The sequence below is a fragment of the Carassius gibelio genome, chromosome A5, assembly GCF_023724105.1.
Source record: "Carassius gibelio isolate Cgi1373 ecotype wild population from Czech Republic chromosome A5, carGib1.2-hapl.c, whole genome shotgun sequence".
Classification (NCBI taxonomy): Eukaryota; Metazoa; Chordata; class Actinopteri; order Cypriniformes; family Cyprinidae; genus Carassius; species Carassius gibelio.
In genome coordinates, this window is record NC_068375.1 from 4,540,997 (window position 1) to 4,613,085 (window position 72,089).

General features: G+C 36.8%; 1 protein-coding gene across 2 annotated transcripts; it reads left to right on the top strand.

Moving 5' to 3' along the window:
- The first annotated feature begins 8,017 nt into the window (after positions 1 to 8,017).
- eng (endoglin) lies at positions 8,018 to 56,041 on the top strand. Of its 2 annotated transcripts, XR_008162741.1 has the most exons (15): positions 8,018 to 8,176; positions 8,763 to 8,921; positions 25,582 to 25,727; positions 38,405 to 38,521; positions 41,815 to 41,995; positions 42,086 to 42,251; positions 42,566 to 42,665; positions 45,451 to 45,637; positions 45,879 to 46,009; positions 46,608 to 46,829; positions 46,927 to 46,990; positions 53,222 to 53,329; positions 53,438 to 53,495; positions 53,639 to 53,686; positions 53,850 to 53,941. XR_008162741.1 is itself a non-coding variant. In XM_052591437.1 (14 exons), the coding sequence occupies exons 2-14, from the start codon at positions 8,864 to 8,866 to the stop codon at positions 53,984 to 53,986; spliced, it is 1,665 nt and encodes a 554-aa protein (XP_052447397.1). In that variant the 5' UTR covers positions 8,018 to 8,176; positions 8,763 to 8,863; the 3' UTR covers positions 53,987 to 56,041. The 2 variants fall into 2 exon arrangements, 1 of the variants encoding a protein (XP_052447397.1); XM_052591437.1 differs by lacking the exon at positions 53,438 to 53,495 and having other exon boundaries at positions 53,850 to 56,041.
- The last annotated feature ends 16,048 nt before the right edge of the window (positions 56,042 to 72,089 follow it).

Below are 72,089 nucleotides of genomic sequence, written 5' to 3' on the forward strand. Positions count from 1 at the left end.
AGCTTAGCACGCAGCCCGCCACGCTTTCCCCATCTTTTTTATGATCTCGATGGAGACGACGAATACTTCCGGTCGGTGCAAGTGATCTGCTTGTCTTTCTTGTCTGGCTTGTCTGCTTGTTATCTCTGTAGCTCCGGTGGGAGTTCACTGAAGTCAAAAGGATGATCTAAAACTATGTTGGAACACCGATTGTTGATGTCTAGGAGTGACTGTTTACTGTAGCTGTAGTTTTCATAACTGAATCGAGCAAACACGAAGGAAATAACCAGGTAAATTATCACTATTTTCTGAAAATCTGGTAAGCTTTGTGATGTGTTCACGTCCCCATCCTGTTTTGATCCACACATTCAATACTCTTTTAGAAGATGCTTAGTAGTGCCTCCTATTGTATAACAGTGAAATCACAGAAAGCTAGAAGAAATTAATCAGAGAAGAAGGCACATCAACGCCTCTTCTTCCTGAGACGGCTTAGGATGTTTTGAATGAGCCCCAGCATCCTCAGAACATTCTACACCTGCACTATAGAGAGCATCCTGACGGGCTGCATCACTGCCTGGTTTGGAAACAGCAATGCTTGCAACCGTAAAGCTCTGAAAAGGGTTGTACAAACTGCCAGCCACATTGTTGGAGGTGAGCTTCCCTCCCTCCAGGACATCTACACCAGGCGGTGTATAAGGAAAGCCCGGAGGATCATCAGTGACTCCAGCCACTCGTTTTACAGACTGCTCTCTCTGCTGCCCTCAGGAAGACGTCTCCACAGCATCCGATACCGCACTAGCCGACTGAGGGATAGCTTTTTCCTCATCAGACTAATGAACAGTCCAAACTAATACACCCTTCAGCACCCTACAGCATACTCCCACAATATGGAATGCCACACACTGCACTTTAACAATTCAACACTGGACTATACATACACACTGCATTCATTTAATACAATAACCTACCCGTTACCACTGAATACCCTCTGATGCACATCCATGACATTTCTGTATTCAGTTCACATACACTCTGTTGCACCTTAGCATATTTTTATGCATATATATTTTTACATAATACATTCTGTGTATAGTGTATAATGTGTAGAGCTAACTGTATGTATGTACATACTGCATATAATGCGTGGTGTAAACTGTAAGTATGTCTAATAGTACACTGACTATATGTATGTGCATATTGCACATTTTCACCTGCTTAAATGTTTATATGTTAAAAGTCTGTATGGTTATATGTTAATTGTTTCTGCAATTTCTGGAGCAAGCTCCCAAGAATTTCACTCACCAAGGCACATGTGCTATGGTGATGTGACAATAAAAGTGACTTGACTTGACTTGAAAGAGTTAAAGTGGAATAAATAGGTCACCATTTGCAAATGCTTTTGACAAAGCAAGGTATATAATTATTAAACATTAAAAATAAATTAATTAATATAAACAAACAAACAAATAAATACATAAAAAGGCAAACTAATAAACTGTGTTTTGGAGCATCATTGGATGTTTTCATGGTGGCCTTTAGCCTCAACAACAAGGACTTAATTTATGCAAACTTACTGAAAAACACAACATAATTAATACAAACTAAATGCAAGAGATGCATTGTGCTGTCACTGCATTTTCACTCTTATTTAGCAAGTAAATCATAAATCGGCACCAGTAAACAGATTCAGTGGACAGGAGTGAATTCTGCCTGTAGCTTGCGTCCTTGACCAGGGTCATAAAGAAATGTAGGGCCTGCTCACAGACACATTCCCTTTGTTGAAAATGTTGTTTGCCGATGACATGGAAACAAGTGGCACCACGCTGGAAGTCGCATTCAGACGGACAGACAGCACTTCCTGTGATTGACTGCTTGGACGGTATACGTGCAGAATGAGCTTCATGTTGTTTGTCCATGTACATCAGAAGCCGCTTTGAAGAGTAAAGGCCACACAAACTTACTTTTTTGTCTGTAAAACCACTATTTTTCAATTGTCCACAATTTCAAATACAAAAATAAATAAATAAAACGCTGATAAAAGTTCCTTGTTTATTCAATTCAATTCAATTCAAGTTTATTTGTATAGCGCTTTTTACAAAATAAATCATTGCAAAGCAACTTTACAGAAAATTATGTTTCTACAATATTTAGTAGTAGCTAGTAGTTTGTGCACATTTGACAGGATTTTAGAAAAAATAATAATAATAATACAAGACGTAGTCAGCTAGACGATGAACTATCAATATTATTAATTAAGTTATTATATGATTCAGTCACACATTTAGCAATAATTGTTAGTTCTGTTTGTTGATTCAAGGTTAGCATCATCTGGGGTCTTCTGAGGGTCAGCATCATCTCTTCTCAGGTGTTCTGGATCCAGACTGGAGCTTGTTTAAATCCTAGTTACCACGGGATGTAAATCCCATGGCGAAACATAGAAACAAAATACAGACATCATTAGCATAGCTGCTGATCCAACAAAGTAAAATTAGTTTAACCCAAGCTAATGAATAAAAATGCAACTTTGAACAGATGCAACTACACTCACAATTAAAAAGATACATTATTTGAATGCTTGGCGAAAGAGATGTGTTTTTAATCTAGATTTAAACAGAGAGAGTGTGTCTGAACCCCGAACATTATCAGGAAGGCTATTCCAGAGTTTGGGAGCCAAATGTGAGAAAGCTCTACCTCCTTTAGTGGACTTTGCTATCCTAGGAACGACCAAAAGTCCAGCGTTTTGTGACCTTAGGGTGCGTGATGGGTTGTAACGTGGTAGAAGGCTAGTTAGGTACGCTGGAGCTAAACCATTTAGGGCCTTATAGGTAAGTAATGATAATTTGTAACTGATACGGAACTTAATAGGTAGCCAGTGCAGAGACTGTAAAATTGGGGTAATATGATCATATTTTCTTGACCTCATAAGGACTCTAGCTGCTGCATTTTGGACTACCTGTAGCTTGTTTATTGAAGAAGCAGGACAACCACCTAGAAGTGCATTACAATAGTCCAGTCTAGAGGTCATGAATGCATGAACTAGCTTTTCTGCATCAGAAACAGATAACATGTTTCGTAGCTTGGCAATGTTTCTAAGATGGAAGAATGCAGTTTTTGTAACATTGGAAATATGATTTTCAAAAGACAAATTGCTGTCTAATATAACACCCAGATTTCTGACTGTAGAGGAAGTAACAGTACATCCGTCTAGTTGCAGATTGTAATCTACAAGATTCTGTGTAGTGTTTTTTGGTCCAATAATTAGTATCTCTGTCTTATCCGAATTTAATTGGAGAAAATTGTGTGTCATCCAATCTTTTACATTTTTAACACACTCTGTTAGCTTAGATAATTGGGAAGTTTCATCTGGTCTCGTTGAGATATATAGCTGAGTATCATCAGCATAACAGTGGAAGCTAATTCCGTATTTTCTAATAATATTACCAAGGGGCAACATATATATTGAAAATAGAAGGGGACCTAGGACGGATCCTTGTGGCACTCCATATTTTACTGATGATAAATGAGATGACTCCCCATTTAAGTAAACAAAATGGTAGCGATCGGACAGGTAGGATCTAAACCATCTTAGAGCCTGCCCTTGAATACCTGTATAGTTTTGTAATCGATCTATGAGTATGTCATGATCTATGGTGTCGAACGCAGCACTAAGATCAAGTAAGACTAGAAATGAGATGCAGCCTTGGTCTGACGCAAGGAGCAGGTCATTTGTAATTTTAACAAGTGCAGTTTCTGTGCTATGGTGGGGCCTAAAACCTGACTGAAATTCTTCATACATATCATTTTTATGCAGGAAGGTGCTCAATTGAGCAGACACAACTTTCTCTAAAATTTTAGACATAAATGGAAGATTTGAGATAGGCCTATAATTTGCCAGTACACTAGGATCTAGTTTTGGTTTCTTAATAAGAGGCTTGATAACCGCCAGCTTGAATGGTTTTGGGACGTGTCCTAAAGTTAACGACGAGTTTATGATATTGAGAAGCATTTCTTCTGCTACAGGTAACAGCTCTTTCAGTAATTTTGAGGGTACAGGATCTAATAAACATGTTGTTGGTTTAGATACAGTGATAAGTTTATTTAGCTCTTCCTGTCCTATGGTTGTAAAGCACTGCAGTTTATCTTTGGGTGCGATGGATGAAACTGAAGTGTTAGACGCTGTAGAATCTACATTCGCTATTGTATTTCTAATGTTATCTATTTTATCAGTGAAGAAATTCATAAAGTCATTACTATTTAACGTTGGTGGAATATTTGAATCAGGTGGCATCTGGTAATTTGTTAACTTAGCCACTGTGCTAAATAAAAACCTAGGATTGTTTTGGTTATTTTCAATGAGTTTGTGTATATGCTCTGCCCTAGCAGTTTTTAGAGCCTGTCTATAGCTGGACATACTGTTTTTCCATGTTATTCTAAAAACTTCTAAGTTAGTTTTTCTCCATTTGCGTTCAAGACTACGAGTTAATTTCTTGAGAGAGTGAGTATTACTGTTATACCATGGTACAGTACGTTTTTCTCTAACTTTTTTCAATTTGATTGGGGCAACAGCTTGGTATGTATTAGAGAAAATAGTGCCCATGTTGTCAGTAATTTCGTCTAATTCGTGTGTATTTTTGGGTACAATTAGCAGTTGAGATAGATCAGGCAGGTTATTTGCGAATCTTTCTTTGGTGGCTGGAACAATAGTTCTGCCCAGACGGTAACGCTGCGACATATAGTTAATATCAGTTATACGCAGCATGCACGATACAAGGAAATGGTCTGTAATATCATCACTTTGAGGTACAATATCTATAGCAGAAGGATCGATTCCATGCGATATAATTAAATCTAGTGTATGATTAAAACGATGAGTGGGCCCGGTGACATTTTGCTTGACTCCAAAGGAGTTTATTAGGTCAGTAAACGCAAGTCCTAATGTATCATTTGCATTATCAACGTGAATATTAAAATCTCCCATGATTAGCGCCTTATCAACTGTAACTAGAAGGTCTGAGAGGAAATCTGCAAATTCTTTCAGGAATTCTGTATACGGCCCTGGTGGTCTATACACAGTAGCCAGAGCAAGAGATACATTAGATTTCTTTTGCATGTCTGACAGAGTAACATTTAGCAGAAGTATTTTAAAAGAGTTAAACCTGTATCCTGTTTTCTGGGTAACATTGAGAATATCACTATATATTGTTGCAACACCCCCGCCACGACCAGTCTGATGGGGCTCATGCTTATAACAGTAGTTTGGTGGAGTAGACTCATTTAGACCAAAATAATCATTTGGTTTTAGCCAGGTTTCAGTCAAGCAGAGTAAATCAAAACTATTATCTGTGATCATTTCATTTACAATAACTGCTTTTGGTGCGAGTGATCTAATATTTATGAGCCCAAACTTTAAAAATTGTTTTTGTTCATTTACTTTACATTTTTCTGGTTTAATTATGATAAGATTTTTTCTAGATCCTACATTATATTTATATTTTGACCTCACTATTCGGGGAACAGACACAGTCTTAATAGGTTTTACAGCGCAAGTACCTTTAGCATTTAAGCGGTTAGAACAAAACTCATCATAATGGTTATTTGAGAATTGTCTTACTAGTCACATGGAGCGAAGTGTCCTGGAGATGTTGTCAGAGAGAAGCTCCGCTCCAATTCTGCTGGGGTGTAATCCATCAGCGCGAAACAGTCTAGGACGCTCCCAGAAAAGATTCCAGTTATTAACAAATAGCAGTTTCTGTTCTTTACACCATGACAACAACCATTCATTTAAAGCAAAAAGTCTACTGAACCTTTCGTGTCCTCGTCGATACGTGGGCAGTGGTCCTGACACGACGATCGTCGCCGCGGGCGTCGTGCTGCGAACCGTCTCGATCAGGCTGCTGAAGTCCCTCTTCAGCGTCTCCGTCTGCCGCAGCGTGGTGTCATTAACCCCGGCGTGAAGCACGACCGCTCTGGGGCTCTCGCCGTCCTTCAGGATCGCGGGTATCTGCGCAGAAACATCGAGAACACGAGCACCAGGCAAACAATGAGTGTGCACTTTACCTTCGGCTAACGTAGCACTTACGTGTCGGACGATGGAGTCTCCGATGATCACAGCGTCGCGTCCTGTCTCGCGGAGGGGAGCGAAGCGGTTCTGGATGGAGAGCTCGAAGGCAGGAGGGGGAGAAGTAGTCGCCCGGGACCCAGCTCGCGTCCTCCGCTGTGGATGCACCCAGGGTCCGTGGTGTCCCGGCGTCGCAGTGAAGGACATCTGGGAAGATCGCGTCCTGGGTGCACCGGGCCTGCGCAAAGAAACACACGGAGTAGACGTGGTGGGACTGTTAACAGCACGCTGTATACTTACCCCGGACTTGTGAGCGTCAGCCCGGGATGATTCCAGCGCGGCTCTCCGCTCTCTCAGCTGGGCCTGCCTCTGTTCCAGGTCGCGAATCTGCTTCCCCACGGCCTCGAGCTCGAGCTGCACAGAGTGGAGACATTCATCCGCCATTAAAGCAAGTAACAGTGAGTACAGCAGTGGTAATGTGTGAGAATAGAGTATTAGCAATGTAAGCGCAGTTAGCAGCAAACACGCTTGCTGATGCTAACTGGCTAAAAGCTAATAGCGGACCCGGGAGATCAAAATAAAACTAGTGATAGCGAGGCGCTCTGATTGTTTTTGTTGTAGAATACAATAGAGGATATATTCACGCGTTATATAAACGGAAACAATGATGTATAAAATTGATTTTTAAGTTAAAAATAGTCAATGAAAAGAATATAGTGACGGAGCTCAAACGCAGTACAGCCGTCAACAGCAAACAGGAAGTGACGTATGTGTGTTTATTTGTATGAAAAATATGGATAATGTAAAGTTTCATCAGAAAATGCGAAGAGTCACAATTATCTATAATTGTATGTTAAAGTTATATCAGACAAAAATGTTTGGCAAAATTGCAACAACACAACACACATAAGATCTTCATAATGAATTCCCATTAGCCAGTCACCACTGATGCAAAATAGAACTACAGATGTTCTCTATCAAAGCCTGAATTGGCAAAGAAAGTTGATGAACAGCATCATGGTACCAACAAAGCCAGATTGGAGAGGTTTGGTTTTGTCAACTCAAAACTAATCCTGTAACTCTGAATTTGTTCAGCTACCATCATGGTACAGGCCCCAGGTCAGTCATAGAATGTAAGTTACTATGGCAGTGAATGCCGCTAAAAGCCAAGCCACTTAGGTGGTGTCTAAAACCCAGGATTGGTGCAAACTAACCTGAAACTTACCTGGCTATCCAGCTAATCTAGCTTCATGGTACAGGCCCCTGCTTTGAAGTTTAAAGTAATCCTGAAGACCTTGAGCTGGATCAGTTGTGTTCGATTTGCAGGGGTCTCCAAATTCATTCCTGGACCCTAATCAAACACACCTGAACCAGCTAATCAAGATCTTACTAGGCATGCTAGAAACTTCCAAGCAGGTGTGTTGAGGCAAGCTGGAGGTGAACTCTGCAGGACACAGACCCTCCAGGGCAGAGTTTGGAAATCTCTGTTGATTAGTGTTGGAGAAAAACTTTGCAGAGCTGTGACCCTCCAGGAATTGAGTTTGAGACCACAGTTTTAGGACTTTTATAAAGTGTTCACTGTGTTAACCTCACCAGAGTTTGGAGAAATGTGCCCAATTGATTAAGAAAAACGTTTAAATTAAATTCAGTTAGAATTATATATATATATATGTATGTGTTATTTTATTTTTATTTTTATTTTATTTTTTTCCTTGCACAGTCTGTTTCTGTTATTTGCAGTCTAACATTCATAATTCAAATGAGCAACATTATTTAAACTCGCAGGAAAGTGAAGTCTCTGAACAGATCAGTAATGGTGTTGCACCTGAAGAGGGCGCTTTCATCAGACAGTCATACATGAGAACCTCTGTGCAGCATCATCCTCTTCATCATCATCAGTCGTTCACCTGATCATCCTTCATCAGTATATCAGGCAGGTGATCATCACCCACATGTGCCGCGTGTGAAAGCTGATTTGCTGTATGTTTCTTGTGTTGTTGTGAGCAGTGGGAGGGTCAGTGCTGTGTTGTGTTGTGAGCAGTGGGAGGGTCAGTGCTGAGGGTTCATCTGGACTGACCGACTGACCGCTGGATCTGAGCTCCCGGATCTCTGCAGGAGCCGCCGAGTTTCCAGCGCACGGTAAAATTCTTTCGCATGTTTTCCAGCCTCACAGGTTAAAAGCGGTTTGTTTGGGAAGTGTGACTGTTTAGTGTCTCTGTCGCGCGCTTTGCTTTCATTACGACATTCTAGATGCGCTGTAACGCGGTTCTAATAACTTTGACCAACTTTTAAGTGAATGAACCCATAACGAGTGAATCGTACGTTTGTGCGTGTGTATCAGATGTGTGATATTTTACGGTTTAGTACAGTTTGGTTTTATAGTTTATAATCTTAGCTGTGATGTTGTGGATGTGGCTGATGTAAATGTTACGAATCACAGAACCGCCTAATGATGAGTAATTATGAGTAATGATGAGATTTACTTTAAATCAGCCTGCCTGAACAGTTTTTTTTTAATTTTGTAATTTTTATTAATTATTTTAAATGAAGTTAACGGACACAGGCATAACTAAATATATAGTCTAAACATTACTATGTGTTTTATATAAAATATGTAGGCTATGTTATGAATTATGAGTAAATGTAATCTAAACTAGTCTTGTGCAGTCAGTGTTTTACCAACCGGTCTTTGCTGCCATCAAACTAATGTTGATTTCTCTCTCAGGAAGTATCGGGTGTGGAATATTCTGGTCACTGTTCACAATATCAGCCACAACTGTTGAGTCCATCAGGAGAGACACATTCACAGCAAACCACAGTCTGAACATGAGGAGCATCACGTGTTTCATAACTGTTCTTTTGTGCCTGAAAAGCGCGACTTCAGGTAAGAAGACTGTTAATTCACTTGAAGTGCTTGACAAAGACCAACATAAATTAAATGTGCTGATCTTTCACTTAATTTCAAATAACCAGTAAATATAACGACCAACTAAACTCCCTTGAAAGAATTAGTTCTCTCAATACATTAAAGCAGCTTCACTGTTAAACACGAAAATTAGCATCTGTTACCTTCAAGCGCTCTTTCCATCCAGTTTTGTTGCTATAATACATTTAGCTGATGTTTTTGACTCTAGAGTGTGCAGTGAGAGATATCAGAAATAAATCAAGATGATAGATGTTTTTATCTAGATTATGTAGTCAAATGTGTAACAGATTTTGTAAAAAATAAATATTGAGCTACTGAAGAATCTTTGGTTCTGCATTAACATTAATTTAACCTCTGTATTTTGGGGGAAGTCATGGTCTAATGGTTAGAGAGTTGGACTCATAACCCAAAGGTTGCTGGTTCGAGTCTCGTACCAGAAGGGATTGTAGGTGGGGGAGTGAATGTACAGCTCTCTCTCCCCCCTTCAATACCACGACTGAGGTGGTCTCAAGCAAGGCTACAAACCCCCAACAAAACAAAAAAAATGCTCCGGGTGCTCTTGCTGGTGACTGAAAGCCTTTGGCGCATTGAGATTGAGTCAGTCTGTTCAGTCTGCTGTTATCCAGACGCCGCAGGTGGATTGTCTTGGTCACTGATTGCTCGATGTCTGGGTATAAACGAAGGATCATGTTAGTGAGAATACATAAAGCTTTAGAGACACCATCATCGGGGTTCTCCTGTGCGTTTGAATGAAAGCCGACAACATTGTTTGTACTTCTGGCTTCCAGTGTGTGTCTTATGTCAGTGATCTGCTTCGCTTGTACTTTCACTTTGCATTTTACTGGAAATCCTAACTCTGCTCAGCAGTTTCTCATGCTTTTGTCACCCTTGAGAGGGTCAGTCGGTCTGTCCGTCATTAGAGAGGAAGACTACAGCCCTTTAGGTGTTTTTAGGCAGTGGGACAGAGCCCATGATGCGGTTGTTAGTGGCTGTAATCCACAGAAAAGCAGTGGATCTGACATCCTCAGGAAGAGGAACACGCAAGGGCTGTTATGTAACTACCTGATATTCCTGCCACAGCACCATCATTACTGCACCACACAGACAGCATGAGAGAGAGAGAGAGAGACAGTCGGTTCCTCAGTGAATAAACACAATGATGGTAACAGGAAAAAAAAAAAAAAATCCCTGTGTTAAATATGGCGTGTAGCGTTTAAATGAGGCACTTCCGCCTGCTGAAGGACCGCCGGCTGGTCTGGGTGGCAGTGAGACCCGGTGACGCGACCGCATGGAGACCGATTTCTATCTCGTGCTCGCAATTAACAATCTGTTTTTTCCCTCTTCTGACTGTGAGCTGGTTTTGTTTTTTTTGTTCTTGTTTTTTTTTTTCTATTTTGGTTTGATAAAATGCTTGAATTTGTGTCTGTATGTTTTGATGGAAGACTATGAAGACGAACATTTTCATAAACACTACAGTTCGAAATATTTATGAAAGAAGCTTATCTGCTAACGAAGGCTGCATTTCTTTGATCAAAAATACAGTAATATATGTTTATAATTTAAACCCTTTCCTGTGTGAATGTTAAAATTTGATTTATTCCTGAATTTTCAACATCATTACTGCAGTCTTCAGTGTCACATGATCCTTCAGAAATCATTCTAATATGCTGATTTGCTGCTCAAGAAACATAAATGTTGAAAACGGTTGTGCTGCCAAATATTTTTGTGGAATCCGTGATGCATTTTATGTTTTAGGATTCTATGATTAATGATTAAAACTCTTTTGCAACATTATAAGTGTCTTTTCTGTCACTTTTGAACAATTCCGTGCAGCCTTGCTGAATAAAAGAATGAATTTGTCGTTCAGTCTTGTGTGTTCAGCAAGTATATTTTTGTACAAATTGGAACACGGAAGTGTGTGGAAGCCGCTGGAGACCTTCTGTTGTAGTGTGAACAAGAATTAAGACGAGAGAAAACATCAAAGAAACACACACACACACACAGTCCTCAAATAAAGCCTCACACACTCGTATCCCCCATAAACCTGGAACGAGCTCTGAAAGTTCTCCATATGTCCATTCAGATTAATTCTTTCAGACTTTAAAGTCTACAGATTGATCTGTTCTTGATTCCTCACATCTAGCATGTGGAAGTTTTGTGCCATTAGCAGCGTTAATAAACATTATTACATAGTGAAACACTCCCTGTCGTCCATTGGTTAGACAAACAGAGCTGTGCCGTCCAACAGAGACACAGTGTTGCGCTTTTTACTTTTAATGCTTAATCTTTAGACCTTAATATTTTCGGGCGACTGCAGAGATTGAGCAGTAGTTATCATAACATGAACAACAGCTGGTTGCAACACCTTAATGTAAGAACACCATTAGAGAGCATTTGTTCCTAATGATTGTCAACTTTTTGATTTTTGTAGTCTTAGGATTTTGACCCAAGCCCTGACACAATTTGCAGAATGTTTGCACTGATAAAAAAAAAAAAAAAAAAAAAAAAATCAGATTTAAACATGGTAAAAAGGTTAAACCGAACTGGGAGAATTAAGCTCTATTGATAGAATACTGTTGTTATTATTTATAAAAAGTACACAAATTTGTTTTGTTCATTTAAATAAAGCTAAACTAAAATTATTAAAGACAACTATTAAATTAAAAATCTTTATAAACAAAAATTAAAAATATTCCTATGGCAAACTAACTGAAATAAAGTAAGCATAAATTGAAGTACTGAAATTATTAGAACTAAAAGTAAAAAAAAAATGTATATAAAACCTCAAAATATAAATGAAAGCCAAATAATTTAATACAAATTATTAAAGCACATGACTAAATTAAAGTAAAATTAATATAAACCCTGAAAATCTAAAAATAACACTTTTCAATAGAAAAGCAGAATCATTTCATTGTAAAATGAAATGAAAACCTTAATTTCTAAAAATCATTCTAATATGATGATTTGCTGCTTATGAAACATTCCTTTGATTCTGACTCTTTCTTTTTGATCAGTTTTAATTAATTAATATATATATATATATATATATATATATATATATATATATATATATATATATATATATATATCTATCTCCAAACATTTGAACGATTGCATACATAATAAATGTCAGTTTGTATTTTATGTCCCTTCTAACACCAAGTTCTCTGTCTATTATCATGGCTTTGAAGTGCTACAAATAAACTCTGGACTAGAACACAGAAGACACTTAGTGGGTGGCTGTCGCTCCCCTCCCAGTGTCTCCCAGTGTTTGTCTGTATCTCTGTCTGTCCCGAGTCCCTCAGGATGTGTCCTGTCTCTAGAGCGTCAGGTGGTCTCTCGAGCCGGCTGGCCAGCCGTAGCTTGAATCATGAATGGCTCATTAGCGCCAGACAGAGATAGACTACAGCTCGCTGAAACTCAGAACTGTCGCACTGTCAGCGGCTGCCATGTCGTCGCTGATAACAGCTGCATTATGAGCACTTATCACAGGTGCCTGACCCACACACTGATCTAGAATCAGCTGCTAAACTTCAGCGTTCAGAAGGGGAAATTCAGTCATCCTAAATTTTGAAGAATTTTGAAGAAAGTTGCCAAAAAGGGCAAAAAGTCTACTTGAAAGGAATTTGTATGTGCACTAAGTTGTACTGTACGATTCTTTGTGTGAGAAACAGATTGAAAGTAGTTTGTCACTGAAAGCCTTCCACTCTACTTTAGCTCTCAAATCTCATTTGTCTATATTCAAACATGGTACATTGCAATAAGTCATTAAACGAGCCCTAAGAATCAGGAATTAGGCATCATCTGTCAAAGCTGGCACAACACATATTAACAAAGTTTGAATATGCTCAAGTATATGGATGAACCTTTCATTTTTGGCTGATCTGTTCCCTTAATGGGGTAGTTAACCCAAAACTAACAACAAAATAATTTACTCATCCATGTTGATTTAAACATGTATGAGTTTCTTTCTTCTGCTGAACACAAAATAAGATAAGATATTGTGAAGAATGTGGGTAACCAAACTGTTGCTGGTAGCTATCGACTTTCATTCTATGAAAAAAATACTATGGAAGTCAATGGCTACCGGATACCATACTTTAAAATATCTACTTTTGTGCCTCAATTCTATTGAATATGTATTTAAAAAAAAAACTGTACTTGCAGAGTAGCAATAATATTAACCCTTTAACGCATACAATCTCACCGGTGGGTGTGATCAGTTTTGGCTGGTCCCTGAAGCGCACTGTCACACTGGTGTGAGTTAAAATTTCAGTGAGTCACGTTATCAACTGTAGAATTTAAATCAACTTTTGCGCTTTGGATGGCGCAGAGCCAGATCGGACGTGCTGAGCGCTTGTCATATTATCACACATAATTCAGTGTTTGAATTCAGAATGCTTATTTTACGTTTCAGATGTTTAGGAACACATAAGTACTAGTAAAACCATACAGTAACAGTAGGGGTGTCACGATTCTCCAAATCCTCGATTCGATTGCATTTTCGATTCTAAGCTCACGGTTCGATTCGATTCTCGATTTTTACATTTATTCTTTTTAAAGCACAGATTGTCATTTTTCAAACTAGACTTTTATGTAATATAATATCTGACCTTTGTTTGCAATGTACCACACTACATTGTCAAATTCAAAACTTTTATTAACAACATAATGTAACAATAACTTATATCTTTAGTCAATTGAAAACTTAAAATAAACTGCCATCCAGTTTCTCTTTTGTAAGTGCAGTCTTCTTCACAAAAGATGATATTCAAGTTCACAACAAAACAAACAAAAACAATAAAAAATGACTAAACTAACCTTCAAATATTACGATGTAGCTATTTAAAAGATTAAATATAAAACTTGTTAAACACTTCACTGTCATTCATTTAGATATATATATGTATGTGTGTGTGTGTGTGTGTGTGTGCATCATTACAGTCTGTAAAATATGTGTATCTCTTATTACAAGACTGCAATCACTAGCAATCAGGAGAATTCCAGTTAATCAAGTATAAAAGATCTACTCTATAAACAATGCATTAAATTACATTAAAGACAAAAATAAATTAAACAAGCAAAAGAAATGATTACTCACATGTATCTGGTCCATTGATGAAGTCATGGGTCAAGTCAAGTGAATTATTAATCATTTTCTAAAAAGCGTCGAATACTGACTTTAGGAAAAGGGGAATAACCAATGACATTTGAGATAACTAAAACAGCAAGCCCCACCCCACGACTGACTAAAATAAAATTGTTCGCACGAGCAGAGGTGAGATGATCGAGCGGAGTTTGAAATGAGCTCGCGGGCTCCCGTTTCTTCGCATCCGATTCAGTTTTCCTCTCGCGGAAGCCATATAGCGCGCGCGCCAGCATCAGTTGTATGCTCGGTTTTTTTGTCATTGATTTGCCGTCATACAACATGGGGGCGTGGCAGCATTGATGATTCCATTTTTTAATTCGAAGTTTGAGACTGTGACTTAATTTCGATCGATTTCGATTTAAAATCGTGACACCCCTAATTAACAGCTTGTGAAATACCAGCTGATGCCTTTGGAACCGGCAATATTGATCTTTACAAATATAATCTGACTACATGTTTTGTGAGCATATTTGTGAATATTTTGAATAAAACAGGAAAAACTAAATAAAAGTGATCCATTTGTCATACAGATCTGTTGTGGCTGCGTTGTCACATGACAAGCATGACGTGTCGACATGAAAACAATAAGGCGGTACATTCTAAAATAACGGTCCCCCAGAGAAACTCAGTTAGAATATTTTAAACGTGCAAAAGGCTTAATAAAACAAAAGGCCACTTAATTGTATACATTCATGATTGTTTATTAACACACTTAAGTACACTTTTTGGAAGTGCACTTTGTGATCGTCAAATTAAAAGTTTGAATCTTTCATTGTGCTTTTTAATTTTAAACTTTAGCAATTAATTTTAGTGTGTTATTACATTTGAAGTTGATTTATTTTTGTTAAATTGTGTTGTGCATTTTTGTTTTAAAAGGTATATGTACTAAATTGCAACTACATCATTGCAAATGTGTAATCACAAAATGATTTAAATGTATGATATACAAAATTCAATAAAAAATGATAGTATAAGTATATTTGAATTTACCATAAATTCTTATCAGGATTTTCAACAGTACTTTAACCATGTCTCAAGGACAATATAAGTAATTACCTATAATGATGTACTTAAGTCCTACTTAAGTCCTAAAAGACTCTGAAGTTCATGCATTTAATATAAAATTATAATACATTTTAATTTATTTGCAATTAACATGCAATCACATGTCTGAAAACGACACATTCAGTTAACACTTAAGTATATTATTTTAAATGTAACATGATGGGATCCATAACATCTCGACAGACTTCACAAGTAGTTACCAGAAGATGAGCTTTCATTTGATTTCAACGTGATGTGCTTATGAAACTTTCTTACAGAAGGACCGATACACCGGTTATCATACTCTGCATTTTTCACAGCCGCTGCTAATTATCTGATCATTTACTGCCAAGATGGCTAGCGGTGAAGCTAATGGTGCAGTGACGCGACCAGTATACTGGTCCATGAATCTGAGATAGGTCACAGTCATTAGGAGCACTGGAGTGAGACGTCTGCTATCCGCCAAAGCATATGTTGTGAGAAGCTACATCAGATTTGAGTGATTAGAAGCCCCTCCTGTGCACTGAGACCTGGTCGCTTCCATCTGCTTAGAGAAACCAGCTTACACACTCCGCTAAATGAGTCTTTCCTCCCCGAGTCACATTGCTAATTATGACAGAGAAGATAGATTGGCTCTCCGTGAGATGCATCAGAAATATCTCATTATTTCCTTATTTATGTGTATCGTTTGCATGATGTAGGCATGAAATACTGCTGCTGGAACCCTTGTGATAAATGTGTTTTGTGTTGGTGTGTGCCCGCATCGCAGGATCATCTAATATCTTTTTGCCAAGAACCTGAATCAGGGAAAGTGTAAAACTTGTGAAGTTCTTCGAAAAGAAAAGCGCAAGCAAATGCAGTAAAATCTGCAAGCAAATGCAAGTATTTAAATAGCATTTAGAGAGGGCTGAGGCAGCTTTATTTTTGAGGAGAGGAAGAAAGCACGTGTCATACTGCTATTGTGCTGCAGCCACACTGAGAGAATATGACTAACTAGCCTTGAACTGTAAAACAGTTTGGAGGTTTGTTTGAATACTTGAGTGCATGGGCTGAGTAGAGAATCGACATCTGAAGGTTATTTAGGCCTTTAGATTTAACACTTGAACAACTTGAAGACAGGTTTAAGGTTTGAGGTGAACGTTTGGAGAACAATAAATTGTCTAAACCAACAGAAAGAAGCAGTGAGGAGAAGCAGTTTGGCAGAAAATTGACCGATCATGTTCTCAAAATCAAATCTAGTTCTGTATTGGAAAGATAGAATATGGAAACCTTTATAATCAGGATGATTGATAAATTCTTAGGTATTTGGTGTAATTTTATGATTTTAAAGATATACAAGAAATCTAAGGAGATAAAATTAGAAATGAAAATAAGCATTCTGTGTGAAGGTAATGAAATATAAAAGTGCAAAAAATAGCACCCAGTTAATCATTTGACTGGGGAAATACCATATGCCCAAGAAAAATGTATTACTTGAAATCTATAATTTGACTTCTATTTATATTAGTTTTGTTCGTTTTGGTCCATAAACTAAGAAACAAAGTCATTAAAAAAAAGAAAAAAAGGAATCTGAGCTTACTTCAAAATGATTAAAATAGATGTCATTTGTCAATATTTGGATGTCAATAATTGGTTAGTTAAGTGTGAAAATTCTGACATACAGTACTACTCTTTTGGCATACTATATAGTACACAAATATTCGATTTTGGACTATTTGAAATGTAAGTTCATTCAGAAAATCATTAAATGTTTTGGTTATCCAGCCAATGCTGAAGTCTATGGAAGCCTGTTTTTGCCACTAAATAAAAAAAAAATAAAGCAAGGTGACTTTATCTCGCAATTCTTACTATAACTTTCAATTGCGTGTTATAAAGTCAGAATTGTAAGATATGAGCTCGCAATTCTGAGAAAAAGTCGCAATTCTAAAGGAAAACCGTACGAATTGTGAGATGAAAAAGTCCAAATTACCTAGTTTTATTTTTTATTCAGTAGTGGAAACTGGCTTCCATGCAAGTCTCTGCAACACTATAGACAGTGACACAGTGGTGAATGGAATCAACTTGAATGCATTTATTCTTTGAAATGCTTAAACACTTCCATGTGTGCTCTTATAAAAATATTTGTGATTGTGATTGAAGTTCTTTATCCTTCCAGCCAATGTTGCAATGAAGTTTTTAATTATTAAATGCACAAGTCACAAAAAAAAGGGATGCTCACCGTTGCATGAAATAGAGTCTAGAATAATTCACTGTGCCCTTCTGCAATAAAAATAATGTCATATTTGTTGTGCACAACACTGCAAACTTGTGAAGTGTTGCTAGACATGATCTAGGAGGTTTGGAGTGGCTAAAATGGACTGATCTGTTTTTACAGCTTTGAACGAGGCTCATGAATGTTAAGGAATCAAATTGTTTTTAGTAGGACTTTTATATTTGATAGCCCACTTTAGACATTCTACCGACTAGTAAATTTGCAAGCACGCCAACTTATTCTACTAACCCTAACCTAACGGTCCTGATCTAAAATGACTCTGATACTGCCGTCCTCTAGTTGAGGTTAGAAACATAGCAGTGTGTTCACGATCTGCCCCACACTCTTTTTTTGTTTCTCTGTTTATTTCCGAAGCAATGAGACGGCCGACAGTCGGCTCCCAGAGGCTTAAACATAGACATGCCGTCTCCATGGGTCCAGCAGCCAGTGAGGCGAACCTTCCACCATGACCCGCACCGTCAATGAGACATAGATGAATCTGGGGGGATTTGTGATGTGGCGGGGCGGCTGCGGGGGTTAGAGGCCAGGGGCACCGCTGGGCTCTGCGTGCCACTGATAAGAGTTTGTTTGTCTTCCTGTGGATGGTTAGGCCTCAGTCTGCAGCCGAGGAAACGCTGGGACAATAGGTGTGCGGAGCAGCCTGTGACCTCCCTCTCTCCCGCTCTTCCTCTCCCTGTCTCTCCCCCCGTCCCCACCTCACCGTTTCTCTTCCGTCCTCGCCTGCAAAACACTTTCATCAGCCTCCTGCCCAGTCGACAGCGTCCAGCCGTCTCTGACCACTTCGTGAGCTCGATTACAATTTACAAAGATTACAAACTAAGGAGTAAAATGTACAACTAAAACAATACAAGAACACTTTCATTACTTACAAATAATACAATTATGATTACTTTTATAATACGTTTAAACACTAAAATAACTTAAAATAAATGTAAAACTTGATTAAAAACTAAAATAATAATAATAAATGACAAAAACAACAAATTTATTTTCATTTAAGTACTAAAGTAAGTCAAACACAAAAATAAACTATGTACACATTAAAATAATAGTAATAAATTATAAACACACAGCAAACATATTTTATTTCAGGTAGTTGGATAGGTAATAATCAAGGTAATAATCATTTTGTTAGTTCTATAATAAAACAAAGTCAAGAAATTAGAAAGGCTAAATTTCTGATTTTCATTTAGTTTAAATATTAACAAATATAAAACATAAACTAAAACTTTCTAGACAAATGAATAAAGAAAGAAAAACACTCAGCTATTTTTTTTAACTGGCTGCAAGTCAACATTTCACATTTTTGTTTGTTTGAAATGTAAGCACATGAAATAAACGCAAACTAAATAACCCTAACCTTAACGAAAACCTGAAACTGAATAAAAACTAAACACACAAACAAAAAAATTACTAAAAATATAATTATAAAATGTAAATATTTAACAAAATATACAACTACAAATTATAAAATTTTAAAACATTGATAAATCATACTGAAATAACAGTTCATAACTCGTAATCATAGCTACAGTAGTTCCTGCTAAACTGCCTGACCGCAGTGATTCACAATCTAGTGTAGACTGACTTTCTGTTTCTGAATGAACTTTTAGATTGATTGAGAAATGAAGAAGAATTTGCCTCTTATTCACACATGCAGTTCATTTAGCTGTAGATCTGCTTAAAATGTGTTTTTAGAACACTACGAGCTCTTTATTGTCTGAGTTTATAAACTGAAAACATGACACGTTCTGCTTGAATCTGCTGAGGAAACCAATCAGGAGGCTAAAATATGTGCTTCCTGCAGATCTATTTTTGTACCGGAAATGTCAGTGAAGGTGTTTTCCACATAATCTGCGAGGTGTTTTATGTTCCACCATAACCTTAACCGAACCAGAGCTGCTATCAGACATAATGGCTAGCTTCATTCGCATCAGTGCAGCTCCCCAGATGGTCCTCCCAATCTCTTATTATGTTCCTGACAGAAAACAGACACATTTACTGGTTAAGGAGTTAATCATAATATGGAAGCTGGCTGCAGGTTAAAGAGGATTCTGGCGCCTTTGACCTGTGACGAGACTCAGAGCCGGACATGAGCCTTTCCAGGATGCCAGTTCAACATGCCTTCTGAAAAACATCAGCTTTATCTTAGACGCTCTTGCAGTGACTCAATGCTTTTGTACAGTGTCTGCTGTTATTATGACCTTTTAAAAACAAGAAATGATAATGTGAGGAAACGCTGACATGTGGGCTTGCACAAGATCAGCTTTTGAAATTCCCTGTCAGTCATCGTTTTTGTTGACCTGTGATTTAAAGGTGAAGTCTGTTATTTATTTGACATTAGTGGTTACAGACCAAATTGTGAAAAATAAATTTCCCAAACCTTCAAATGTGAGGGGAGGATCACCAGAAGAAATGAATCCCACAGAAGTACGCAATTTGTAATCTGCCGTCTTTGTACACGGCTGCTCAGACCTGCTGCCAGATTGTTTTTGAGCAAATCACACAAGCCGTAAATGTCATGTGACTGATCACTCAGGTGCAGCAATATCATGACAACACTGATTGGCATATCATGCCACAAGAACACACACAAACCTCTTAATCTGCTGTAAAATAATGAAATATCTGTGATAAAATGTTGCTTGCTGATGAAAAATGTTTGTATTGTGGAATACACGGTTGTACAGTTTTACACTGCAACATTTTCTGTCTTGTTTTCCAGTATAAATATATAATCTCTTAAATTGTCTTAAAGGGATAGTTCACCCAGAGATCCTGTCCTTAAATCCTGTCATTAATTACTCATCCTCATGTCGTTCCAAACCCATAAGACTGTTGTTCATCTTTCGAAAACACAAATTAAGATACATTTGATGAAATCCGAGAGCTTTCTGACCCTCCATAGGCCGCAATGCAAATGAAACCTTCCCAGAGCCAGGAATACATAGTTAAAACGGTCCATGTGACATTGTGGCAGTGTTGTAGTTGAGTCACCAACTGTCGAGTCCGAGTCGAGTCCCGAGTCCCAGTGTTCGAGTCCGAGTCACCAAAGAAGAGTCCGAGTCGAGTCCAAGTCGAGTCACCATTACCAGAGTTCGAGTCAGAGTCGAGTCTTGAGTCCCGTATTGGAAAAAGTTTTTTGAGGAAACAATAGCAACCAACTGAGTTGGTAGGCATTGAAGTCCATTATATCAAGAAAAAAAATCCTGAAATGTTTCCCTTAAAAAAACATAATTTAAGAAAAAAACGCCATGAATATCCTGAATGGCATTGGGAGGAGTAAATGATTTGGAAATTTTCATTTTTGTGTGAACTAATCCTTAACACTGTATTACAGAAATACACTCTAAGTAAAAAAGAAACGTGCATTTTACAGGACACTGTGTTTTAAAGATACTTGAAACATAAAAATCAATATGATATGCCGCGAGAGAGAGAGAGTGTGTGTGTGTGAGAGTGAGAGAGAGAGAGAGAGAGAGCGAGAGAGTGTTTGTGTGTGAGTGAACTAGTGTTTTAGCGTGAGTGCGTTAGTATGTGTTCAAGTGAATGTGTCTGTGTGACGGCACACGTCTGGTCAGAAAGCAACGTGTAACCGTTCAAATATCGCGTCTTTTGCGCCCTCAAGTTCGTTATTTCCAATGTAGGCACGCGGTATGGGTGCTCATAATGGAAGCATACAGGCGCGTCCGCATCGCATCGAGGTAAAAACATCTCAACTTTTCAGAATGCCACAAGCGCACCGCGGGTCATGTGTCAAGAACTAACCAATCAGCTTCATCCTTTCCCGCAAGTGCCCGAGCGCTTTGGAAAAAAAGTAAAGTGAAAGTAAACTGAGTGAGTCCGATTTTATATATTCTCGAGTCCGAGTCCAAGTACGAGTCATCAGTCCGCGAGTCCAAGTCGAGTCACGAGTCCAGAGAATGGAGTCTCGAGTCGGACTCGAGTCCAAAGAATAGTGACTTGAGTCGGACTCGAGTACTCCATCACTGCATTGTGGTACTCTTGTGTACCCAGATCGAAGACCAACACAAAAGAAGTCATTTATTTTTGTTTTCTTTGAACACAAAAAATATTCTCATAGCTTTATAAAATTACGGTTGCACGACTGTTATCATGTGGACTATTTTAACGATACCTTTACTAGCTTTCTGGGCCTGGGAACATTTCAGTTGCATTGCTGTCTTTGGAGGGTCAGAAAGCTCTTGGATTTCATCATCTTTGGAATAGAAATTAAGATATTATTGAACAAAGGTCTTAAGGGGTTTGGAACAAAATGAGGGTAAGTAATTAATGACATAATTATGTGACCTTCTCTCCACTCATAACTCTAGAAATCAAACTCATCTGTTGGTGCCCCACTGCTGCATGCGCGTGTTTTCCGCTATTAAGCAATTCCTCTGCAAGCCACTTTGATATTCTCCCACTTGGCAAGAGCTGAGACACACTTTTTGATTGTGCAAGTGTGTTTTACTTCAGACGAAGGCTCGAGGGTCAAAATCTACAATGAAGCCTCTCTCTTGCACACACAACAAACGAGCTGCTGTGAAGGCGCTGTGATGGATGGCAGAGCATTATTTGGGTCTTGGTTCCGAGAAATATGCCCTGGATGTCTGTAGCCTTAAACATTTGGTTGCATGGGAAAGAGCCATTAATGAAACGAGATAAAGCAGCAGCTTATAGCTCATTTAACACAGAAGTGCTTAGTCAAAGCTCTGGCATTTCCGGGTCATCTCTGTGGGTCAGTGTTTACGTCCCATGAGTCTGACTGATGTATTTGAATCATTCATCTGTTGCTCATCATTATGAATGTAATCACTGATGTTCTCTCTGACAGCCCATCAGAACGTGTATGATGATAAATATGTGTTTTGTGCACAATTTGATGTGGATGGTTCTTTATTTATTTTCTGATAAATAAGTAAATTTAAGGTTCATTCCAAAAATGAAATTCTGTCTTAATTTACTTATCCTCAAACCTATATCAATATATGTTAATGATAACCAATCAGTTGACAGTAGCCATTGACTTCCATAGAATAATGTTTTTTATTTTTTATTTAAGTCAATGGCTACGTTCAGCTCTTTGTTACCAACATTCTTCAAAATTATATCATCTTTTGTGCTCAACAGAATTATACAGGTTCACTTTTGGGTGATCTCTTTAAGTCTCTAGTCCACTATTGACAGTGTTCGAGTCTAGATTCAGAGTGATGGTTAGTCAGTATTGCTTTTTAAAATAAGTAACACTAGTTTGATTGACACTGAGAGGAATCAAGCGTAAGAGCAGAGGTGTTGTGTGCACTGTCTGAACATGATGCTTACTGTAGATCTAGACTAAATAGCGTAACACAATATAATGCATGACTTTTATAAGTAACTTCCTCCAACTCTACATCAAATGTCATACACAGCTAGCAGGTACTTTGTTTTAGAGATGTTCCGATACCCTTTTTCTCTTCCCGATACCGATTCTGATACCTGGGCTCAGGGTATCGGCCGATACCGAGTACTGATCCGATACCTGGGCGTGTATCTGTATATACAACTGTATATACTACTAGCCCTGTGTAAATTGCTAGAATTATTGTATGGTGTGCTTCAGACTTATCCCTTAATAAAACGAACAAATACATGGTGAACTACTGTATTTATTACAGTATTTTTATTGTCTGACATGAATTTGACAGTAATTTGTCAATTTACTCACATCAAACCGAACATTTATTTTGATGGGTTGCCATGAAGATCTTTGAGTATCTGTGTTTATGATATGACAGTTTTCTCAAATGAAACAGTAAATTCTCATAAAGTGACGGTTTATGCATTCGTGTCCTCATATAGTGACACATGGCAGAGACTACAAAACAGCGAGCTCCCGCACATCTGCACCCGTCACCCACAGAGATGTACAATTTGCAGGAGTAATATTAAATATTATTTTGCAGTTTAATATTCACAGACACTAGTATATACACGGAAGCGACTGAACGCAGCTGTGGGTACCGAATATACTCGGGACTCGGTAACTTACTACTGGTACTACAGAGATGCTGGTATCATCACATTTTAACTTTATTTTATATTTTCAGCACTAACTTGGTAGTGATATGCCAGTACTTGTGGCATCCCTAGTCGCCGTTTTACTGTCTGGTTGGTCCAGTCTGAAATACTGCTAAACAGCGGACATACTGCTAACCACTGATCTATAATACAGAAGCGGCTTCACTGTCTGTTGGCAGTTTAGAACGCGATCAGCGATCCAGTCATATATAGATCAGTGCTGATAACGTGTTTTCATTTCTTCTTCACTGCTCTAAACAGGGGTTGCTTGTGGCAATACAGCAGAACTTACTGTGTTTGCAATGCATTCTGAGCAGGGAAGAAGCTAGGGCAAAGCTAGCGGTCATAACTAGGTCTTGTTTAAGAAAATGTTATCGGATCGGTATATGGGTTCATGTACTCGCTTATGCCAGAATTTATTGTGGTATCGGTGATATTTCCGATACTAGAATCGGAACAGCTCTACTTTGTTTTAAGTATGTTTAGATATTTTTACTGTAAATCAATTTTAGAATTGTAAAATAACTATTTCCTATGTGAATATTGTAATATATTGCATACTGATTTGCTGCTAAAGAAACATTTCTGATTAATATCAATGTTGAAAACAGTTAAGCTGCCGATATTTTATTTATTATTATTTTTTTTTATGGAAACTGACATTTTAATTTTCTGAATTATTTGATGCATAGCTAGCATTTAGAACAACATTTAAATCTTTTGTAAAATTATAAATGTTTTTAATGTCGTCTTTTATCAATTTAATATATCCTTGATAAATAAAAGTATTACTTTCTTAAAAATAATAAATAAATAAATCTTAAAGACCTTTTTAAACATTCTAATTGTGTGTGTGTGTGTGTGTGTGTATACATATACAATAATAGCCATTTCCACCATGTTATTTGGAGAACAACATTTGTGTGTGTATATAAATACATGTGTGTGTGTGTGTGTGTGTGTGTGTGTGTGTGTGTGTGTATATATATATATATATATATATATATATATATATATATAATTTTTCTGTGATTTTATATATTGCGATATGAAATCTAATCAAATTTTGTCTTACAAACAAAAATGGGGCGAGCACACTTACATTCTCATTTTAAATGATTTAAACATTAGAGAATTATTAAATTAGAGTAAATTATTTGTTTGTAACTTTAGGACCTGGTTTGAATTGTTAACATATGAACTAACATGAACTTACCACGAGCAATACTTTTGTTACTATATGTATTAATCTTTGTTTATCTTAGTTTATAAAAAAAACAGCTGTTCATTGTTTGGTAATGTTACTTCACAGTGCATTAACTATGTTAACAAATACTGTACAACTTTTGATTTCAACAATGAAGGCTATAGCCTAAATGTTGAAATTACCAATGTTGTAGGAGTGCAGTTTAGTAATAGTAAATGTTAAATAATGTAGTTAAATAGTTTAATAAATAGAACATTATTGTAAAGTGTTACAGATTTTTTTTTTTTTTTTACACCAATTCAGACGTCTCATGAGTTCAGTGTTGGACAGGGCAGTTGTTCAAACCATTCATTTAATTGAATCAAAATAATCATTAGTTCGCGAACCAGACGTGTACGGCACACGTTGTGTAATTATCTCTGCAGTTTAGGATATCGCACAAGATTTGACAACACAGAAAACATTTCTTAACTGGATAGTTTTTTTTTGACTCCATGTCAATTGATTTTGATTAATATGCGCGAGGGACAGAGAGCAAGACACCGCTCGTGTTGTTTGAAGTCTGTGAAGGGGAGCGTGTGCGTAACAATAGCAGTGTTTCAGCATCATACTGTATTTCTTGTTTACAGCTAATGGCATCGGTGCTGATCTGACATCAGGAAACGGCTTTGATTATTTAGCTCTCTTAGTAATGTGCATTCATCTGTGAGATCAGCCTGGTTCGGCCTGATTCAGTTCTGCTGCTCGGGAACTGAAGAGGAAGGACGTACTTTATTCTGGAGATGATTTATGAGCTGCTGGCAGGGTATTATTATTCCCCAGGGCTGCAGATGAAGAACATGCATGATTTCAATAACTCTCTAAATTTAATTCTCTGTAGATTCCAGTGTGATCTGTGAGCTTAAGGATGTATCCGGAAACAGAAACGATTGGATCGTCCTGCAGGAAATGTATCTGGGATGCTGGACGAACTTCACCAGCCTGAACGGGACAAAAGTCCACATCCTCAAGCTACTGTCCTCCACTGTAAGTCAGCATGAGCATTGTTCAACATCCTCATCACTGTGTGCTCCATAGTGCTCTATGAAATCTTTCATCTTTTATTTATTTTTGTTTTAAATCCATTTTAATGGTTAAATAAAATTTTAGTCATCAAAAAACTTGCCTGACTTTTTTTTTTTTTTTTTTTTTTTTTACGGTTTAATTAAATTTGATTAATCAAAAAGCATAACAACTTCATTGCATTTTATACAATTTAACCACAATATATTAAACATTTAACCAAAGTATTTTATTAGGGCCTAATTTATTTTCCAAATTGCATTTTATTTATTTGCAAATTCTGCTTTTTTTTTCTTCTATTTTATGGTATAATTACATTTTAATTATTTAACCTTTTAACAATTCTTACAATACCGTCTATTTTTTTTATTTGGCAAACAAAGAAATAGCTGCACAACAGAAAATAGCTTTTAAAAATAAAACTAACTAACCGAGACATTTTTTTAAATAATTTATTATTACTTTGAAGTACAGTAATACAATAATAATACAATCTTTGTACATTAATAAAATTTGTCCCAATTTTTTTTTATTTTATTTTTTATGTGTAACCTAACTTTTTTTTTTGGGGGGGGGGGGGGGGGGGGGGCTCTTTGAGTCTCACCAAAACCAACAAAAAACGTCCTAGTTTAATCATAGTTTGCTTAAGTTTATCTGCACAGTGAGTAGCACTCCGGGATTTCCAGTATTACAGTCAAACACGTCAGTCGGGTTTCTCCAGTCGGGTTTCTCCACGTGTGGTTGAGAAAGACCAACACAGACCATTAGTGATGATGTAACTTGTGCTTGATTACTATTTAAATGCACTTGTGTTGATTAGATGATTAATTATCAGCATCTGACAGCTTGAGAGTAAATGGCTTCACAGCATGAGGATGCTGAGAGTGATTTTAAGATGATAACCCACTGGAAATGTGGAGGTCTCTTCATCTGTGCTGGATGAGTCAATGAATCACAGGTCTTGAGAGCTGTGGAAATGTCCCGTCCTTACACTTCAGTGGGAAATTCAACATGGTTTTCTCGTGATTTGCAGGAGAAAGACAAACATATGTTCTATTACTACTCTTGAGGAATTTTGTAGTGCACAGAAAGTGTGTTTCTGGTGATGAAAGCAGCCCATTTTATGAAAGAAAAAAGGGGTCATATGATGTGATTGAAATTTATGAAGTGTTACAAGCTTGTAGTGCATGAAGAAGATCTGTAAAGTTGCAAACACTAAAGTCTCAAATCCAAAGAGATATTCTTTATCAAAGTTAAGATTTGTCTATGCCCTCATAAAATGGATCATTCTAACACGTCCTCACATCTACGGCATGTAGAAAAAAAATAAAAAATGTGTTATAAAAGTGTTATAAATAAATAAATGCTTAAAAAAATACAACTTGCAATAATTTCAAATTAAGTTGAAAGTATATTTTAAATCATGATATTAATATTTTGTCATGTTTTAAAGTACACTTATTTTTATGTTGACTAAATACTGAAGCACATGTAAAGCACTTGATTAATTTTTACTTTAGTGTGTTATTTGATTTTACATTTAAATCAATTTAAAATGTACTAAATTGCAACTTCATCATTACATATGTGTAATTACAAATATATTTGAATACATGCAAGTTTCAACGGATATTAGAACATTTTTATTTGATCATAAATGCTTGCCAGTACATTCAACAGTACTTTAACCATATGTCATAGACAATAGTAATAATTATTAAACTGCATATAAAGATGAACTTAATTCCTACTTAATTGGGTCAAAGGTCAGCTAATTAATATGTAAACGTACTCTGTTACGACCGTAACCTCGGTTCCCTCAGATACGGAACGAGTACCGCGTATGGGGAAAAGCTCCTTTTTTCCTCAGTACTGAAGCCTTTTTTCAATAACGCAGTGTAACTTCACTGCCATTGGTTTAATCTGTAATCTGAGCGCCGCCTTTTGTGAGACTTATCCCTTTAAAGTGTGCACACACACATTGAAGGCAGAATGAAGCAGGCAGTGCTGGAGTGGGCGGAGCTGCAGGCATTATTGATGTCACTGTCTGGCAGTGCTCCAGTCACGCTGGCTGAGAGCCGAGTCTGGGATACTGGAGCCGACCCGGGTCAAGAGGAGAGCCGAAGAATAACGGGAAGCTGTTATGCATCAGCAAAGCCCTGAAAAAAAAGTGCTCTTGAGAAGAGAAAAAAAGAAAAAGAAAAAAATGAGCAAAAGGAAAACAATTGTATCTTGAAAGTACAGGAACAAAAATAGCAGGGGCGAGTGATCAGGCACCGCGGTGGACATTGTTTGACCCAAGCGGACAGCGATGGATTATGGGAGCTCTGCGATTCTGTAAACACCACTGAGGATTGCTGCAATTATTAAGATGACTGGATTGTTTCCTTCAGCATGCAGTTTCCATATTAAATATAGAAGGCGCGTCAGAAGACGACAACACAAGATGTGGAAATCAAAATAAAGCTGTTTGCTATGAAATTGCACCTCACGTCACAGATTCACATTCATGGTTTATATGAGATTTTAATTAACACACTTAATTAACGATTATTCTAATAATAGAATGAATATTCAAAAAAATATTGATAAACTTCCAAGAGGTTTTTACTGAATGATGTAATGTATTTTTAATTAAGGTTATTAATTTTTAGGGCTTTTTTTATTAATACATTAATTTATCGTTAAATTGATCGAAAGTGACATTACAAAATTTACATAATAAAAATAATCAATACTTAATTATTTTTGTGTATTTAAATTTATTTTACTTAGTTCTAAAACATTTTTTTTCTTCTTTTCTTTTGGACTGAATCAATGAAACAACCGCTGACTGCAATGATAGAGCTTGGAAAAGCCAAGACAATTTTTTATATAACACCAACTGGATGCGTCTGAAAGAAGGAGGTTATAAACACCTAGGATGCCTTTGTGTTGAGTTAAACACAGTCTAATTTTCATTTTTAGGTGAATTAACCATTTAAGAGTGAGAGAGATCATATTGGTTATTTTCTTTCCTATGGGTATTTACTCACGTCTCCTAAAAGTGTGATTCTCACTCCTCTGCTGAAAGCCTACAGGCACTGGTCTCTGATCAGCAGAGGAAATGAAAGCAGCATCTAGCAGCCATTCTTTTGTATTTGCTCATTCGTGCTCATGGATGTCTGACAACTCTCCTCCACTGAGACTAATTAATGTTCGTCAATCTCACACTCACTGATGATGTTTCACAGACACACTCCACACACAGTACTGTAGATTAAACCTGGTGAGTAAAAACCGGGATCTACTGGGAACATTTGAACATGAATCGTGCTGTTGAACAACAGCAATCACTGCTTGCTTTTGTTCTGATGAGACTTTAAAACATTATACAAATTCATAACATTTAACACATTTCAGAGTAAAGCCAGTTTTCAGACAATTTTAGATTTGTGTGTGAAGTCTGTCATTAAAAAACAGACTGTAGTGAGAAAGACACATGATGAATGTTAATATAATTGCATTTCTTCTCAAATAATTTGCATTCTCTCACAAACTATTGTTTTCGTTCACTAAACTTTTGCTTTTTCTCAAAGAAGTATTGCATTCGTTCACAGAATTGGCATTCTTTCGCAAACCGTTTGTTTTCTCAAAACAATATTGTCTGTTTGCAAAACATCTGTGTTCTCTTGTAAGATAATTGCATGTTAGCAACATTCACGTTTCTACAAAAAAATATTGTGCTTATTTTCAAAACATTTGCGATTTCTCACCAAACTATTGCATTCATTCACAAAAGTTTTGTGTTCTCCCAAATAAATTGTTTGCTTGGGAAACATTTGCATACTCTTGTAAAACTATTGCATTCTTTACCAGAATTATTGCATTTGTTTGCACAAAGTATACAATATAATATATATGAGGTGCACAGTGTCAAACACACAACTTCAAAACCCTTAAACATGAAAACAAACAAGACACAGGTGAACACAATGGGAACAAAGGTAACTGTTTCAAAGTGGCCTGTAGCATAAAGTGAGATGAACCCAAAGTTGCAGAGTAAGTTAAGATCAAGATCAGGTGTTGCACAATGCTCGGTATAAACATTTTCTGTCAACTCTGGTTTGATCCAGAGTTTGTGAGGTGTGTGCACCTGGAAGTGTGACACGTGCAGCAAACTGCCAATCACACAGAACATGGAAAACATCAGTTTGATTGACTTCTCGTGCAATTCACTTCTCTGTTGAAGATGAAGAGATTGTTAAAAAATACCATGAATTGAAACCCATTTACAAGGCAGGAAAAAATACTGCTGCAGTGAAAGTTTGAGAAGGCAGCTACTGACTATATCAATTCAAATGAATCAACTGAGTTTAAATAATTGATATTACAAGGAGCTCAAAAGAAAACAATCTTCATCCATTCAAATATCTTTATATGCAAAATCTTGTATTTATATTGTGACGAGTGGGGCGGGGCCAAAAGCTGTGGGAACGGAGCGATGCTGGTGGAGTGATTAAAATTGAGGGACACCTGTGACACCCACTGGTCTCGAGTCCCACGGAGGAGATTGGAAGGATACAAAAGAGGAGCGACGACAGTGAAGGACGAGAGAGGACCAAGTCTGTGTTTTATTTTGTGTTTGTTTTATTTATGAATTATGAAGTTTGTGAAGTGTAACACCAAAAAAAAAAAAAAAAAAAACCCAGGCCTGGTCCTCTCTCATCCTTCACTCTCGATGCTCCTATTTTGCATCCTTCCATTCTACCCCTTGGGACTCGAGACCGGTGAGTGTCACAGGTGTCCCTCATTTTCAATCTCTCCACCGGCCTCACTCCGTTCCAAAGGCTTTTGGCCCCGCCCCACTCGACACATATATGTATATAGCCTTTCAATTTAATATTTAAATCATATAATTGTATGAATCTGACATAATTATATGTATATAATAAACAATTAGCAGAAAAAAGATTTGTCTCTAAAAATGTATCACTTTTTAACATTAATTTGTAATGAGAAATAAAGGGGGATGGCTTTATTGCGTCAGATATGTTACTTATGTTCAGAGCTGATTGATCTAGCTTTGTTTTGTGATCTCTAATTCAGAACATAACCTGCTCGGGAGCAGGGTAGCATAAGTGTTGAAACCTGCTCAAAACCAACCCATCTTCTTGAGCCCTAAATCTCAAGAATTTGCTCAAACTAAATGCAAACTTCCTAGGGTAAAAATAGAAACTCGCTTTTTGCTATAGGCCACAGGAGCTAAACAGAGGAAGGAAACACGGGAACCAAAGTTAACACAACTTAAGAATCCACAAACATAACACAATCATTACACATCTATCTCCTATATCAGTTTAGCATCAGCATGCCGTTTTCATATACACACAGAGTTTGCCCTTTCTTAGCCGCATGCTGTCGCCTCCCCAACGGCTTGTTGATGGCAGCCACTGTCAGCAAACGACAGCATGTGAGAGTCGAGCACAGCGGAGTATGTGTGTTGAACATAAAATACTGCTGGACTGACCACCGAGAGCCTTGATTAGCTCAGCAGTGGGATGGCGTGGTGCTGAGCTCTTTCTGATCCTCTGCTGCCAGTGGGGGGTGAATCCTCGTGGAAACCCTGCAGGTGAATGCAGGCCATTGGATAAAAGTCATGAAGATACAGTGTTTGCCTCTCTGGACAACTGCTTCAAACGGAGCGCTGAGCTGCTGAAAGGACAGATGACAGACAGGTCAACAGATTATGATCTGAAAGCTTCACTTTTGACCGCACGTCTGTCTTAATTATGCTTTTAAACAGGTGGAGTTTTCCTGAAGTATTAGAAGATCAGTAGAAGCCAGCATGTGCCTCCTATCAGCAGTTGAACTGGTCACAGAAAAGCACTTTTTGTCTTTTATGATTATTGTTACTTGAGATACTGGGGAGCTGCTAAAATGGACATTGTGATAAACAAACAAACAAACCTTGAGATGGTTTTCATGAATTTTGCGCAAAAATTAAAGTACTCCTCCAAGAAACATTTGCATTATCTGACAAAATATTATGTTCCCCCTAGAAAAAGAGAAGGAAAAACACTTGCAAAACATTAGCATTAGCGTTCATTCAAAAAAAAAAAAAAAAAAGCATTCTCTCGCATAGGTGTTGCATTTCATCGCAAAACATTTGCGTTCTCTTGCAAAACTTTGTCATCAAAACATTTGTGGTCGCTTTCAAAAATATTGCATTTATTAAAAAAACATTTGCTTTTATTTGCAGAATGATTTCGTCTGTTTGCAAAACATTTGCATTCTCTTACAAAACTACTCTGATCATTAACAAAACATTGGTGTTTTACCTAAAAAGTTTTGCATTTATTCACAAAACATGCATTCTCTTGCAAAACTATTGCTTTTGTTCGCAACATTTGTTTCCAAACAACTCATCAAATACTGATAAAACATCCATAGATTTAATTCAATATAGTGAGGAAATATAAGTAATTGCCATATTAACACTGACGTAATAATTGCCCAAACACCATTAAACTGGATGTGGACCCTTTGAACAGTCATTTTCAAATCAATTGCCAGGTTGTGCATTGATTGTGGTCGGAGGTTGTGTTCTGAATTAAATACTAGCATAAGATTTACTGCATGTTAACATTTCTACATGTTTAAAGGTAATATGCTGCATCAGTTTCACAAGACCTCATTGTGTTGCATTGTTTTATTCAGACAGTTGATGGCAACCAGTTATAATCTCACAAATAAGGGTTTACAATTGTTTTTATTTTTTATACAGTTTTGTGTAAAAATGTCAGAATGAGTCATATGCTGTTGAACCACAGGCCTTTTTTTGTCACCCTCATCTCTTCGTCTGTGTGTTGCTGGTCAGTGTCCTGTTGCAAGTGATTTTGTGCATTGCATCACATTTGGCCACAGGGTTTAGCTGTAATTAGCACATCATTTCCTGCACTCATAAATCTCCAGAGCTTGATACTCCCATCTTGCTCCAATGTAAGGATGGTTCTCAGCACTCAGTGTGTTTAGTTTGCACTGCACATGACATGTTCAACAATGCGGGGGTTCAATGTGGGTTCAGTGCAGGTCTCAGCAATCCTCCCCAATAGGGTCTCATGTGGTCACGGTGTCCAGCTTGCCATTGGGAAAGTCAGATTTATGAAGTGTGTGTGTTGTGCCGCTGGTGTTTCACATAATGTTTCTGCATCTCTGTCACTAAGGACTGCAGGTCTTGCTTAGGTCTCATACTGTGGATTTTGTAGACTGGTGAGTTTTAGATTAGCTGAAGTTCTGGGCAGGTTTTTCTAATTATCAGCTTTTTTTTTTCTTTTGGGAAAATAAGTGCACTTAATTATAATCAGTGTGCACTTGTAGTATACTTCAAATCTTATATTTTATAAGTATATTTTACATTGTGTACTTTCAGATAATAATAAATTATGTTTCTTATTTCACACTGAAGTTCACTTAAATAATAATAATTTAAATAATTAATTTCACACTGAAGTACACTTAATAAACTAAAATAAAAGTTTACTTAAAAGATTCTTAAAACATAGTTAATTATAGTGTGCTTTGTAAGAAAACTTGTTTTGACATTTTGACCTGTTGTTAACATACTAAAGCACATGTAATGTATTTGATTATTTTAACTTCAACATCATTATTACAAATTTGTAACTACGAATGACAAATGATACATGACATACAAGTTTTAGAAGTAACATTAAAGTATATTTTAGTTTACCATTAATTCTTGTCAGTACATGCAGCATTAACACTAACCATATTTTAAAGACAATAGAATTATAAAAAATGACATATAAAGATGCAACATTCATTATCAGTGTTGATTTGCGCATCTTCTCAGTTAACGGCTCTGTGTAGTAACAGCTGCTCTATTTGAAATCACGCACCTGATGGAATTTACTGCCAAATTAATTTTAATATCCAATATTTATCATGCACCCCTAGTGTCTATGCGTGTGTGTGTGTGTGTGTGTGTGTGTGTGTGTGTGTGTATGTATATATATATATATATATATATATATATATATATATATATATATATATATATATATATATATATATATATATATATATATATATATGGGTCACATCATTAACAAATAGGTTCGCTCCTACACACACTGCTCTAAAGTTCAACTAATTGCATTTAATATCAATATAAACTAATTGGAGTTAACATGCTAAGTCACCAAATGTAATGCATTCAGTTTGCACTTAAATATTCTTCTGGAGTTTATTATTTTTAATAAGTCACCGTTAGGAGACTGGAGCTCCTTTAACACTTCTGTAGGTCTTATGGTAAGGTCTCTTGCTTTTGGGGCAGTATTTCTCAGATTTTTTGGAGGAAACCTTGGATGTCTGCCTTTATATTTGGAATGTTTCTTAGTGTTGTGCACAGATGGTATTTATTATTGCATGCTTTCTGAAGACGTGTATGCAGATCTACTGATGACGATTAGGTAGGTGGTCCAAAGCAACAAGGCCATTGTGATCGTTGTTAGTCTTCTTTGTAAATGTCTTTTATAAATGTCTGGGTTGTTTTAACTTTGACATTATGAACGCGAGTTCTCCAGGGAGCACTCAGTAGACTTAATTCAAGTGTTGCTCTGGTCTAGTGACAAGGAAAGATCCAGTTTGTGTCTAGATGAGATTACAGGTAGATTTGCTCCCAGTATGAGCTGCTCCAGGTTTGGCTCGGCCCCAGATGGAGGCACTTTTTCTACAGTCACACATTAGTTGTTCTGAAATCTCGGGCCACATATTTGACCATCTGAGAGCTTAACTGAAAATACATTGTTTTAAAGATGCATTAACATGATCTGATGGATCAGATGGTTTACTGTAAATCTTGCTGGACAGCATGTTTGTGCAATAATGAAATAGTTTGGCCAAAAATGAAGATGTGCTAAAAAATTTGCTCCCCTGGGGCCATCTAAGATATAGATGATTTTGCTTCTTCATCAGGTTTCTTCTATCACTTATTCACCAATGAATCCTCTGTATTGAATAACAACTTAACAATAATCAAAGTAATCACAATAATACGAGCAATTCACAAGACTCCAGTCCAACTGACATCTTGTGAAGCCAAAAGCTGTGTGCTTGAATGAAACAAATTGAGACCTATTAAACTTGAAAAAAAAAAAAATTCCGGTTAAAATACAAGTCCATATGCTGTAATAATGCTTCCTTTTAATGAACAAGTATTCTGGTCTGAATCATGAGAGAAATTCGCACGGATCTAGCATAATAAATTAGTTTCTTATATACTTTTGGCTTCACAAGATGTTAACTGATGGACTGCAGTGTTGTGGATTACTTATGGATTATTGTGATGTTTTTATCAGCTGTTTGGACTCTCATTCTGATGGCACCCAGTCACCGCAGATGATCCATTGGTAAGCTAGTGATGCAATGCTACATTTCTCCAATTTTGTTCCATGAAGAAACAAACTCTTTATTTTCATTTTTGGGTGAACTATGCCTTAAAGGAGTGATAAATCTCACAGTGGACAGAGGCTCAGTCTGGTAGAGTCAGATGTCAAAGGAACAGACACTGAACACACTCTACTCTGTTTATTCCTCCATGAAACATTCATGGCTGCCCTTCTCTGTCGATACATTCGCTGCAGGAGGTTTCTGTAGAAAGTTTCTCTCAAACCTAGTTGAAGTGCTGGCAGCAGTCGATGTGCTGTGTGTCCACTGGGTGTCTTGTGCGGGGATTCACTTCAGCTCATCTTAAACCTGCACTCCATGAAGTCTTGACTCACGGCCCATCAGGGTTAATACTGTTAATGAAAACTAAAGCTGAAATTAAAAATAAAACCTAAAAAAAGTGTTACTTGAAATAACAAAAATAAAATAAAAAAAACACTTAAAAACTTTTAAAGAAATATTAATTATTTTAGTTTTTACTTTACATACTGAAATAATTCAAATTGAAATGAAAATGAAAACTATAGGTAAAAAAAAAAAAAAAAAACTAAAACTTTAACTAACATTATAATGAAATGGAAAATGGCCCAGCAGTTGGACTTCCACTCCGCACTCCAGCGCGTCTGTATGTCTGCAAAACAACAACAGCACTGCCAGACCAGCACAAATGTTTATGGTGCGTGATTTCTGGGCTTCCTAATCACAGGAAAAGTGCCTGTGGGAATTTCTGCCTCCTGGATCAGATTGTGTCTCATTTACTCCAGCTATATGCTGCTGTACTCCAGCAGATCTCAAACCCACTGCTCTGCGCATTCTCTATGTCTTCCTTATTTACACACCCGATCCTGATCATCAGCTTAAGAAAAAAAAAAAAAAGAACTGAACTGGATAAGAAACTTGGGAAATGTTGAGTGCTATGGATCACTGAACCAGGATTGAATCACTGAATTGTGCTTTTCTCTGTGACTGTAGTTTGACTGATGCTCCTACAGTTATATAAAAATACTTTCCTATTCACAATCCCCCAGTACACTCAAGATTATTATAGTATACTAGCATTTACTGAAGAAAGGTTATGTGGGTGGATGCTAGGATATTGCTAATGGATTGCTGTATAAAAATAAATATCTCATGTATACAATATACAGGTGCATCTGAAAATATAATATAATGGTAACGTTCTTAATTTATTTTTTTTGGGGGGGGGGGGGGTCACTGTGAGCAGGTGCTAAATTCCTGCTGCAAAATGAAATCAGCATTTCCATAAGCATAAGCAGAAGCATAAACTGCTCAAAAAATCTCCTGGTAGAAGGCTGAAATGACTTGATAAAACATGATGAACAAACAACAGCAGACGTCACAGCACCCAAATAATCTCGGACTTCAGAAACTTCACACTGGACTTCGGATTCTGTGCCTCTCCAGTCCTCCTCCAGACTCCAGACCTTGATTTCCAAATGAAATACTAAATGACCAAGGAGTGGCTTGATTCTAAGAATGTGACAGCTCTAGCCCTTTTCCTGAAGACGTCTGAGTGTGGTGACGTTTGATGCGCTGACTCCGGCTTCAATCCACTCCATGGGAAGCTCTCCCAAGTTCTTGAATTGGCTTTTCTTGACAATCTTCCCAAGGCTGAAGTCATCCCTGTTGCTTATGCACCTTTTCCTACCACACTTTTCCCTTCCAGTCAACTTTCTATGAAGATGTTTTGATACAGCACTCTGTGAACAGCCAGCCCTTTCAGCAGTGACCTTCTGTGGCTTACCCTCCTACTGAAAGGTGTTGATGATTGTCTTCTGGACTGCCAAGTCAGTAGTCTTTCCCATAATTGGGGTTGCATGTTCTAAACTAGCCCAAGAGGTACCCAGTATTTATCAATATTCAATATTTACTCAAATTAATAAAACGAATCAAACCAAACTTTTTTTTTTTTTGAGATACTGCGTACTCTTGCAATATTTCAGTTTGTGTGCAATGAATCTAGAATATAAGAAAGTTTGCTTTTTTTTAATTAAATTACAAAAATGAAGACCTTTTCCATGATATTCAAACTTACTGAGATGCACTTGTATTTATATAGATTTATTATTTACGTGTATTTTTCATTTATTAATTAAATGCATAGTAAGTTTTGAACATATTTTTCAAACAGTAAACAGTAAACAAACAGTAAACAGATATATATATATATATATATATATATATATATATATATATATATATATATATATATATACACTTAACATAGATTCATAGCATGAAATAAACATGAATTAACATCAAAAGGTACCGTATTTTTCGGACTATAAGTCACACCTAAGTATAAGTCGCATCAGTCCAAAAATCCGTCATGAGGAGGAAAAAAAATATATATATAAGTCGCACTGGACTATAAGTTGCATTTATTTATAACCAAGAACCAAGTGAAAATATTACTGTCTACAGCTGCAAGAGGGCACTCTATATTTCCAGTGTAGTCTACAGGAGCAATGAGCAGCATAGAGCGCCCTCTTGCGGCTGTAGACGTTTCTCTCGGTTCATATAAAATTAATTTTGATAAATAAGTCGTACCTGACTATAAGTCGCAGAACCAACCAAACTATGAAAAAAAGTGTGACTTATAGTCCAGAAAATACGGTATGTTGAAAGAGAACTTTTATCATGTCTCATATAATTAATTATATATGTTTCTATGAATAAATCTATCATTAACACAAGTTTTTATGAAAACTGCCTTGTGCATGTAAGTTGTAGGCTATACAAACATTTTTATTTGAGTGTGGCTATTATATCTGAAAACAAATAGCATTGAATATAATAGTTTTGTTGTTCATTTTAACCTTTAATGTACCAAAATAAAAGGTATCCCTGTATAGTATTTGGATGTTTTTTTTTTTTTTTTTCTTCCTTAAGAAATCCACACTGTCGGCAGATATCATTCTGAATAATCGGCTGTCGATATGGGCTGAGAATTTTCATATTGGTACACATCACTCTAATTTTAAATATTTATGTATTTTATATTTAAAAGCTATAAACAAATAACATTTTTAATTTGGAAGATATACCATGCCGTTTACAACATAAAGCCTATTTGAAATTGGCTTAAAAAAATATTTGACAAATATTTTTTTTGGACCAAATGTCCTCAAACATAAAATGCTAAAACTTGTGTTTTTGTATTTTCACAGGAACAACACTCAATGTTAGAGCTAAACGTAACTGTGGCAAACCCATCAGTGGTGATCATCACCTCCAGCAGCGATTACACCATCCTGCTTCAAGACAATCCCACAGTGGACATCTATGTAAGTACCATTGCATTCAGGTTTTTCATTTGGAAATGCCGAAGTTCACTTCAGATAATACATGTTTAGGGTATACATCCAGATCTACATTTGCTCGCACAAAGATGTTTGCATCCACTATCTCATGGGAGCTGTTGGCAGATATCTGACAATAAAACCAGCTACCGATGCACACTTTCAGCTCTGTTTTGAGAGGCAATTAACCTTGTTTGTTTAGCCCGTGACTCCATGAGAATTTGCAAACAGACTTAACGAGTGTCAAATATGGATGTGCCAAAGCTCTCGAAACAAAACAGCCCAGTTTGTTTTCTTTCATTTGTTATTTCCACCACTGAACCTTGCTAACCTTAATTAGATTGCTATGGAACAAAGCACATTGGATTTACATTGCAAACCGAAAGGGAGCAAACGCTAAATTTCCTTGCAAGGAGGGGAAATTTAGCTATGCCCCCATTGTGACTGAATCCTGAACCGGACTACAAGATATAAAAAATGCAGTGTGTTATGATGGGATAAACTGATGGACTAGAGGAGACATGCAACGTCTTGTGTCTGGAGAAACAGTATCTGTTGTTCTTGAGACTAGGCCCGCAGAGAATCACTCCTGACCGTTTGCAACATCAGCCTCTCTCTCTCTTTTTTTTTTTCTCTTCTGCTGACCAAGGCTGCATTTATTTGATTAAAAAAACAGTAAAAATTTGTGAAATATTTTTACAATTTATAATAATGGTTTTCTACATTAATATATATATATATATATATATATATATATATATATATATATATATATATATATATATATATATATAAATAATAATAATAATAATAATAATAATAATATATATATATATATATATATATATATATATATATATATATATATATATATATATATATATATATATTAAAAACTATTTATTTATGTGATCAAAGCTAAATTTTCAGCATCATTACCCCAGTCTTCAGTGTCACATGATCCTTCAGAAATCATTCTGAATCTATCTCTGATTTGCTGCTCAGGAAATATTTCTGATTAATATCCATGTTGAAAACAGATTTCAATCAATCGAATGCCTCCTTGATGTATAAAAGTACTACTTTTTAAATAAATGAAAACAGTGAGTGAGAAAATGTTGACTATTTACTTGCATTTGCTCACTTAGTGAATGCAAATATTGGACCTTGCCATCAATTTTCAATATTTGACTGCAAAGCAGTGCAGAATGAAATATTATTCCCTCTTCTCTCAGCATATGTTGTGTGATAATCATTCCAGGCTTGCCGTATTCTGACATCCGTTCACTGCACGTCATACTGTACACATCTGCAGCAGAGAGAAGCTCTTTTGATGGAGACAAATTCTCTCCATTCTCTCTTCCATTCTGAAGCTACTAACCTGATGACAAGAACAGACTGAGAAAACATGTTGGAAAAAACGTGTCTGATTTGTTGATGAAACATTCTCCCGTCTGTCAGGACTCTTTCTCTGTGTGCTCTGATGATTCTGTTTTCTCAGGTCGTCTCAGCACAGAGCTTCAGTAGATTTAAATGCAGTTATGATGCTCTATTATGCCATACTGTATATCCTCATTTTTTTAAAGCCGTAATTGTCATGTGACTGATACCAATGCAAAAAAACGTCATTGTCTTCATTGTCTTTGTGCCTTCTTCTGTTGATTTGTGGGTGAAGTGTGACCCGATGGTCTGTTCTTGAGCTTCATCCATCACGTTATGGTTTGCGTTATTGGAATTGTGACTTGATTTCATTTCCTGAGGTTTTGATGCATCACGTCACTCATCCAGGACAAATGTCCATCAATCTACAAACGCCCCATTGTGCTTCAGATGAACTCTTGTCTATGTGCCTTCCTGTCTCTGTATTTCCATCCAATACACATGCAGTTCAATCAGCCAGAGGTCTCGCTCCAGTAAAGTCTGCTGACTCACAATAACAGGTCCAAAAGAGGGCAGAAGAACTGAAGGTTTTACTGAAACTGTTTTTGCACTTATGCCAGACTTGTCATTCATTTTCTGTGAATGATCTGATCGTAAAATATGTGTAGATCAAGTTCCAAATAAAAAGAGAACATACGGTAATCAAATAAGATGAAACATGTAATTCAGTGTAAATGTTTCTATAGAAAGCATCAATCTTAAGTAAAATAACAGATGAAATAAGTTACTCATAGCCTGATATAATATCTTGATCAGCGCTCACCCATGTCTGTAAACTTTGAAGATTACTTTTTTTTTTTTTTTACTTGCGAGCAATGTTAAAGATATTACTGTCTTAGATTTTGTGTCTGCAGTATATAGAGCTCTGACTGTAAATCATGCTTCATAAATATAGCAAGGTTGTTGCCTTGGCATCATATATATATATATATATATATATATATATATATATATATATACACACACACACACACACACACACACACACACACACAGACACAGACACTGGTATGTGTAGTTACGGGGACTCTCCATAGGCGTGATGGTTTTTATACTGTACAAACTGTGTTTTCTAACGCCCTACACCTAAACCTGACCCTCACAGAAAACTTTCTACATTTTTACATTTTCACATGATCCTTCAGAAATCATATTAATATTCGGATTTGCTGCATAATAAAAAAAAAAAAACTAATAATAATCTGATTATTATCAATGTTGAAAACAGTTGTGCTGTTTCATATTTTTGTGAAAGCTGATATTTTATTCAGTATTCTATGATGAAAAGAACATTTTTTTACATTTTAAACATCTTTACTGTTACGTTTGGTCAATTAAATGCATCCTTGCTGAATTCAAGTATTCCTTTATTTTATTTTTTTACTTCTTTATGAGGGTGTATCAAGGTTTCCACAAAAATATAAAGCAGCACAGCTTTTTTCCACATAATTAATAATCTAAAAAGCTTTGTGAGCAGCAAATCAGCATTTGACAGTTCTTTTAAATGGTGATAACATTACAGTTTTTTCTGTATTTTTCATCAAAAGAGCAGAAGAGAAGAGACTTTTGACCAGTAGCATGGGATTGTGTCATTTTTCTTTACAACAGTACACAACGTGTTGTCAAGTCAAACAGTGAAAGTCAAACAGTGTGACTACTGTTATGAAAGATTTGACATGAAAGAATCATTTTATTATTCGTATTTGCTTTTTGTTGTTTTCTGTGTTGTCTGCAAACAGAACTCTAGTTCTGCATGTGGAGACTGAAGCTGATTCTCCTGATGTGATTTTATATTGTATCTTATCCTGAAAGCAAACTTATTTCCATCCACTTTACAGAAAACAAATGGGGCCTTAATAAATTTTATCCTGCCAACTGGAAAACGTCCACAACCTCACATTGCCCCGTTCACAAACAGCGATTCTGAGCTTCTGAAATGGGCAGCAGAGACATTTGGTGGAGTCACATCCTTCACCACAGCACGAGATCCCAAGATCATCACTTTCACTGGGATGAAGGGTAAGATCACGCTCTGCATCGATGTATTCGGCTCTTAAGATGCGTGCATTATCAGTGATCCAGTCATTGTTGAACACTGAACTCTTCCAGGAACACAGCAATCCTCAACATGTGACCTGCAGCCAGAAATAGCAGCAGATAAACAGTTAATTAAGATGTCTCTGAAATCTCCAACTGATGACCTCAAATCATGTTACACGAAGCATTCTGGAGAACCGATTCACGTCATCAATATTCCTGATGATGTCAAAATAAGGTAAACACCACCTTGTAGCGTCACAGTGGAAATGGGAGGTTGCTGAAGGATGCCCAAATTCCAAAATTCGATTCATTCATTTTTGTATCACCAACAATAGATAGTCACTTTACTTGTTAAATGTACAGTACAGAATTGAAGTTGAGGTTTCACTTATTTGTTTTTAAAGACAGTTTAGCTTCGTCTGACCTAGTCCACTGTCATTGTTCCTCACAGCAGCTCACTTCTTCTAAAAAATCAGAAGTTTAAGAATGAAATGTGATCACCCCTCTGGTCATGTGATAACAGTGGATTAATGTGGCATCTTCTTTCAGGCATGTTAATGTGCATTTGCCATCCAAGTCCAAAGTGACCCTGAGAGGTCCAGCAAACACTGAGTGGACAATCCACAACAGTTTCGGCGTCAAATTACTGGTGAGAATGGCTCTGGAAGATTATTTCATCCTCTCTCTCTCTCTCTCTCTCTCTCTCTCTCTCTCTCTCTCTCTCTCTCTATCTATCTATATATATATGGGAAGATTACTTTTAAAATGCATTTCACTACAGAATACAAAATACAAGCTTTAAAAAGTAATCAGTAACGTATTTCGTTAGGTTACTCGGGTTTAGTAACTTAATCTAAATACTTTAGAATACTTTGAAATACTTAAGCTTTGTAACACAAAGGAACATATTAATTTGATGTCTTGTTTTTTACGATTTCTGACATCTACCAGCCATAAGGTTTGTGTTTTTTTTTTGCGTTTTATTCACTTCAACATCATTTTTCCAAAGAATTTCTATGAACAACAACACCAATGTTATGTCATTTAAAAATTCCAATCAATATAAATTAAATTTGAATATAATGAATGGGATTCCGTCCTGTTTCATGCTGCATTCCAAGCTTCAAAACAAATCCAGAAACAAACTTTATGTGAAAAAGAGTCGCTAAAAAATCCCTGAGTGAAATTTGACAGGGCTCGTTGCCCACAGTCACAAACAATGTCATTATTAACAATAGTTATTAACAAGCTTTTGGGAAACAAGCCTCAGGGCTCGCGAAAATTTAAAATCCCTGATAGCCAGGCATTCTTCAGGTTTCGGAAGCCAAAAATGTATTTATCTAACCTGGAATAAAAATAAAGACATCGGCTGAACCTTCTTTGGGACAAATCAGCATGATCAACAAAAACTAGTAGCGTATCGGGATGTAGCAATTCAATAATCTTCTGATGCGATACAATTCACAATACAGACAGATAACAGTGGTCACCAACATTTTCAAGCCTAAGATCACATCCAAAGTCCAAATTTAAACCAAGATTTACCACTTGCAAAAAAATTATGAAAAAACAAGGCAACAATGTAAGTTCTACTTTGACATTCTTTGTTGCCTGTTAATCACTAGCAAAGTATTTATTTAACTATACAAATAGTATATAACTATACAAACTGTCAACTATAATTCAACATTTACAACAGTAATATAACATTAAGTATTTCCACAGACTTATTACTCATATATAAACACAATACCGTATTTTCCGGACTATAAGTCACACTTTTTTTCATAGTTTGGCTGATCCTGCGACTTAAAGTCAGGTGCGACTTATTTATCAAAATTAATTTGACATGAACTGAGAGAAAAGAACCAAGAGAAAACATTACCATCTACAGCCGCGAGAGGGCGCTCTATGCTTCTCAGTGCTCCTGTAGTCTACACTGAGCAGCATAGAGCACCCTCTCGCGGCTGGAGACGGTAATGTTTTCTCTTGGTTCTTGGTTCTAAATAAATGTGACTTATAGTCCAGTGCGACTTACATATGTTTTTTTCCTCCTCATGACGTATTTTTGGTCTGATGCGACTTATACTCAGGTGCGACTTATAGTCTGAAAAATACGGTAATTAGACAATTATAGGCCTAAGCCAATAATGTTCTGTTTCACTTTCCCTTTTAAAACATATTTCAAACACTTTAAAATGGAAATACTCAGGTTAGTGCAGCTAGCATACAAAATATTATGACTTTCAGTCGAATCTGCCCGAGCAGACGGATATTAGTACATTTCATCACACCTGCACCCAGTTTGCACATCTAAATCAGTTGTATGGTCTGGTTTTCTGTTTAAAACAGTTGCATCAAGTATAAATGCCTCGTCTTTTTGGGGAGGTAAGCATGCCGTCAGCGGAGGCTCGTGCTGTGGTGCCAGGGCGAAAGTGTAAAGAAAGTGTATATATATTTTTTTTTCCTCTGATTTTGAAAAATCTTCGCGATCGACTTAAAATGCTTCCAAGATCGACTTGTTGACCGCGATCTTCAAGTTGGTGACTCCGGGATTACACCATACAATTTTCTTACATTTTATTTATATATTTTTTTATTAAAATAAATAAATAAATAAGACAAATTATAAATGAAATTGTGTCATTTTATTCTTAGACAAAAGACAAAATGCTGCATATTTCTTTGTGAAATTGAAATGTTAAATAACAAAACTAACTTGAAAATTTAAAACAAATTCTAAATCCAATAAAAAATCATACAACTTAAAGAAATATCTCAAAAAAAAAAATTATCTGTGCTCTATTTTAAATCAGAGGAAACCATTTGAATTACTATCCAAAAAAAGATGCTAAATAATAATAATAATAATAAAAAATAAGTAAAAACAGAATGGTTCGATTTTACCTCTGACAGCAGGTGGCACTAATGGAACACCTGGTATTTAAAGGCTGCTGCCCCTTTAAGACCAAATGCACAGATCGAATATAATAATGCACAGGATATTTTTTTTACCCACTGTATCTTTCACTTAAGACAGAACTGACTGTGTTTACGAGAATACTTGCTGAGACAATTATTTTGAAATAAATTTGTGTCTATGTGTTCATTCAGAAGCAAGGATAGGCGAAAGACGAATCAGTTCTGTGTAAGCACAGCTTATAGCTCACAATTATGAGTTTAAATCTCACATTTCTGACTTTTTTATCATAGAAGTTGTGTATGCAATTTGTTTTTAGAAAATAAGTTTAATTATTAAATTTATAAATTAAAATTTTTGTTGTTAAATTTTTTTTAAATTTATAAAATTATTCTGTGGTGTAAATAAGCTTGCATATTTCCATGACTTGATCAACTATAAGCACTTTTACTAGTGTCTAACAAATAAAATGACAGGCATTCTGTATGAGCAGTTATGTGTCTTTCTCTTTTAGTCTAACAATCTTGTAACCTTAAATGGGAAGAAGTCGCTTCCGAACCAGACAATCTCGGATGAACCTAAAGAAATCAGGCAGAAGGTGTTTTCTTACTACAAGAGCACCTTCATCACCAGCTACTCTGAGATCCATCTGAACGTGTCACACATCCAGCTGTGGATCAGGGACAACAATAACTTTTCAGGTAGTCTATTATGGATCTTCTTTCTCTCTCATTCGCATGGGCATCAGGTTTGTTCAGGAATCCAGCCTCATTGTGCAGTTCTAGGCTGATTTTACTGCTCTAAATGAAGAAGCTTCAAGCTGCAGAAACTTTGTTTTTCTGTTATGAAAATGGTTGTTCCAAATCCGTTATGAGAGTTGTAAACCTTTGTTAAAAGTATTACTGAGACTGTTTGTCTGCTGTCCTCTTTCTTCACGTTTAGTACCTGTAGAAGTGGAGCCCACGACATCAGCACCGGTTCCTCTTCAGATGCAGCTGTTCTCGTCTCCAGACTACACGTTTCCTCTAGATCCCAGCAGAAAAGTTCCGAGTGACAAGAGGATCTATGCAGAGGTACATGATAAGTTTTTAAGGGGCTCATATACTTTACAGTCTTATATTGTGGAGATTTTTTTGTTATTGTTATTACTAAATAAATAAAAAATGACAGTACAATATTATATTTATATCGTTTATTTATTTGTTTAATTTCATAATTTAATAAAAATAAAATAAAACCGTTTTAATGATAACAATAAGAATTTACAGAACAACAATAACATTTTTATGGTTGCCTTAATTTCATTGCTTTTAAACTCTAAACTATAGAGCTTTTATTCCGGTGGAAAACAGAAACACATTATAAGCAACCCAAAAAACACAACATTTGCAGAGATGGAGAAATCTAATTATTCAGTCTGTGAACACACAGTTTTATCCTTGGATATACACAATTCATGTGGATGATACTTCAAAAATATAACAACAGTGAAAATCCCCTTTCTGCATTAAATGTATTTATTTATTTATTTATTTTTTGTGCTTAAGTGCTCTGTACAATGGCAAATTATGGCAAATGCCATAAATTATTCAGCTTCTGATTAACAGCAATCAAAATGTAAACACCTCAGTCTGTTAAAACATAACATTAATTACTCTTTCTCTTCACCAGATCTCAAGTCAGAGCTTCGGAGAGATTCCCTTAAGCATGAAGGTCAGCAGCTGTCAGGTTAGCTCCATGCCAGAGGTGAGGGACATGCCGTTTAAAGAGGAGGCGTGTTACATTAAGGACTGTCCCAAGAGACTCCGATTTTCCTTTGAAATGCTTGGGAACCTGCCTTCCAGCTCATGGGACCTCAAATGTGCAGTTCAACTTTGTCATGAAAGTGGAAAGGTTTGTGGGGTTCTGTTTGCAGAGAGTGTACAACCAAGACTGTTAACAATGCCTATATTAAACAATCATCTCTTGTTGTTTTCTTTTCTGATTTTAGTTTTGTACAAAGGAAACACAAGTAAAGAGAAACTTCCAGGTCAAGCCATATATCCCAAACAAAAGTGAGTACGAGCTAATTTCATCTCAGTGCAGCAAGAAAAATCAAACCATAAGTCCATTTGAAAGTGCACTGCTCAACTGTGTTCAATTGATATAGGGTTGACAAAGGCAGCAATTACAGAGCAGAGTGGCTGATGGCCAATTCAATGCTGATATAGTAAGTGTAATACTAACGGCTGGCTAATATTTATTATTTTTTAAAGGGTTACTTCACCCCAAAATAAAAATGTTGTCATTAATTACTTACCCCCCTGACTGTACCATAGACTGGCAAATAAATTGTACTGTCAAGGTCTAGAAAAGTATGAAAGAGATCATCAGAATAGATAATCTGCAATCGGTGGATCAATTGGAATTTTAAAATGAGATGTCAACATAATTTCTGAAACATATTAATTAATATGAAGTTTATTTCTTATCATATTCACTCAAAATGATCTTAAAACAACTATCATGTTTGTTGGGTCATCTGTGTGTGTCAGCTGCTACAAATTAATGCCTCAGTTTCTCAGGAAACTTGTGATACCCTATATCCTTGAGCCCTGTGAAGCTGGATAACCTTGATTCCTAATTTAGAAACATACAGGAAATAAATTCTCCCATTCAAAAAAAAAAAAAAACATTCAGCAGCATTTATTTCAGAGCACAACAATAGGATGACACACCATTGTCCCAGATGCAAACTACTCCCATTTAGTATCAGCAAAATGTATGCTATTCTGGTGGAGTTAGAGCTGTTGTTGCACCCCCCCCCCCCCCTTACCCCCAACCTCTGGCTGACGTCATCAGTCATCATGTAGATGAGGTCAGGATATGAGGATGGGGACGACGGGAAGGGGGTGTTTATAGGAAGGCCTGCTCGCTGACCTTGTGGCTGCAATCAGAAATAATGAGCCAGTGGGGGATTTATTGTGTCCAAGGTCTGGTATGCTCGGCCTTTCCGAACATGGGGTCTGGGTCTCTATTGTCAGCCGCACACAAAGAAGGGAAGGTGTTGTTCTTCAAAAGGGAAGACATTCCCCGGGAAGATGGGTCAAGAACAAACTCTTGCATTCCTCACTGCCGGCCACAGTGAAAGACTGCTGCACTCTGCACAAACACTGACATGGGGTCATGTTTCTGCAGGACACTACGTTCACTGATCCGTCTTCATCCACATACTTTTTTTCCTCCACTGTTGTCCATTTGGAACGGAAGACAACGTTTCTTCAGTTTGATGCGATTCTTGATGTTGGAGGCATTTTCCACCACAGGGCATCTCTAAAGTTCCAGAGATCAGCATCGGGATACACGTCAGTTTGAAATCTCTAAGAAGAAAACAGGTTGTAAGATCTGTTAGGAGTCGCATGTGTTTTGGAGGATGCGAGCCCTTGGGCTGTCCTTCCTGTTCATCCCCTCCTGACCACCTGCTCATCCGTTTCCTGCCTCTGTTTGCTCAGCTCAGACTTTCTGACCAGAAACACAAATGAAGCTGATATTTGGTGGAAAATCTGCTGCTGAGAAAACAAATAAAAAGGGACATAAAGCAGACCCTTACTGTGGCGCCAAACCAAAAGTTCTCGAAGCCCCTTGGAAACCATTTTTTGAGCAGCTGAGGTGTTTTTGGTAAACACTCTTGCCATCTTTACAAAGTTGCTTGACCTTTATCAAACACCTCGCCATCAAAGTGTGAGATTAAAGAGACATGTACTTAAGCAAAAAACAAGCAGCTGCCAATAAAGGGGTCATATGATGCAATGAAACATTTTCCTTTATTTTTGGAGTGTCAAAAGCTCTTATTGCATAAAGATCTGTAAAATTTCAAAGACTCAAGTCTCAAATCCAAAGAGATATTCTTTATAAGAGTCAAAGAGTCAACCACGCCCTCCTAAACCGGCTCATTCTAACACACCCCCACATGTCTACATCATGATGTGGGAACACCACCCAAATGTTCACTCAAAGAAAGAAGGCGCTGTTGCGCCACACACATTTTTTTTTTGTGAAAGCTAAACTACTTTGTTTGGTCTTCCAAAAGAGGACATAACTAGAAATCAGTGTTTAAGTTTTATTTACAGCACTGTTCCAGATCAGTTCAACCCAAATATTCAGATGTGTGTAGTGCATCTTCAGTGCACTGTTTCCTGAACCTGGGAGAGTAGACTTCAATGCCATCTGTTCTGATTCACAGTCTTTTTAAAGGTGTCATCTGTAATGTTTGGCAAAAAAAAATCAAGTCATACTCCACATTCCATACCAGATGGGGGCAATATGCCTCAATAAAGTGAATTGGTCTACTCTAGAGTAACAAACGAGAAACAGCATAGTCTCTATGCTCCGCCCCTACTTTCACAACAACACTACAACCATAGCCAAAGCCTAACTGTGCGTTCACACCGCCGGCGTCTAGAGCATCAAAAATCGCTCTTGCCGCTCTGCTCACGATGCTGCAGAAAATTTGTGAGTGCCCAGACGCTCTAACGTAGATCGAATGCTTATTTTGTATTTAAAGCGGCCGCAAAGCAAACAAGCTTGTTGATCTCGTGCAGACTAACCACAAGGAGTTATAAGTTAACCTCATTAAATATTGTTGTGGACGAAATATTATGATCCTTTACTTAAAATGAACAATCTCAGACACCTTGGTCCACGTATCACTTTTAATTTATTTTTTATGTCCTTGTACGCAAACAGGGACACATGATAGATTAATACAAATGCTAAACAGCAATAATCAACCTGTCCTTTATTCTGCTTGGTAACTAATGTGCCAACTCTCAAGCATTCACCGTGAGACACACACAATTGACTCTTTTCACACGCTTTCATGCCACACATACATTTTTTCACGCACAGAAAAACCACGAAGCAAACAGGACAAACAGACTAGACAGAGCAGGTTAGTTATAATAAAATGGGTAACATTAAGTTATAGCTAGCTAATTATCAAACGCAGCTACGGTTAGCCATCGCTAACATTAGCACGTTTATCGAACAGCCTTCGATACATTTCTTTGTTATAACTTCCCGAAAACAAGTGCACAAACATATAAAACAAACTTCTAGCGAAATACTAACATAATCTAACTTACCAATCGAAAATAAATGTTGCAAGTTCAGAGTCGAACCTCATTTCTTTCAGGTCCATCAGTTGTCTCCAGCGATTAAAAGCAGTGCCGATGTTTACTCTGGTTCGGCTCCTTTTCTTATTGGATTTGATTTGTGTTTCCGAGCGCGGTTGTTACCCTGTAGCGGGTGGTGGTCTCTTGCCAAGGGCTTGAGCCATAATTTTTCTCTCTTCCCTGAACTGAAATGAAGTACTGTGCTGTACTTTCCACATGATTGACATCAGGTTCAGGCACGCCCACAAGACGTGCGAGTTATTCGTGTATTGCAGGTTGGCTGGTGGTTATGTTGCCCGTATACCGCCTCCCATGGCCGAAACTGGTATTACGACACCTGTCAGGCTGGGGCTAGTAATGCTAATGCTAATTAAGGTTGATATCTCTGCAGCACTATAACTTGACATTTTTTTAATGACATCATCACCCTTATTTCTTCTCATTCTTTTGATGCGTGTAGGTCATGTTATGAATATTTTTACCTCAATTTTTGCATATGGCACCTTTAAGTACGTTTACATGTTTAAAGGATTTACCACTGTTGAATCAAATGCAAGTTTGGAGCAGAGTAGAACTTGTTGTTTAGTGTTTCTCCGATCATAAATGCAGACATGGTTTTATGTTTATGCAACATGATGCAACATGTAAAAACCGTAGTCAGCGGTTCTCAATTCCAGTCCTCGCACCCCACTGCCCTGCGAACTGGACATCACAGGATATTCCCCCATGATTCCAGTTCGACGCAAATGTATTTGTTCCATTCAAAGTGCATTGAAGTGTGAAAGACGTGAATTTAAATAAAATTTTATTCACAGAGGTATATGATGTCACACTTGTCCATGTGTGAAGACGTTGCGCAGCGCAAATCCATGAATGAATGTTCCGAAGTAAACTTCAACAGATTTCCCCTGCTCAGGGAGTAAGGAGCAAAGACCACTGTGTCGGGACCATGTCAATCGGAGTACAGTTCAAGCACTGAGCTCACTTCTAATGATTACCTGAATGAGGGGTATTAACAAAGAGAGACATGCAAAATATGTATAGCTGGGGGGCGCGAGGACTGGAATTGAGAACTGCTGGTATTGTCATTATAATCTGTAATTATATCCCCTCTGGATGCAACAAATGCCACGTTTATAATGGGTTTAAATGTTTTTGTCTCAGCGCTCCTGTACACACAACATCACAGTATAATAAGGGGAGGAACGTTTCCATCACATGCTTGAGTCATACGGCCAATCACAACGCACTGGATAGCTGGCCAATAAGAGCACACTTCGCTTTTCAGAACGATAAGTTTACATCATGGGTTTCAGAAAGGCTGGGCATAGAGGAGAAACAATAATGTACAGTATGTGGAAAATAATGTGTTTTTTGAAACTTAAACCGCATAAACCCATTTCCTTACACCAAACACACAAAATAATGTTATTTACGTAAAAAATACATGGCTAAAGTCTGAAAACACTGTATTCAGTACAAATTGAATACTAAATAAAAAATGTTGTATCAAAATAGCATTTGAGAAGTTGGGGTAGTGATGCTACATTTGTCAGTAGCATGACTGTAATTTATCTGCTTTAAAAGCAATGTAGTACCCTTAAAGGACAACTTTGTACTTTATACTTCAAACTAATATGATCACTCTGACCCAAATGAATTGCTGTGTAAATGCATTTATGCCACCTCTGAGTAGCCTAAACGGCCTGTGTAAAGACATCCAAAGGTATTAACATGCACCTTTTTGTTAGAGTACAGCGAGTATTGCCTCAGTGACAAGGTGTTGAAACCCTAAAGGCTTATTGAACTTTTTCCCCCAATGCATAGTGACAACACACTACATTAGCTTCACAGCTGAATAAACAAGGCAGTAATCAAAGGCTCAATGTGAAAAAAAAAAAAAAAAGTTCGTCTGGCAGACTCTGTCAGACTCTTACATTAAAAAAAAAAAAAAAAAAAATATAATATATATATATATATATATATATATATATATATATATATATATATATATATATATATATAACATTTATTTTACAAAATAATGTATTACATAGTTGTAACTTTTTAGTTGAGAAATGTTTCATGATAAAATGTCAGCACAGGAAAGTCTCTCATCTCCCTTGTAGAAGAAATTTCACTGGTTTAACTAAAATGAAATAAAAATTTAACCATAATAAGAAAGCTTTTATTTTGTTAAGCATCCTGTCTGGATTTGATTTATAAATAAATGATTTATAACTTAATTTATTTACATAATTTATAATTATTTATACATTAATATTAATGTAACAAATTTCTTATGATGAGAAACATATGGACAACTATAATCTTCAGTGTGTGTAGCTCTGATCCACTCCAAAAGTTCTGATCAATTTTTAAATAAAATGTCAAATAAATGCATTTAAATGTTTAAATATATTATGTTAAACACATTTAATTAACTGCATGTTAGTGTCTTACTGAGTTGAACTGTAATCCTAACCAAACACACCTTAAAAGGCTGACAAAGGTGTTCAGAATTGCTTGCAAATGATAGACAGGTGGGTTAAATTGGGATTGGAACTACAGTCTGCAGAACACTGGCCAGTCAGGACTGGAAATAAAGAGCCCTGCTCTAGGGGAAGCTTTTCCATAAAGCTGCTTATGCAGTATGTAATGTGAAAAGCACTGTTTAATACAATGGACTTAACTTGATGAGCTCGATAATTTTTAGTGTAGTTAGCAATAAGCTTTTAGTGTAGCTAGCTGCTTTTTTAATGTAACTTCTTTCAGAGTAATTTGACGGTAGTTTGCCATGCTACAAGCCACTCTTAATGTAGGGTAGTCCCACTACAGTTTTACAGTAACTTCCTTGACACTAATGTCATCTAATCCTACATGGCACACTGTACCATACAACACCGGCATGACAATTAAGTAGAGCTTGGTCTGAGGATATAATTCTTGCTCTGGTTTGCGAGAGTTCCTCGGTTCAAATCCCGGACGAGCCCCCAATTTCTTATACCTATGGTCTGACCTAGTTATCACTTTCAACTGAACCATGGGGGAAATCACCTTTCAAAGGCATTGTATTTATCACAGAATTACGGAAAGCAATGGTTTCTGAAATGAATATTTGCTCTGTTTCAGATCCATGTTTTGAGTTTGGGCTCTCATCTGTTCTGGGAATCGCGTTTGGAGGATTTCTGATCGGAGTTCTCCTCACTGGTGCTTTATGGTTCATTAAGATACGCACAGGTGAGTTGCAGGCATTTGGATTGAGGTTATGTTTAGCAGCGCTTATGACTTCTGTAACTACTCAAACATGAGAAGATGTATTTGGTAGAGTTTTCTCTGATTCTTTAGCTTATGAGGGAAGAGGTGGAGAGAGCAGCTCCAACTAGAAATAAGATGAAGCAGTTAAGTAAGGCCACTGCCATAGTACTTCCAGACTGTTTTTCTGTTCTTGCATTGAAGGGACTTTTTTGAGAAGTCCTGAAAAGTGATGTTTTTATGAGTTTTGTAATCAGTGGTAATGTCCAGATCTCATGTGTGCATGTGTTGCAGGGCATCCTGTGGCTCTGGGAATGCGATCAACGGCGGCCGAGCTCTCAGGTCAGCTGATCTCTAAACTTTAAATAAGTCAATATTTTCCTCAAGACACTTCCTCTACTCTTTTCCTGTCGCATTTCCTTTTCATGATCGCGTCACTCAATTGTTGCCATGCAAAATCTGTTTTTGTTTATTTCACTCAATATTCCCTGTGTTTTTTGTCCAGTCCTCTCTATAACCGGATGCCCGTGTGGTCTGACCAAACGGCAGCCAGTGCCCACCCACCAGTCTCCCTCAGAGAACAGCAGTGGCAATGCCAGCATTGGCAGCACCCAGAGCACGCCCACGAGCAGCATGGCATAACGCCGTCACCCTGTGTCACTCGTCTCCTAATGCTCGCTCACTCTCAAAGCCATCTTGCTCCACGCATCCCATCATCCCGAGCAAGAGAAAAAGAGAGGCGTAGCAGTCCTCAAACATTCCCTGTACTTCACAATACTCCATTTGCTCCCCCGGCTACGGGAAGTCAGTAGGGACGAAGAACAAAAAAAGAAAAGGCATGGCTCCCAGAGACAGGAAAAACAACGCATAACCCCCAGGAACTAACAGGAAATTTGTCGCATTCTTGTGCCGGTGCCTCTCTGATGGAGGCAAAATAAGATTTCACAGACAAACATTAGTCTGACGTATCAGTTCGCTTTAAGATGGGATTAAATATGGCTCAAAGAGACGAGTGAACAAACGTCAGACTCCTATCCAAACACTTAGCCGTGGACTGATGAAAAGATGAAACCTTCCAACAAATCAACTATTGGACATGCACATAGAAGGAAACACATTTTTATTTTTAGAGTTTTTACTGAAAAGGCTGTCCCACATGGGACAGATTTGAAAATGGCTACCTCTGAGTCTCTGATTTGTTAATATTTGTTTAACCATAACTAAAAACAGTGGCTGAATTTATTAAATATAACAAACTGTGTCTTATTTAACCCTCAGATCAATAGAAAGACAAAAGCAATTATGTAAGACATTTATTGATGTGACATTTTATTTCAGTCTCTCTCTCTCTCTCTCTCTCTCTCTCTCTCTCTCTCTCTCTCTCTCTCTCTCTCTCTATATATATATATATATATATATATATATATATATATATAAAATAAAATTATGGTAATAATTTGAATATTTGTTGCACTGCCCTTAATAATCCTAATTTATTTTTTTATATCTAAAATGCATTTTTCTTTTGATTATAGAGTGAAATATGACCCATAATGATTCATATGGATGTTTTTTTTTTACTTCATTGAGTGACAATATGTTTGATTAATTACCTTAGTAATTAAGTAACTTAATTAACTGAAGATATATTTTTTTGTGTGCATGATTTTAGTACGTAGATGCTTTAATCTGTGAATTCATTAGAGTCAATTGGACATCAAATATTAGTCGATGTGATAAAGATGCTGGAACATCATTTTAAATTCAGTTTGTTCAGTTTAAATTCAAATATTTCTTCCAGTAGTAATTGGGTGAAAATATAAAGTTAATCCCATACTGAAATTGGTTTGTAAATGATGGCCAATATGTGTGACGTTCAATTTACATCAAATCAACGGCATGTCAAGTTTTTGATGTCAGTTTGATTAGCATATTTGACCGTTTTTTTGTTTGTTTGTTTAGTTTTTTTACATAAATTTTGATGTCATTTAGATGTCTTTTCAACATCAATTGTCCACTGGGTTGTCTGTTTATATGACAAAAGAGCAAGTGATGATATAAAGTAGGTCAAAAATGAAAGAAGTATCATCAGTTATCAACCCTCATCCCTGTCATCCCAAGCTTGTATGGCTTTCTTTCATCTGTGGATCACAAAAGGAGATGTTTAACACAATGTTCATGCTGCTCTTTTCCATGCAGTATATGCAGATAGTGAGCAGGAGTTGGCAAGCTTCAAAGAGGAAAAGTATTAATAATAACCAAATTCCAAGTCTTCTGAAGCCATGTGACAGTTTTTTTTTTTTTTTTTTGTAAGAAATAGAGACAAATTGAAATCATTATTAACTCAGAGAGGATTTTCAGTGTGCGACGGCTTAAATTACTAGAGTTTGTATAAAGAGTACTGCTGTGAACTGTTCCTTTAACATCAGGTGGATGTGCGATTTGTGCAATATCTGTGGTGTTACTTTGTTCATATATTTTTTTGTGTCTATATGTTACATTTTTATACTGCATTCGTATATTCAATATTCAACATTTGTATTGCATGTTCTGCTTTCTATGGAATGTTCCCATCTAAAGCACTTACCATATGGTCATTATCTGAAGTCATATTTCTTCTGTTCTCCCCATTCTGAAAGTTCATTTTAATCCGGTTGGACATACTTTAAATTAAATCATGAAATCAATGCGTCCTAATATCATTACAGTTTATTTATTGCTTCTTCATTTATTTCTTGATGTTTTGGAAATGTGTTATTCTGATAATTGCGTAACTGCCCAAAGAAGTGGAAACAGAAGTTGCACAAATGCAGTTTTGTCCAGCTTCGCTCTGTTGTACCCTCCGACCCCAATCTGTGTGCTGATTCTGGCCCTGAGGATAAGATATTACTTTGGTTTAGTGTTAAATAGTATGGAGCCCCGCACATGACATCCAAGAAAAAATATATAAATTGTGTGCACGATTTACTAATTCATTCCCTCAATTTACTAAAATGTGCACACGATTACTATTGCGTTCCCTCGATTTATTAGTGCACACGATTTAGCAAATCAAGGGAACTTAGTAAATTGTGGGCACAATTTATAAATCGATTGAACGAAATAGGAATTGTGTGCACATTTTAGTACAATGAGGGAACGAATTAATAAATCATGCACATGACTTGGCCTACTATTTATTCCTGCATGGCATGTGTGGGGCTCGTAAAATAGACTTATACAAAGTAATGTAAATTTATATTTGCATATATGGTGGCAAATATTACACTGGAAACAAAGTGGAGGTTTGATCCATGTGCAGTATTACATTATATGTATCTTAGTTACAAGAAAAATGACCAGTTTTCCCTTCTGAAAGTACAGACAATGTATGCAGGCATAATAAACTGGAGTTGCACGGATTTAATCTGAGATTACTTCGTTTTCATAGCCATAACCAGGGTTTGAAAATTAGTGATGTTATCCCTACAACTCTTTATACTAACATTTTAAAAGAGACAGACATGTAGATGTTTGTAAAAGATGTTTTCTCTGTTTTGGAGGGATGAACACTGTTAAATTATACCATTGCATCAAAATGTGTTAATAGTATACTTTACTATAGGTTGGGGTCAGGGCTTGACATTAACTTTTTTGCTCACTAGCTAATGTACACCATTATATGTCACCACATAGCTCCACCGGCGTCCAACTATGTAACTCCAGCAGGGAAGCTAGCTGTCTCTTCGTTTCTGTCACTAGCGAGCAAGCGCAAGACAACACTGTGTGCATTAGTGATGCACGGGTCGTCTCATAACCCGTTAAAAACAATTATTCAATTATACAATATAATCATTTTTCAAATCCGATCAGATCGACGATACACAATATTATCATGCATGTGTGGAGCAAGAGCGAGACTCTTTGTTCTGTCATAAAAACTATTTGGTGTTTTAAACTGTGCAGGTGCCCGAGAGAGAGCTTGTGGAATCACCAATAATAGAAAAAAAAATACTTTCAAACATACTGATAAACTAACATTAAATATAAAAATACTGTATTTAAAACCGCTATTTCATATATATTAAGACGAAACTGTCATATCGTGCATCCTGTGACAAATCTGCGCAGTGCGCACAGAAGTTATCAGTCTAAATGTTCTGCAAAATCAGCGGTTAAAATCAATAGTAGATTTAATTAGAAGTCCAACAGTTTAACACTAATATTGGACATAATCGAACATGTTAAATATAAAAGTATTTAAAACAGGTAATTGAACTGATGCATCAGTCATTCAGCACTCTGTACCGCGCGCCTCATGAAGAGTCCGACACATCGCCACAGAAACTAGAATGAGACGCATTCTAACATAACTGTGGCATTAAACTCAGTGAGGGCTCATTTATAACATTGCACATAAAGGCCTAAAGGCTGTTCAGATTACTTGTTAAAGTGCAATGAAAAACCTTATATCTGCAGACGTACATAACATAACCTGCGGGTAAGGAAATTTTACTTTATTTGCGGGGTGGGCCAAATAATTTCATAAAAGCGGGACCAGCGGGTTGGAAAAAACCCAGACCCGTGCATCGCATTCACACTGCAATATGGCTTATTTCAGATGCCTATTAAAAACACTATAATTATTCAACCCCCCAAAATGGCTAGTTGGAGTCACTGTGTTACCCGCCACAAGCAAAATCCACCCGCATTTGGCGGCTGTTAATGTCAAGCCCTGGGGTGGATAATTAGGGCCCGAGCACTGCAGTGCGAGGACCCTATTGGAATTGCTCCATTTATTCTTCTTCTTCTTCTTCTCCGTAATGAATCGCATTTTTGATGGCCTAAAGATGCTCCAAAACTCACTAAACTTTGCACACACATCAGGACTGGCGAAAATGTACATCTGATATAGGTTTCAGAAGTGGGTGTGGCAAAATGGCTCGATAGTGCCACTTGTTAAATTTCAACGGCGTAAATTTCATAGCGCCACCTGCTGGTAACAGGAAGTGACAAGGTTAACACTGTTATGGACTCCTAGGAACAAATTAAAAAGTGTTAAAAATTGTTAAGTAGGCTGGCAGCATGCTAGAAACATAATGAAAGATGCTAGCAACACTTAGCTAAGTGTTAAAGCATTCTACTAAGGCAGTGAAAAAGGAAGTTGCTGTAAAAAAGGCAAGCAATGTCCGATCTTCCCCAAACTTAACACGTGTGATAGGTGTTCTGTCCTGAAAAAACAACCATGACCAAATTCAGTTATAGTCATAGCGCCACCTGCTGGTAACAGGAAGTGACGTGGTTAACACTATTACAGACTCCTAGGAACATATTAAAAAGTGTAAACAAGTGTTAAATAGGCTGGCAACATACTAGATACATACTTATACATGCTAGCAACATTAGCTAAGTGTTAAAGCATTCTACTAAGGCATTGAAAAAGGAATTTGCTGTAACTAAGGCAAGCAATGTCCGACCTTCCCCAAACTTCAAACGTGTGATAGGTGTTCTGTCCTGAACAAACACCCATGAAAAAATTCAGTTATAGTCATAGCGTCACCTGCTGGTAACAGGAAGTGACAAGGTTAACACTGTTATGAACTCCTAAGAATAAATTAAAAAGTGTCAAAAAGTGTTAAATAGGCTAGCAACATGCTAGAAGCATAATAAAACATGCTAGCAACACTAAGCTAAGTGTTAAAGCATGCAACTATGGCATTGAATAAGGAAGTTGTTGTAACTCAAGCTAGCAATGTCCGATCTGCCCCAAACTTCACACGTTTGAAAAGAGTCCCGTACTGAACACATCAGCATGCCCGTATTCAGTTATAGTCATAGCGCCGCCTGCTGTTAACAGGAAGTGGCATGGTTAACACTTTTACAGATTCTTAGGAACATATTAAAAAGTGTAAACAAGTGTTAAATAGGCTGGCAACATACTAGATACATATTAATACATGCTAGAAGCACTTAGCTAAGTGCTAAAGCATGCTACTAATGTAGTGAATAAGGAAGTTGCTGTAACTCAAGCTAGCAACGTCCGATCTGCCCCAAACTTCACACGTTTGACAAGGGTTCTGTCCTGAATACATCAACAAGCCCAGATTCGGTTATAGTCATAGCGCCACCTGCTGGCAACAGGAAGTGTCATGTTTAACAATTTTATGCACTATTTGCAACACAATAACATTTGCCATTGTGTTCTAATCATGCTAGAAATATTTTCAAACATTCTAACAACACTTACTATGTGCTAAAGGATGTTATTAATACTATGAAACAGGGAGTTGTTCTAACTCATGCATACAATTCCCAATCTGACCCAAACTTCAGTTGTTTTATAAGAGTCATGGCCCGAACACAACTAAAGGCCAATATTCTGCCGCCTGCTGGCAACAGGAATGACTTATTTCATACTAACTTAAACATGAGATGTCTGATCTGCCTGAAACTTTGCATGTTTGGTAAGAGTCCTGGCCTACAGACATTTACATGGCGATATTCAGTTATAATCATAATGCCACCTGTTGGCAGCAGGAAATATGGAAAAAATATTTACTATTTTATAAGCATATGGCCCAATAGGTGTTCGGTTCCTCCTATGGGCACCGGGTGGTGGTGAGCCCGGGTGCAAGGGCCCGTTCATCGCTGCTTGCATCTTTAATTGTATCTGTTGTTTATTAGGCTATTCATGCAACAATGCATTTAAGTGTTCCTATTTTATTAATAACCATTGCTGTATTGATGATATTTTGTCTAGTACTCTTAAAAATGTTTTTAGCATGATGTTTGTGAAAATGTAACTAATAAAAAATAAAATAGCATAGACTGTGACGACCGGTGATACAGGAAACACGGAGAGAGAACCAATTGCAGGTATGACATTTATTAAAGGGTAATCCAAAGGGTAAACAGTCCAAGCATGGGTCAAAACCAGAGAATCAAATCCAACAAGAAAACAAAACAAGAAGTCTTGACTCGACTCCGGAGAGTTCACCGGAACCTGACTCGACTCCGGAGAGTTCACCGGAACCTGACTCGGCTCCGGAGAGTTCACCGGAACCTGACTCGACTCCGGAGAGTTCACCGGAACCTGACTCGACTCTGGAGAGTTCACCGGTACCTGACTCGACTCCGGAGAGTTCACTGGAACCTGACTCGACTCCGGAGAGTTCACTGGAACCTGACTCAACTCTGGAGGGTCAACTGGAACTTGACTCGACTCTGGAGAGTTCACTGGAACCCGACTCGACTCCAGAGGGTCAGCAGTGACTTTCATCCTGTGCAGTGGCGCTGAGCAAGCAGCCATCTTGGGCCATGACTCAGGACAGGCGGCCATCTTGTGCTGTGGTGCTGGGCTGGCGACCATCTTGTACTGTGGCGCCGGACCGGTGGCCAATTTGGGCATTTTCGCTGGGTTAGCGGCCATCTTGTGCTGTGGCGCTGGGCTGACAGCCATCTTGTGCTGTCACTCTAGGCTGGCGGCCATCTTGGGCTGTGGCGCTGGAACGGTGACCAATTTGGGCATTGGCGCTGGGTTAGCGGCCATCTGGTGCTGTGGTACTGGGCTGGCGGCCATCTTGGGTTGTGGCGCTGGACTGACGACCATCTTGTCTCGTGACGCTGGGCTGGCGGCCATCTTATGCAACGGGGTTGGGCTGGTAGCCATCCTGGTCAGTGGTGCTGGACTGACGACCACACCAACGGAAGAGACCGGAGTGGCTGGGGCATCCCACGGAAGCCGATGCTGTAAATAGCGCACAAATTTCCAGAATTCCAGTGTCTCTAACTGTGCCATCTCCTCCTGAGACACTGGGTCATCCAGCCCGCCATTAAAATAGTCCTTTAGGGCCGCATCGTTGTAACCCGTGCCTTCGGCCAGGGACCATAACACCTCAGCCAGGGCCGCCACTTCATTGCCCTCTTGGCGGAGGGCGGTCAACCGAAGGTACTTGGTTCTCCGCTCCGCCATCTTGGCTCGGGAACGGAAAAACGACATACCGCTGGTTCCTACTGTGACGGAGTCCTTCTGTCACGATCGGTGTTACAGGAAACACGGAGAGAGAACCAATTGCAGGTATGACATTTATTAAAGGGTAATCCAAAGGGTAAACATTCCAAGCATGGGTCAAAACCAGAGAATCAAATCCAACAAGAAAACAAAACAAGAAGACAAGGCAAAGGCAAGACTGAATTGACGGACATTAATAATCATTAGACATTAGACATTAAACAAGGACTCCGTAACACAGACTCAGTCAGACCAGGTATAAATACACAGAAGGTAGTGAGGGAACTGGAGACAGGTGGGGAACAATCAATTAACTCAAACAAGGAGGAAGGTGACAAAATAAGGGAACAGGAAGTTGATAAGGTGACAGACACAGTGGGAAAGGAGGACACCTAGTGGAAACCCAGGGAACATGACCCAGACACTGTGACATAGACCTTTTCATTATATTGTTTGCATATTTGATTTCATTCTGTAACTAGTGTTAAATGCTACTGTTCTCCATAACATTGATAACGTTTCTGACAGATAATACCATGAATATTTATTTATTTATTATGTAATTTATTATATATATATTTTTAGATTGTTGTTGTATTTACCTTATTGTAACAAGCCTCTTGTATGGCAATCAGCAGACAAAAATGAGAGCAGTCAGTCTAATTAAAATATCCGTATATAAGGCGCTCCGGATTATAAGGCGCACTGTCGTTTTTTTGAGAAAATTAAAGACTTTTAAGTGTGCCTTATAGTGTGGAAAATATGGTAATTTGTGATCCATACTTCTAAATTTAGGGACAAAAGCACCTCTCAGTCAATTATACCATGCATAAGGCAAATAATTATGCAAGTTACTAAAAACTGCCAATGTGTAGCTGACAAAAATATGTAATACCTGGAAGACATTATCCATGTCATTGCTGTTTTCATGTTTAATGTTTTATTTTTTTTATTTTTTTTTATGTGATGCAGGGATTCCCAAACTTTTCAAACCTCTTTGACCTAAACGTTTTACTTAAAGTCCCCCTGAGATTTAAAGTTAATATTTCAATAATTTAAAGACACGCTTGCTTGTTCACAGTTCACTTATGTTGGTTAATGGTCACAGTGACATGTAAAAACTTCATGTGTCAACAGGGCGGCTCTAGCTTATTTGGTGCCCAAGGCGAGAGACAAACCCCACCCCCCCACAACTACACAGTTATTCCATAGTTATTTTTTTATTTTAAATGTTCACACAACAACTCTTTAAAAGCAACAACCTGAATGATACAGTAGAAAACAATAGAGAAGCAGCTTTCATAATACGATATATACATTTAATTCACTTTTTGTTATATAATTCTGCAATTTTGCGCCTGTCGGCAAAGCCGGCCCTGTGTGTCAGACACATGAAAAAAGTTAACAGCTTAAGTCATTTGTGGATAAAAATAGCATTTGTGCTTAAGAGGTTAAACTGTGTTCTGAAGATGAACGGAGGTCTTATGGGTTTGGAACGACAAGAGGGTGAGTTATTAATGACATAATTTTAATATTTGGGTGAACAGAAAAAAAAAAGAAAATTATCATATGTGCTACTGAAGGTTTACTGAAAACAAATGAAGCCAACTAGTGAGAGGGTGAAAGAGTATTTTAAGAGTTTATTTTATTAAAGTCCATAGAGCCAAAAGAAACACTCACATATGAAGGAAGATATGAAGCTGCAGCAAATCCATGTCTTTCTCTGGGAATACAACAGTTACAGTGTTTAGACAAGAGAGGGAATATTAATCACAGAGCCCTTAATAAAGGGCACAGCGTTTAATTAGAATTGAAAAGCTGCTGCTGAACTCCTCAGACACATCTGGATGATTTTTTTCTGCCCTCCTGTGGTGGATAAATATATGACTGTCAGTATCCTCACTCTCCAAAGCTCTGTAGAGTTATTTCACTTCATTGTTAAACCAATCATTTTCATAATGAATATCATTTATTAATAATGTGAATTTTAATATTAATCTTGGAAACGCCATGTAAGCAAAACTGCTAATTATTGACAATATATTAATAATTGTATTCAAGTGAATTTATGTTTATTTATTTAACAAAAAATTCATAAAAGTAAATCTTTAGTCAGAAATTAATAATAATAACTGGATTCTGTTTTACAAAGTTTCTGAGAAAAGCCCTGAAATGTATCATTTAATAATGAAATATGAAACGTAAAACTGACATTACATTATTTAATGATTCTGACATGCATCACGTACAAATCTGTTCTGTTTTGGAAGAGTCCCTCAAATATTCCTGTTTGTCCATTAATCAACTGTGAGCACAATGCTTATTTTAGAAAGAACACTGAAGCGTTGTCTGGAGTTCATTTGTCTCATTTGAAAATGTTTGTGCTTTACTTTCAAGAGGTCAAATTACACTCCTAAAATATCAGCAATGGCTGATTCTTAAAGAGATAGTTCACCCCAAAAATGATCATTTTGTCACTGTTTACTCAATTGCATGTTGCTCCAAACATGACTGACTTTCTTTCTTTTGCAGAACACAAAAAAACAAGCTATTTATTCTGAACAATGCTGATAATCAAAGTGTTTTGTTATATATATATATATATAATTTATTTCAAAATGTATGCAAAATTAGATTTTTGTCATCACTCTCTTGATGACCTATTAAAATGTGATGTGAATATTCTAATGAATAACTAACATGAATTAAAACGTGAACTGTAGTACTTAAAAATCATATTACATTCTAATCAGAGTTAACTCAATCAAGTAATGTTAATAAAATCAGTAATGAGTCACAAGCGAGAGATTTGGAGGTGTATTTTCAAGTCGTTCTGAGTCTCACTCACTCTCTGCGTGAATCCAGCAGTATCTACTGCCACAAGGTTGAGTACTTCACACAGTCTTTACTATATTCATTAAAAATGACTGCAATTAAACTCAGTTATCACTGACGTGAACAGAATGTGTGAATCTGTTTCAGATTCAGAGGTGTTTTCTCTGAGCGTTCATTTAATTACATCAAAGTAAGGGTTGATGTCACTGTATTTCATGACACTATTCTTGTTCTCAGACATGTTGGGATGCATTTCTTGTACACAAATAACGTATGGGATAAAGCAATCATTCCAATGTGCATATTCAATTTTTTTAAATTGATTTAAAAACATATATATTTTAAACATTCCGTTGCATAAATAATTTTATAGAATCTTTGGCATGATATAAATATAATAAGTTGCAAACTTTATTTTGTTGAGTTCAGCTGGCATAATAATGGTGATTGTTGTATTAACTTAATATTGTGCTGCATTTAAACTCAAATTTATATGTTAATTGAGTTTCTTTAAAAATTAAGCTGTAGTAACACTAACTTTGCAAATTGGGTAGTGAATTTCTAGTTCCTAGCATGCTTTGCACAGGACTGGATAAGGAGAATATTGAAATTAAGTGTTATTTAATGTGTGTTTTCTTTTCTTTCTTTTTTTTTTGTGATGGTAAAGACATGTTAGCTTTAATGCTGTTTGATATTTAAATAGTTTCTGTGGTCCCACTTTATATTAGGTGGCCTTAACTACTATGTACTTACATAAAAAAATAAGTACAATGTACTTATTGTGTTCATATTGTGAATTATAGGGGTAAGGTTAGGGAGAGGGTTGGAGGTATGGGTAAGTTTAAGGGTGGGTAAAGTTGTATATATGGGTCAATAGTGTAATTATAAATGTAATTACATAAATTAAATACACATGTAATTACATGTAGTTTTTTTTAAATATAAGTACAATGTAAAGACATGTATGTACACAATAAGTACATTGTACTAAATTATTAATTAAAATGTAAGTACATAGTAGTTAAGGCCACTTAATATAAAGTGGGTCCGTTTCTGTAATGTTGAAGTTTATCATTGTGCTGAAATGTAGAGCACATGAAGGTAAACACTTCTACACTGACTCTATTAGCAATGATTGCATCAATGCTAGTGACACGTAATATACTCTTCATTACATATACATGCTAAATAAGTTACATATAGCATGTGCAATGAAACTGTAGATTGGAATTCAAAACATAAAAATAAAATGATATAAATTGGTTCCAGGCTCACAAGTCCATTGGTTGAAGCAACTTAATTGTTTTGAGTTATCAACTTAAAAAATATGTTTATGTTACAAATTATTAAGTTCTTCTACCTATAGTTATAGTTTGTTGGTTGAAAATGATTTCATTATTATTATTATTATTATTATTATTACTATTATTATTATTATTATTAGCATTATTATTATTATTATATTTCATATTTCCCCTATAATAATACATGCATATAAACTATGATGGAAGCACATTTACTGAAAATAAATAAATACATACATAAAATAAAATAATAATAAACCTTGATGTGGAATAAAAAAAAGTCATGTGACTTCATCAGTGGATGTGACTGGATGACTGAACTAACCGGCAGACAGCCAGCCGTAATGTCTCATTGCACGCTATCTCAAATAATATTTTAATAATCCTAAAATGCCTGAGCCAAAGTACATCATCAAAATGTTTTTAATTACCTCTTAAAACTGTCTCTCAAAATGTACTGTATTGTTGCAATTTTATTGGAAATTGTTATTAATTGCAATCCTAAACATTATCCACCTCTGAAAGCAAGCGAACAGCATTTTTTTTGCATTTAATCTTTGAGTCAGTTATTATGTAGGACAAGCACAAGTCAGTTATTATGTAGGAATATGCTTTCCTGGTTACAGCAACTTTCATTCTTATTTTTTTATTTTTTATTATTAATTTCATTATTAATACATTCGTTAACATGTTAATTTCCCAGAAAGTGGTGATTTTGTTCCCTTGAACACATGGGATCAAGGCGGTGCTTTATTCACAGATGTTATATCCTTTATAAGTTTCCGAATATAAATGTACAACTTTGTATGGCAATGTCACTTTTTCAACCAAAACCATTTTACATTTTGACACAATTACCAAGTAGAAGAGTAGAAATTGTACAAGCCCTTGGTCTGTTCCTGGGAAAAGGAAACACATGTCACCCAGCAGTAATGTGTATGACATTGAACAGAAAACTAGGTCAAAGCTATAGATAAGATAATAACCTTCCCTTTAGGGAATGCGTGAGTGTATGTGCTGAGTGTGTGTGTGGGCAGCAGTGTGAGTATTAAGTGTGTATTACAATGTATTATACAACACTTCAGGATTCGAGCAATGTAATTTATAGCACAATTGTTTATACACTTATTTATTTGCCAATTTGTAAATCTTTTTTTTTTTTTTTTTGTCTGTGTGTTGTTGTCTCTGTGTACTGGAAGCTTATGTCACTAAAACAAATTCCTTGTATGCGTAAGCATACTTGGCAATAAAGCTCTTTCTGATTCTGATTCTGATACTCTTCTATATAAAAGCGAATATAAAACAGATATGCTGGAAAGTGCTTGTTTCACAAAGCAAACCTTTATGATTATACTAACTTTTGTGTTCGGACCCCACAGAAAAAAAAATAGGTTGCATGACAAAGACACAAGAACTGCCAAATGTTGCAGTGTTGTCTGCAAAAGAGTGTTGGTCATCTAGTTGACACAAAACATTATACATCACCTGAAATTTGCAACCATTCACTGGCATGGAAAAATATTATATGATTGAGGAATTGACAAGGAAAAGCAAGAATTCGGTGTTGTTAATATTGATCTTTTTGCAATGGGTTGATGTCTAATATGGTATGTTAGACGCATGCGGAGATACTTGATGAGATTGCTGATGGAGAAATAGAAGAAGGAATGATATGCAAAGTTGAGTGTCATCAGCATATCACAATTACAACAGAAATGATAACACCGGTATTGTATTATGACTGTTCTGAGAAGAACAAAGGTCCCAGCACTGAACCCTGGGGTACGTCAGTGGTATGGGCACAGGGTAAAAAGAGTAAGGCTTCCTGATTTGGTTGTTATCTAGATAATGCCCATCTCTGCCAGTTTTGAAATTGAAAATGTGTGTGTGGCGAGTGGGGCGGGGCCGAGAGGCGTGGGAACGAGGAGTGAGGCCAGGTGTAGTGATTGGAGATGAGCTACACCTGCGCCCCACCGCCAGTATCGAGTCCCACGTAGGAGATGGAAGGATATAAAACTGGAGCGACTATAGTGAAGGACGAGAGAGGACCAGGCCTGGGACATTATTTTATGTTTTGGCTTTTATTTGTGTTTTGTGTTTATTTTGAATAATTAAAGTTTCATTTTGATTGTGAAAAATAAACAAAACAGCGCGTCAGCCCCTCACGGCGACTGACGCGCACAAATAAAAGCAAACACATAAAATAATGTCCCAGGCCTGGTCCTCTCTCGTCCTTCACGGTCGTCGCTCCAGTTTTATATCCTTCCATCTCCTACGTGGGACTCGATACTGGCGGTGGGGCGCAGGTGTAGCTCCAATCATTACACCTGGCCTCACTCCTCGTTCCCACGCCTCTCGGCCCCGCCCCACTCTCCACAGTGTGGTTGACAGCATTAAAAACTCCTGCAGAACTGTTGCAGAACTGAGCATGGATCCTGAGTTCTGGTAAAGGTATTCCAGAGAGAAGGTTATGCGACATACCCATGTAAGTTTACAGATAAACAAATGAATAATCTGAACTTTTATGTCCACAAACTGGGGTTACGTTCAGGCTATGTGAGTAGCCATAACAATCTTTTTTTAACCAGGGTTAGTACGCATTCCATGGTTAGTTTACTTCAGACTATTCAGTGCATGCATTGCATACTTTATTAATAAAGCTCCTGCTGGCATGACAGATTTTGCCATTTTTTTGCCATTATTTTCTATATCATCTCACACTTTAGGGGCTTTAATATATAATGCATTTCTATAATAATAAAAAAAAAAAACTCATGTTACAAAATTAAATAAATAAATAAATATTAACTATCTATCTATCTATATATATATATATATATATATATCTATATATATATATATATATATATATATATATATATATATATATATATATATATATATATACTTTAATAAATCTGTTTTATATTTTATATTTTAATCATCAAACAATGTAATTCTTGTTCACATTAATAAAAAGAAAAACTGAATAAAGATGAAAAATAAAAAGATAAAATGATTGCACAACTGCCCAGTAGGTGGCTATATGCACTAAAAACATTGCATATAATAAATAGCATATCACTATTGAGTAAAAGAAGAAGAAAATAAGACATATGGTCAGAAAAGCAGACATTTTCATAAATTTCAAAGAAACATAAAACTAAGTAAAATTAGTCATAATGTAAATAGAAAGAACATAACATATTATGTTCAACTAAGCGAAACGAACAGAGAAATGACAATAAGAAAAAAGGCAAAATGAAGTCAAGAACGCCACACTACATGCTCTTCAGGTGGACATTAACACATGGCATAACACTGATTACAAAAGATATACATTTCACCAATAAACAAAACAGAATAAAGAAAAAAAAATAAATAAATGAAAATCCAAATAGCACATATCCTCCCTTCTCCGAAATGAGAAGAGTCAAGTATCGATGTACTGTCTTCACCTCTAAAATGTGTAGACAGCTGTGCAGTCCATCTATTACTAGATTGGTGCCAGGGGCGGGTTTGATTGACTCAGATGGAGACAGATTTATCTGAATTAACACATACAGATGACATCTTTCAAAATAATTTCAAACTGGACACTCAGCATATGACAGACAACGCTTTATTAATAGCATCAGTCCATTAAGCCTGAACAGAACAGCATTCCAGCAGTGCAGTGGAGCACGCTTTATTTTTATTCTGCTCAGTCTTACTCGTAAATTACTTCTTAAGCCTCAGTTACGGTTGATGGAGGGTAGAAACGTGTCAATAGCAACAGCAAAATAAGAAGAAAATCCATCCTAAAAGAATGAGAGAGCAAATGAACTTGAGGGAGAGTAAAACTTCTGGAATTGAACTGATTGCTTTTGCTATTGCTTCGGACGGGTTGGTCATACTTTGAGTTTCATACACTTCACTTCTCATGCATGAGAGCGGGAACACAAACATGTTGCACAGATTTTGTTGTTGTTGTTGTTGTTTGTTTGTTTTTGTTTTTTTGTTTTTTGTGCTGTGCACCACGGTTTGAGTTTGCCTTGAGTTAATGTAGTGAAAAGACATGCATCACCATTTAAAGACCCACTTGACCCAAACTTTGACTTATTCGTGGATTGATTGTCAGCCATATCTGTTGTGCAGATTCAATAATTCTTGTGTTTTAATGATTGGCTCAGTAAAATAGCAGCAGGCGGATTGTGTACTTGCCATTCCAACTGCCACTGAGACGAGTGGGGATACTATCTCTCTTCTTTATCTTATATGCAGTGAATCTAAATGATGATTTGACACAGCAGCTCTGCTGAAGTGGCTTGTTTTGTCTCTTAAGTCTGCCATTGCATCAGCTGATCCACCATATAGTTTTATTTGGTCCAGAGAAGCTGAAATGTTCTGTTGCATCAATGACTCATTATTCATTATTCCCACTGAGACACTGTATGTTTCTCACTCTGTCTGTGAGTTTCCAGCTGTATCAGAGACAAATCTGAAAATAAAAGAAATTCATATTCAGGATTTGCTCAGAGCGAGGAATATATATTTCATATGCCCGTCTGGAAAGATTAAAATGAAACAGGAGCAAAACATTCGCCTCAATGCAAACAGACTTGCAGAATTTCTTTCTTTTTCAGCTGACAATTTGAGCTTGATGGAATAGGCAGTCATTATTTTGATGATATTATAACGAAAATTAGATTTATAATTAAATTGAGGTGTTCTTTATCTAAATACTAAATTAAAACCCCATGTAATCAGTAGTATACAAGAAATGAATTAGCATTGTCACCATTTAAAAATAATGGACACAAATGTTAAATCTGAAATTCAAAGAAAAATTAAAATAATTAAAAGAGTAAAGGCTTTCCAAGTTGTGTTTTTCTGAAAGTATGAAAAACTAATAATATATATATATATATATATATATATATATATATATATATATATATAATATGATAATTAGCTAGGATACATAAAACGCTGCTAAATTAAATTGTGTGTGTGTGAATGTGTAAAGATCTCTAACACTAGCTTGCTCTATTCTTTTTTATTCTATCTGTTTTCTTTTTATTTATTATATTATTTAAAATCCCATGCTACATGTTCTGTGTTAACCTAACTGAGGCTTGTTATAGCATTTATATATCATTGCTCTTTTTGTTGTTTTTGATTGCTTCCATTGTCCTCATCTGTAAGTCGCTTTGGATAAAAGCGTCTGCTAAATGAATAATTGTTAATTTAAATTGGACAAAGGTGAGGGTCATTTATTCCCAAATTAAATGTCATATTCACTGCAGAATGAGTGATGAAAATGACAGTTGTTCCAGCACTTCCATGGCAATTTGTAACTGTTTTAATTTTTTTTTCAGATTTGGTACTAATTCATATGAATGCTGACTGATAATATTAAAGAGCCAGTAAGATGAAAATTCTAAGCTTCCTATCACTGTTTATTAGTCCTGTACAACAGGTTTAAATCCATCCAAGGTTAAAAAAACATTGTCATTTTGTCGAAATATCATTTTAAAATTACCTCAATTCTCAGAGATCCCCAAACGATTCGCGTGAAGGTGCTCAAAAGATTCCGGCTCCTTAAACCCCACCTTTCGGTAGAATACTGTTTTCTGATTGGTCAACTAACATAGTCAGTTTTGATTGGTTGTTCCGCACACAACTTCACGGTAAACTAGCATCTTTTTGGGGTGAATTATGTCTTATTCCTCTCATCGCGAAGCAAACAGTAAAATACTAAACTTGAACAGTCTCGCTGCTTTTTCTTCTGTGTGGGTGTATTCAAGCTGCGCGCTTCAGTTTGAATCTGAATAGCACGTTCAGCGCGGGGGCGTGGTCACATTAGATATAATGAAGGGAGACGTGAAAGATTGGACATCACGTTGTTTTCATATGGATTACTTTATCACAGAATATCTGTTTTCGGCAGCACTTGTTTAGTTTTAAAGTAGACATGTCAAGCTTTCTATAGATATCTCTCTTATGTCTCTTCGTTGAGTATTCATGGAGTTACACGCGTATCCGCGTTAATCAACTCCCGAGGGTTAACATATAGTGCTAGCGCGACATACTGATAAGACGCTCGGGAGAAAACAAATACATAACTTCATAATCATACTTGCAGGTTGTGACTCGGAGATGCTTGTTGGTCCAAATAAAGTTGGTAATGAACCCTCTTTTATGGCCAAAAGCTTTGAAAATCCCGCTGTACTCACCGAGATTAGAAAAGCAGTCATCAGTGAAATGTTGTGAACACAACAAAAGGGATTTGTTGTACTGCTCTGGTATTGTGGTGAAAAAGAATTTTAGTCATTGGTTCTTCTGATCTTCATTCTTTGGCAGTGAAAATAAAACAAACTTGCCTTTACCATTAAAAACACACTGTCTTCTCGACATGATGCTATCACACCAAACAGAGCGTCTGTGTGGAGGGTGGGGCAGGTCAGAGTTTAGTTTCTCCCAACACGGTGGGCGGAGATTATTATGCAAAGTGTTCCTAGTGATGTACATAGAGATGGGCAAAAGATTTGAAATCTATAACGACTCGTTTCAGCGATTCAGAGTCGACTCCTCACTTTAGAAGCCAATAACTTTATCAATCTTGTACTTTTTG

Coding starts and splice junctions, on each gene's coding strand:
- eng (XM_052591437.1), top strand. CDS start 8,864: ATGAGGAGCATCACGTGTTTCATAACTGTTCTTTTGTGCCTGAAAAGC. Junction 41,996..42,085: donor CACTTTCACTGGGATGAAGG/GTAAGATCACGC, acceptor GAACTCTTCCAG/GAACACAGCAATCCTCAACA. Junction 42,666..45,450: donor GTTTCGGCGTCAAATTACTG/GTGAGAATGGCT, acceptor TTTCTCTTTTAG/TCTAACAATCTTGTAACCTT.